The sequence below is a fragment of the Mirounga leonina genome, unplaced genomic scaffold, assembly GCF_011800145.1.
Source record: "Mirounga leonina isolate KUSES-001 unplaced genomic scaffold, KU_Mleo_1.0 Mir_82, whole genome shotgun sequence".
NCBI classification, from domain to species: Eukaryota; Metazoa; Chordata; class Mammalia; order Carnivora; family Phocidae; genus Mirounga; species Mirounga leonina.
The window spans coordinates 22157819-22229907 of record NW_023270825.1 but is presented as its reverse complement, the minus strand read 5'-3'; the positions used below and the strand labels follow the sequence as shown (position 1 = coordinate 22229907).

At 38.7% G+C, this 72089-nt stretch overlaps 1 protein-coding gene and 1 pseudogene across 1 annotated transcript in view; one reads left to right on the top strand and one right to left on the bottom strand.

Moving 5' to 3' along the window:
• The window catches only part of NRXN3 (neurexin 3), a 1463404-nt gene extending 1450358 nt beyond the window's left edge, over nucleotides 1-13046 (top strand). Inside the window, exon 17 of the mRNA XM_034993352.1 lies at nucleotides 11643-13046. Within this exon, the coding sequence (XP_034849243.1) occupies nucleotides 11643-12565 (923 nt within the window). The 3' untranslated portion in view covers nucleotides 12566-13046. The remainder of the gene's footprint in view (nucleotides 1-11642) is intronic.
• Nucleotides 13047-36921: 23875 nt separating this feature from the next.
• On the bottom strand, nucleotides 36922-70974 carry LOC118002502 (annotated as a pseudogene).
• Between the last annotated feature and the right edge of the window lie 1115 nt (nucleotides 70975-72089).

The window sequence follows — 72089 nt, the reverse complement described above, 5'->3', positions numbered from 1 at the left end:
GTGTCCTGGACTATTGTCCATCTTGGAAGCTTAATTTATCTGTCTCTCCCCCTATCTACTATAATGATGTGTAGAAACTGAGTTTGGGAATGGATAGTACATGAACTTCTTACTTGGGGCATTTTTTTCACCATTAAAAAGAAAATATTAAACTTTTTATTTAGAAACAAATACCATGTATGAAGCAGGTTTATTCACCCCTTCTCTGAGCATTCCTTATGTCTGAGGAAGAGCTTGTGAGAAGTCATAGTATATACAGGAATCATTTTGTAACACAGATGGCAGCCATTCCCACATTCCTGGACTCCATATCCATTCTTAGAGCCTCCATTTTTATTCTTGGCAAAACCATGATTCAGAACTGAACCAATGGTTCTCCGGTTCTCCCAGAAGAATCCCTCCCTTCTTCCCATGGACACATAGAAAAGCAACTAGCGAAACGTTTTTGTATCTGTCATAGGAGGGACAGATGAGGAGATTTACCTCATAGGTCTAACTCAAAAACCTTGAAAATCCTCAGTAGGTATTTGTTCTCCAGACTTCTCTCTTAGCCCACCCTACTTGGAATGGTTTAACTCTTTCCCTGGAATTGCAGTCAGAGTCCCACAAAGGTTTCCTCTTCCTTCCTCTTTCCACTATTTTCCCTCAGAAATTTAAAATATTTGCGGTTATACAAAGTAGTTCATTCAGGCCTTCCTCTTGGACCTCACCTGTACACATTGAAAACAATGTCCCTTAGCAAGTAGGATCCACTCTCCCAAAGAGGCGAGTCTGCAGCTTGAATTACTTCAGTATGCCTTTGGAGTGTGTCAAGCACAACTCCAAGCAGTTTAGAAACATACTTGTCGGGGCGCCTGGGTGGCTCAGTTGGTTAAGCGACTGCCTTCGGCTCAGGTCATGATCCTGGAGTCCCGGGATCGAGTCCCGCATCGGGCTCGCTGCTTGGCAGGGGCTCTGCTTCTCCCTCTGCCCTCTTCCCTCTTGTGCTCTCTGTCTCTCATTCTCTCTCTCTCAAATAAATAAATAAAATCTTTAAAAAAAAAAAAATACTTGTCTTTGAAACAAGCACACTCCTCAAGATGAATTCTGACCAGTGTAATTCCATCTTACTGCATTTGATGTTTTTAAAAGTTTGACTTTACATTGAGACAGGGTTATTTGGACATAGTGGGATAAAAAAAAAAAAAAAAATGGCTGCATCAAGATCTGCTGTTTCAGGTCAAATTATTGTATTATTTGTTCTCGACGGCAGGCATAATTCTAAATCATTCTGAACACCCACCAAGTAGAGGCATAGGTAGAGAACTGTGTAGTTACTGATAATAAAACCTAACACAGATAGCTGATGAAGATTAAAATAAAGCTGGGACATGATTATGAACTACTAGCAATATTACTTTGTATCTTACATTAGAAATCAAACAAGTTTGTGTAGGTAACTGATGGCTGACATAAAAATGTCTATGCACTATATTTAGTCTGTGTCGGCTTCATTGAAACTATGGCTTCCATGGGTTTAAAAAATACATATTTTATTTGCAAAGTGACAACCATAAATTTTGCTATGTTTGATTGTTTCAACCAGTGATTTCCAGAATGTAAATGATGTGTCATACTTGTATGAGTTTTAAAACAGGCTATTTTGAAATAGGTAAATTACTCAGTAAAAAACTAGGAGACCCAAATTGATGGGTCTCCTCAAAACACCTCTTAATACCTCTTATTATCCAGGAGTATGTGTATACTGGAAGTATCTTATTCTTTAAGTTTCATACTTAGGCCCGTTATGTTTCTTACTTTAAAAAATTGCCTATGAAACAAAAAACAGCCCATTTGAGTATTATCAAAACTAACTTCATTCTGTAGAAGTCATTTGATGCCTCGTGAGGCCATATGAGTATTTGTAGGGTCTTCTCGTGCCATACAATTCAGTGTTAAAAGTATAATTATTCAAAAAAATCAGTGGCAACAAGGGTTTTTCTTTTCCTATATGATTGGGACTTTTTACCTCCTTCTAAAACCTCCCAGCTGCCCTTTGTGAAGTTCCTACAATAATGATTAACATTATTAAACCAGAGACTAAAAATCTTGGTACGGACTGACCCATGGGGACACATTACTATAATTATTTTAAAATAAAATAATAAAAGGGGCGTCCCAAAGGGGGCCAAAGTCTGACTCATCCTCACAATTTATTCCTTTTTGTCAAAGTCACCCAGAAAAGTTCTTAGGAGTGACTAGGATTGTGTCAGAACCAGTGCTCTCAAGTGTCTTACCTTTGTGGTTTGCCTACCTGGGTTTCCAAGTCCTTGGCTGGACATTAATGTTCCCACAAGGATATAATATTGAATATAACTCTTGAGATCTCTTCCAGTAGAGGCTGAGGCCATTTCTAAAACAAAAACACACGCACACACACTCACACACTCCCCCTTCTCCCCTTGCCACTCACTCTCCTCCTCTTCCTCTCTCTTTTCCATTTTTTCTCAGTATAGATTGGATGGAACATTTGTTTCCCACATGATCTCTAGAAGACTGGTATAGTTTCCCCCAGTGTACTGGGAATAAACCATGCTCATTTCCTGACTATCCTGTACTTTACAGAAACTGACACTGTGCAACTGTGTTCTTTGGAGTCGAGAGGGGGTTTGCCCCTGTTACTAATATATATCTCTATCAATCTATATGCTATTCCATTTATCAGGCTTATTTTATGGACACCTTATTGTCACTTATGGTACCCTGTCAATTTGGCAAAACCCCAGAAAACTCATAAGGAACAATGCAATTATAACCTCTCTCTGACTTACAAAATATGCCTTCTAAGTCTGTGAATGAATATGGGATCAGTTTTCTAGAGCAGAACCCACGAACTCATATATATGTTTACCTCAGTTCCTGCCACTGTAGACTCTACTTCAGCCCTCAACATGCATATACATGTGCATATCCTTTCCTTGTTGTCATCGGCAGGAAGCCTTGGGATGCCCTTTGCCCCTACTGGAAAGGCATGAAACTAAGTCCAGTACCTTCCTCTCACCCCAAATCAGTTTTGTCTTGCTGACCTCTCCCCAACCCTAGCTTGCTGTTCTGGTTTTCTCTTTTCCCTAAATGCAACTTACTTTAAGCATGTATTAATTTGATTACCATTCCTACAGTTAAAGGATAATAGAAGATGACCCATTTGTCAGTCTTAGCCACTTTCTTCTCTTTCAAATGTCTACTTATGACGTACATCCAGACTGCACGCCCTTTTTATTTTTTTTAGAGAAGCAAAACCAAAAAGAAAAAAAATTAAGAAAATGCAAATTTTTAAAGAAAATGCAAAATTTGTTTTTAATTTTGGCTATCACCAAAAGGGGAATCAATAAGCCAGAAAACAAAAAGCAAAAAAAAAAAAAAGTGTCCCCTGATTGCTCTGTCTGTGCCTCCTCAGCGTGTGCATCTGGTTGTTCATCTCTGAAAGTGTGTGGAATACTTTTTTCTTTAAAACTTTTTTTTTGGTTCTTTCCTCCCTTTTCGTTTGGGAATTAAGTACTTTTTGTATTGTATCTATCTATATCTATCTATCTATATATATATATCAATATGTTTCATTTAATTGCTAGATCTTTAACTTGGCTTTATCCAAAATTATGAGAAAAAAGTTATGAATTGTTTTCTGCAATTTTTCCCCACTCCCTCTTTAAATGTGGAACAACTTCAGCTGCAGAATCTCCACATCCACATCTCTGGAATTAGCACCTTCTCTTTGGGAATCCCATGTACCATGGGTGACAGGGGGAAGATGGATGACATCATTCAGACAGAACCATTTCTTTCTAGGGAAGTGATTAGTAACCCAGCAAGTGGGCTCCCTATACAGGCTTGCCTTTTTCATCACCTCTGCAAGTCTCTAACCTCCTCCCCTAACTCTAGATGGGGCTGTGTGGCTGCCGGTGAAGTTGTTCAACTTGAATGCATAAATCTAGTCTCCTTGTTTTTGCTTTTAATCTTTTAATCATTATTATTAGTATTATTTTATGTATTTTGACTACGTTTAGTAGGAAAAAAGTTTAACTGTTTTTATTATTTGAAACTCTTTAATGAAACTGTAATGATTTTTGGAGTAATTGCATGTTGAAGAAGTTGCAGCTTAGGGTGTGTGAGATTGTGTTAGAGTTCTGTTCTTTATTTCTGTAGATGGGCATGTGTAGGCTCATTTGTTTTTGTATATTGCCCATCCCTTCCTTACAGCCAGAAGCTCTAATGCAGCTAGATCACTCCGTGCCGCCCTTACATGGACATGGCGACTCACTTACACATTCACCCCCATCATCTTCATTTCTTGTGTAGTACATTCATAAATATGACCCTCCCCTCTGCATCTTTCCTTCCCATACCCCCTTTCTTTAGCATTGTTCAAATTTATGTGCTGTCATCCATCCCCTTAAAGAAATCTAAAACTTGTCAAAAAGACAAAAATATTTAAAAATTAAATATATATCTGAGAACCTATATCAGTGCAGAAGTTCATTCAAAACCCTCCAGATTCATAGATTTTTTTAAAAGGCAAATTATAAAAGTAAACAGGTTTTTTTTTTAATTTTTTAAATCCTCGCAATCGGAATTATTTCAAATTCAAAATCGATGCCCTCCCAAGCCCCTCAAAGTAAAACTTTGTTAAAGTGCAGATTTTTTTTTTCTTTTCATGTTATGTGGTGTGGATGTATGTGTTGTTGCCTCCCTGTATCATCCTCTGTTGTAAATTATTATATTTGAAAAATTAGACATTTTGCTCAAAAGTTTTTTAAGAAATGACAACAAAAAAGCAAGTTACAAGAATGTGGCAATTCTATTTGTCCAAGAGCATTCTTACACAACTTTCTTTTGTAAATTTTTCTTTCATGCCAAAAAACATGCGGGCAATTTGTTGATGTAAGTTGACTATAAATTAATACGGTATGCTTTTTTCACTTGAGTTATTTTATGGAAATGATTTCTTTTTTTTGTTTTCCAAAAACAGCCTCTATTTTTTATTTGCTTTTACTTTTATTTTTCCTGTCATTATACTGTGAATGCCGTGTCGATGTTATTTGCTCTCCTTTCCTCTAGCTTACTTTGGCCCTGATGTTGGTTTTATTTTCTACTATATGATTTGAAGACAGTACTAAATATTTTATTTCATTTGTGTCTCTCTGCTTAATTTTCACTGTTATGTTCTGTGCTGAATTGCTTCTAATGATCAATGTGAACTCTACTGTTGGTAGAAGGGGGTGGGTGAGTTCTTAGCATCCAAAGAAAGCCTAGCCTCTTTGCCTGAACCAACCTTAAAGCCTTAAAAGTAATGGTAGGCTTTACAGTGGGATATTAAATTGGTTACAGCCTATGGGAGGCCTGGACCCCCAGAAGAAAATGAGTTAACTCCAAGTATTATCAGTGGTAATACATCCTCATTTAACTCCTTAGAAAGCATTTAGGGAAATCAGTCCTTTATTGTATTTTCCTTCAGCAGAGGGACATTAAGATACTCTCAAGTGACTATGGTAGAGTTTGGTTATCCAGGATTACACCACCACCATCACTGCAGAATGCAGAACCCATTTTCTTGAGAATAAAGGCATCGAGAATCCCAGGTGTTTATATAGAGTATTGTCCTGTAATATGCCTTTGAATGTATAGAACTTACTGGTGAAAGCACACATATATACACAGAAGGTACTCAATTATCTACCCCGCCCCCCGCTTCTCTCTCCCTCCCTGCCTCTCTCTTCCTCTCCCTCCTTTCCTGCCTCCCTTCCTACCTCTCACCTTCTCCCTCTTCCTCCTTCTCCCTCCCTCCCTGCCTCTCTCTCAATCTCTCTGCCTTTCTCCCTCCCTCCCTGCTTCTCTTTCTCTCAATCTCTCTCTGCTCCCCCCTCCCCTTTTCCCTTTTTATTAATAGTTGCTATTTCTCTCCTGGATTTAATCAGGTAAACTTTAAAAGGATTCTACCAAGAAGAAACATGATGATTTTCACATCTAAAGTTTTATTTAGGAAACCTTTCAGGTAGGTAGGTACTGCCATTTTGTGTGACCTTAGGGGTGAGAATATCCCTTGACCTTAAAGGTATTTGGGTTAATGTTGCCTTATGCACTTTGGGAACATAAGAGCAGTACGAAGTGCTATACAATTTTTAAAGAGGTTACTTGTTTCACTTTAATTTCAGGTATATCAGAAACTATTATAGAACTATCAGACCATATGGTGGTTAACAGATAGGTTTCCATTCCAGCAGCTTTAATTAATGGGCTTTCTCTTAGTTCATATGATTTTATATTGTTTCATGTGCTAGATATTTTGGGTTTAAAACCAAGAACTTCCTAAATGGGGTATTATTTTGTCTAATAGAATTTATTTTTGTTGAGGAAGCTATCAATAGGTCAACTTAATAAAAGGTTAATCATTTTTTTAAAAATATAAGCTCTTTGAATTCTTATAAATCATTCTTCCAAGTCTGCATTTAAAATAGCCTCAATAATCTAGATCCTATATTATTACACTTGTACCTTAGCATGAGGCTACTATGTTAAAAAAAAAAAAAATGGTCAGAAGAATTTAATCAATGGTTTCAGTGTTTACAGGCCCAAAATGTTAGTAGAAATAATACTAGTAACTAGCATTTTGGAGTAACAGTGGGTTCTGTGCTAAATACTTAATATGCATTATAATTAACATTAACATGCATTATTATTATTCACAGTGGCGGTTTGAGATAGACTGTGTTATTACTTCCATTTTTCAGAGAGTTTAAGAACTTTTACCACATTCATGGCTAGTAAGCCACAGAGCTGAGCTGCTAACCTGAGTATGAGTGACTCCAGAGGCAAAGCTCTTAATAGGCAAATGAAAAACTCCACTTGACATTCCTTATTTTACAACATAGAATGAAATCCAGGGGCTTTGTCTCATCTTACCTGGGCATATGTTGAAAAATAGCATCTGTAGCCTTTCAGAATCAAATCCATTTCAGACAGACTAGGGGGAAAATATCCTACTTAGAGATTCTCATCTTATTAAAATGTAAGTGAAGCCCCTTTGAGACACTTGAGTTTTTCTGGAGCCTTCTTGCCATGTTTGTCCATGGCTATTTTTTCTGAAGGTAGAGGGGAATTGCAAGCTTCGGGATATTTATGTGCTACGTGTACATGCTGCTTTGGTACCAAATAACTAAATGAATGTATTCAACAACTAATGTAGTGGGGAAAAGGATGATTTTTCTGTATTATATGACTTTCTCAGCAGAGAATTAGAAAAAATGCAAATAAGAGGTGAAGTAAAGAACCTAAATAGACATAAAAGAAATTCAAGGAACTGGAGCATAGTGTCCTCTCTCGGTCTGGCTCTTTGGTGTCATTGTTTCGGTATTTTTGTGACTTCTTAGGCTCAAATATCTCCCGAGAGGCAAAGGTTGCAGCCACATTGAAATTTCGTGCTGCTCTTGTTTTTTTCAGATGACCCACTACATTCACCATCACCTGCAACACTCTCACAGTTCAGGAGAGTTCTATTAAATTTTTAACACACTGTCTTTTTCGATGGCAGAGAGCCCCTTTTGCTGGATATCAGCCCTAGACACATGAATTATATATCTATAAATATACTCATAAAGCAAAAAAGCAGGGCAGCCTTCAGGGCTAAAATAGACCTTTTATATCCCTAGTGATCTCTCTAGTTTAAAGAAAAGCACAACCCTGTCAGAAACGGGTATATATTCCTGATTTAAAATGCTGACATTAAGGAATATAGTTCTTATTGCAAGCCAAAGAAAAATTCTGGGGATGGAATAAGAAATTAGGGTGTTGATGGCCTGCAAGTTTTCTGCCTGTAACCCCCTATGATTTTAGGCTTGTTACTTCTGTGAATACTTTTATAAGCACAGACATCTGGTAGACCCCTGACTCCATAGTCTTTGGGCATTGAAAAAAGTATCAGCTGCTCCAGCATTTCTGAGGTAATCACTTTGGATTAAAACAAATAAATATAAAATCTTAAGTAGCTTTCTACAATCTAAGGTATTTCTCTTAAGGATCTAATCATGGGAGAAATGTATCCTTCATCTCCTCATCTCAAAGGATGTACGCCTTGGACTTCCCAGGACACTATAATCATCCTAAATCTTAGAGATGGAATTGGATATTAAAATTGATTATACACACCAACTCCCACACCTGTCCTAGGCAGCTTGCACATTTACAGGTCTCTAGAATTTTCCATCTCATTTTCACTGTAATTCCCATTCATAACAATTCCCACAGCCCAGTTGACTTCCTTTTAAACTGAAGACATTCTTCAATTTCTTAAGATGCCAGGAAAGGGGTGGATTATGAAAGCTTTTCTCCCTTTCCATTGATGAACCTACCACCAGAATTGGGGCTCACTTTTCTCTGACAGGGGGCATGATTTATCATTTTTTTTAATCACTGCTGCCAGGATTAATAACAAAAATGGCAAAGAAAACTGAAGATTAGTAATTTGGACAGATTATTTAAACTCTGAAATAGCATACCCATCATTTTAGTTTTGAAATAAGCTCTTATGTCACTTAGGGGCTCACCAACCTTTTAGAAGCTCTTTATAAATTGGAAAGCTTTAGGACTCTCTTCATTATGAAAATGGTTTCTACTCTTTTTTTTTAATCCAAGAGAGATTAAAAGGGGTTGAATTGGGAAGTGAATAGCAAAGGAAAGTGGCGGGGGGAGGCAATTCAACTGCAGAGTGAACAGTTTGTGGATTTTGTAGACTTTTTACAACAAAGAAACTGCAGAAGCTTTAGCTAGGATTGCAAAAAGGGGGGGGAGGAAGAAGCAAATTTAAGACTCCAGTTGGGTGTCACAGATGGTACACTAAAATTGCAAATGAATGCCACTATGTAATCAGGAAGGCAGTGATCTTAATCTCACTTAAAGGGACATCAGCACCCTACTTAACAATTTGCCTTTAAGTGTTCTAAACCAGGCTTTTGCCTTTTAGCAGATTGGCTATTACTTGTCCTTTATCCCAGTTTCCTCTCTGCTTAATATACATGGAGCAGATTTTTATCATGGTCCTAAGGAACAGATGACTCTCAGTATTTGTGCCAGAAAAGAACACACGAGCTAAACCTTTATTCTAGGTGAGACAGGTAAAAAAAAAAAAAAAAAAAAATCCTGACTTGGTCTCTGAAGGAAAGTAAAATCATCCCTGAGTAATCTCTAGAGAACCTTCAAACACATTGCATGGGCCTTCTCTCTTCTCATCGCTGTTCTCTTCCTTAAACACTGCCTTTTTCCATGGGTCACCTTAAATATTTATTAACACTTGCCATCCCCTCCCCCCGAGGAGAAAAGTAAACTCGGGGTTAGTTTTAGGACTGGCTTATCTTTAGGGAATTGTGCTCCAAATCCCATTTCTAAAAACTAGCAACAGTTGTAAATTGTGCATTAAATATGTTGCAAGATATAGGAATTCTATATGTTCACAATGTTAAAAAAAAAAAAAAAAAGTCACGCTGGTCCAGTAAAGCAAGTCTGAAGCTGTGACAAATGTGCAAAGATTGTTTCACTCAACAGTTTGAAACTCTTGAGCACTAGAAGAGAAGCTTGGGATTAGCGCATAGCCCAAAATACCATCTTGAAATTCTCAGAAAGGTTCATGTTTTATTTCTCTACACATGGTAACATCAGGTAGGACAGAGATGACTGGTTGTCTTCCAAATGATATACATACATTATGTACATTATTGCCACCCTCCCCAACTGCATTTCTCTCTGCATAACACAATGTTACTGGCTAATTCTGGAGTGAAGCTCCTGACATGGCTACAAAGGGTGTTTTGAAGGTATGTAACAGGCTTCCTCCCCAGCTGCAGTCTGGGCAGGTTAGATGCAGCAGTTCCAAAGGAGGCATAGGAAACTAAAAGATATAAAGTATGGAAAGAGGAGCAGGAGAATTCTCATTTGTGAGTCAGTCTTTGTAGGAAGAACCGAAAGACCGTGTAAGCGCAAAGGCTTGTCCACCTAGAACTCTGCAGTAGTGAGTCACATGTCTGACTTTGTCACCAATAAGGGGCACCTCAGCGAGAGTCACATCTGATAATAGATGTTCCAACACTGACCATCCCGTCCGGGCAGTTACTGTGGAGGGCAGAACAGACAAAATCATACCTGGCTGAGTGCTTAATGACCCAGCTCAGAAATAATATATTCCCAACTCAACTGTCTGACTAACTGGGACTGGAAAACATCATGCCATCCCTGCTAGAGGATTTTTTTTAAAAAACAGCTGAAATACATTTTTGGAACAAATTCAGTGAGGAGATACGAACTGTGACTTCTGGAGATTCTTTCTGTTTGAAAAATAACACGATAAAGAGACACAGAAGAGACCTCGATTATCTCGCTTACGTACGTGAGTAATAAACGTGGCCCAACAATTAGGTGAGTAACATCCACCACAGAATATTTGTAGTACCCATGATTTGCAAGGCACTATGATTTACTGAATTACTCTGAACTTTCTTTCCTGACCTAGTCCACGTTTATAAGTGCAATAACTAGGGTCTGTGGGTAAACCAATTTATTTTTCCCACTCTAGATAAGAATCGCTGATTTTAATTTTTTTTAAGATTTTATTTATTTGAGAGAACAAGGAGGGGCAGAGGGGGAGGGAGAGGGACAAGCAGACTCCCTGCTGAGCTGAGCAGGGAGCCCAACGGGGGGCTCAATCTCAGGACCCTGAGATCATAACCTGAGCTGAAGCCAGACGCTTAACTGACTGAGCCCCCGCCAGGCGCCCCAAGAATCGCTGATTTTAAAAACTTTGTTATTTCTACATGTCTGAATCTAAGTTTTCCACAAGGTATGGATATCTAGTCTGAGTATTTTTAAAATCTAGTGTCCACCTCAGCATATATTACATATAGCATAAAAGCAATGCATAAACATGAGATCAGTGCAAGGCGAGTTGTCATTTAATAGGGGAATTTCTGGAAAAGCATAATCAAAAAGGGTTTGTTAGATGAACATGTTTAACCTCTCCTGTGTTCCCCTCACTTAGCATATAGTAAATGAAGACTGAACTTGATAAATGTTAAATAAAAGACTAGCTTAAAAGACGAAAGACAATCTTTTATGTTCACTGATCTTGATCTCTGTGACATGGAGAATATGCCATGCTCATCCTCATGGGAGCAAGTAAGTAGAAACCCAAGAAGGCAATAATGAAATGCTAGGGCTTACGGATTAATCACATGCATGAGTGCATACACACACACACTCTCTCTCTCTCTCTCTCTCTCTCTCTCTCTCTCTCTTCTGATAGCCAGTTTTTGCAACAGTAACATGGAAGGTCATTATTTTGTAAGCAGATTCTGGAAACAGCCTACTTGAATTCTCTCCAAATAATTACTTGAGAGTATCTTTAAAAGCTAGGGGGTTTCAGATTTTGGTGGCAAGAGGCATATAATGGGCTCTAAATCAGTTTAGAATGGTTAGGCTACAACAAAGGATCCATGTGCGGGCCCAGGTCATTTTATTATTATTTCTGATGCCTAACTGATGAAATACAGTCCCTGAGAATGCCTATGAATTGTGTCTATCTGCAAATATACTAATTGTGTTTTTCTTTTTCTTTTCAATCCCAGGAGGTGAATTAGTTGTCCCTCTTCTTGTAGAAGACCCTTTAGCTACCCCTCCTATTGCTACTCGTGCACCTTCCATTACACTCCCCCCTACCTTTCGCCCCCTCCTCACCATTATTGAGACCACCAAAGATTCCCTGTCCATGACCTCTGAGGCGGGGTTACCTTGCTTGTCGGACCAAGGCAGCGATGGTTGTGATGATGATGGCTTGGTGATATCTGGGTATGGCTCAGGGGAAACCTTTGACTCTAACCTGCCCCCTACTGATGATGAAGATTTTTACACCACCTTCTCCTTGGTAACAGATAAGAGTCTTTCCACTTCAATCTTCGAAGGTGGCTACAAAGCACATGCGCCCAAGTGGGAATCCAAGGACTTTAGACCTAACAAAGTCTCCGAAACTAGTAGGACTACTACCACATCTTTGTCCCCTGAGCTGATCCGCTTCACAGCTTCCTCGTCTGGGATGGTGCCCAAATTGCCAGCTGGCAAAATGAATAACCGTGATCTCAAACCCCAGCCTGATATAGTCTTGCTTCCGTTGCCCACTGCCTATGAGCTAGACAGCACCAAACTGAAGAGCCCACTAATTACTTCCCCCATGTTCCGTAATGTGCCCACAGCAAACCCCACGGAGCCGGGAGTCAGACGGGTTCCGGGGGCCTCAGAGGTGATCCGCGAGTCGAGCAGTACAACAGGGATGGTCGTCGGTATTGTGGCTGCCGCTGCCCTCTGCATCTTGATCCTCCTGTACGCCATGTACAAGTACAGGAACAGGGACGAGGGGTCCTACCAAGTGGACGAGACGCGGAACTACATCAGCAACTCGGCCCAGAGCAACGGCACGCTCATCAAGGAGAAGCAGCAGAGCGCCAAGAGCGGCCACAAGAAACAGAAAAACAAGGACAAGGAGTACTACGTGTAAAAACGCCGCCGCTAATAATCACGTGCACTTAGGACACAGAATTACTTCTCCGTAAAGCTGTAACTACTTGGCCAATGAGATTTCACAGGCGTCAGAACTGCTATCACTACGAGATGGGGCGCACCATGACTACGGTGGGGAAAACCACTTTTAAAAGGACACACACACAGATGTACCTACCTGTGCAGCTCAGCCATGGCTGCTTTGATTCAGTCATCGCTCGGAGACAGAACATTCTCTCTGCCCTGCTGTATCATAAAGCACACACGTTGCGCTCTGGAGCAAGCAGATGGCTCCCCCCACTTCCACGGACTTGGAAGCTTCCTTCTCTTGAGGACTTCGCCCAAGGTAGAGGACTTCACGGCTCACTTGTTCCGTAACTCCAAGTGAGTCTGTAATGATGCTTGTGAAGCTTGACTGTAACAATGTTTTCTTTTTTCTTTCCTTTTAATTATGTAAAAAACAAAAAAAAATGAAAAAAACGAAATGCAAAAACCAAAAAAAAAAAAAAAACCCACCCTTATCTGGTTTTGGCCAGTGTACGTGTAACTTTTCAAGATCTGAGGGGAAAAAAAATGGCTTTTGGGTTTTTGTTTATTTTTTGAGAATGGACATAAGAAGAAAAAACAAACAAACAAACAAAACTCAGAAAACGACAGTAAGAGAGACTATTGCCATATGAACTCAAAAGCTACCATGGTGTTCACTCTACATATCAGGTTGTGGTATTTCTAGAATCTGTTGTTTGTTTCCTATATGATGCTTTGCTGAACACATAGCAAAAATCACAGGATGGATAATAGCATTGATTTGAAAAGCTGGTCCCTCAGGATCTAATTTCAGAATCTGCCACCCAAACTCTGACCAGATGGGTTTAGGGCTGGTTTTATCAGAGCTATTGGCTTGACTTAACAATATTGTTCCAAATTGTGGTAAAGGAGAGAGTCCCGCAAACTAAAAACAGAGCCTTTCCGAGGGAAGGTAAAGAGGGGGTGGGCTGGATCTGTGACTGACTGAAATGCATGCACATAATAAAAGACAAGACAATACTAAAAGTCTGTGAAAGAATCAAAACAGACAGTAGGGGAGTTCAACGTGTGATGGATCCACAAAAGGTCACACAAGCCAAACATGGCATGACAGAGTGCAAAATACATAGTTCTTCCCCCGCCCCCAACATGATGTTTTTCATAGTGGTTTAATTTTGTAGCCTGACACTTACGGATAACTCTGCCCTTCCATTTGCTCACATCTCCCTTCACCCATCTTTTCTAAAAACAAATAAATAAATAATAAATTAATAAAGCTGCTGTGACACACACAAAAAAAGGAATTTAATAGTATAATATATATAAATAAATATATATACAGATATATTTATCATGGTATGTTTGATGGGATGACTGAAACAGGAAAACTGTTAAAGTCTTGAAGTGGAATGAGAATGTTGTTTTAAAAGAAAATAACAAAACAACAAAAAAGTAAACCTTAAAATGTGAAGAAAGTGTGAGTTTTAGTTTTGTCACAGTTAACTGTGTCAAAGAGAATAAACAATCTTCTCAGATTTTGTTTACATATTTTACTACATTTTTGCTGGTATAATCCCTTAGCCACCTATGTACATACTGCTTTAAGAACTGTTCTTTCCTTTCTATGGGTTTGTTTCGGTTTGTTTGGTTTATATTCCAGTTGTCTTTCTTTTTGAAAAGAGGAAACAAATGTACAGAAAAACAAACTGGTTGTGTGGCCATAGCTAATCCAAAAAGCAAGAGACAAAGCAAGACAAATATTCACACAAAAATGATGTCTTCTGGAGGGCCGGATATATACAATTTCTTTTGTATAGATGAAAACCAACCATCTGTTTAGATTTAGAAATCTACTCTTGCTGGTCTTTGTAAGTTGCATGAATATTTGACTTTGAGAAATATCTTAAAGACATGGGGCAAAAAGCGTGATCTAAATGATGGTAGCCTTGACAAATGTGTATGGAAAGAGGTGTTCCTCATTATCTGATACTTCAGTGTGTTACGAGTTTTGGATTTTTTTGTTGTCATTAAAAAAGACAGGATTATAAAGAGATATCAAAGCACGATTTTAGATAAATGGCCCAACCTATATGAAGTTGATTATATCTCGATGTCTGTAAAAGATTGCTGTTTTTGGAGTCTTGAGGTCTTGTGAACCGATTTCCTGCTTTCTTTACATTTTTTTTTTAATTTGAGTAAAAATACATTTGTTATATTCCTTTTAGTGTAAGTTTCTATTTGGACAATTTTATGGGAACATGTGCATTCTGTATGTGAGCTATCATATTCCTGTTGTTTTATGAGCAGACTCTTAAGGAATTTATTTTATGATGTTGTGAAGTTACTGCTTTTTCTTTTTCCTTTCTCTTTGATTTCATATTTGCATTTTCGTTCAAGGATATGCTTAGCAATAAAATGTTCTTCCCAAAACCTTGTATGATGATGCATTTTTATTTTCTAAACATTTGGTAAAATATCTTATACTGGAGCTCAACATGTCATATCTTATTAAAAGCCAAGTAAGCTAGGACCATGTGAAATAAAATATTTTAACCAGTTACTAATTACTTATATAAATTTATCAAAAGTGGCATATATATGGGCTAGACAACTGTTGTCTGTCACCTGAGGCATTATTATTTAGATTGCTATGATAGGGTAAGCAGGAGGGAAAACACTTCTGAACAGGTAAGATGACAGAAGCATTGTATTCTGGGAAGTATTGGATACTATACATTTTTTTTCTTTTTTTAATGTTTGGTAACTTTTAAGTATTCATTGCAAGTCAACAAACTTCAAACAGTTTTCCAGAACCTTACTTATATAATGTCTTAAACCCTGGAAAGCTTTAGATGCCTTCTCTCCGAGTTTCCTGGCATATTGAAAATTTTTTTAAAAAATCACTAAGTCCAAAGACAAAATATATATGAATGCTTACATTTTAACAGCTTTTTTCTAGATTTTTGGATTATAAAATTCTGCAAATATTCATTATAGCTGGCACCATTCTTGTATCTCAGGTGTCCTTGATTTGCTGGTTCCCTACACGCCTCCCCACTTTGCCAATTGGATAAACCATCATGATATGCCACATTTTTCACCATGATCCTGACATGTTGGTTAACTGAACTGGTGTACTCTATCCATACATAGGTTACCAGTTTTCAAAGAGAAAAGCAAATTTAGTTAACCCTGTTCCTTTGGATTTCAGATGATTATGCTCTTTACTATCATGGGAATGGAAAAAAAAAAAGGCTCAATGATGTCAAATTATGGAACGTTTCTTTTTTTTGCTGCCTGTCTCGGATAATTTATGTAAATTAAAGCAACATTTATCAATCCCCATAATGTGCCAGGTACTGTGTTAAATGTTTTGGATCTGTGTAGTGTGTTTAGTCCCTGAGTAGTACATAGTATTTTCCTTATCTTAAAGATGAAGAAACAAAGACACAAAGAGCTTAATGACAACTTGGCAAATACATTCCTAATCATGTTAGAAGTCAGGCCTTCCTGACATGGAGTTCAGAGGGATGTCGTGGAATGGGTAGAGGTACTGAGACCCAACAGGGTTGGGTTGGAACCCCAGCTAGACTCTCACCATGTATGGGCAGTCTTTCTGAAATTTGGCTTCCTCATCTGAAAAATAGGACACCTCAATGACCTTGCCTTGCAAGGTAGTTTGGGGAAAAAGTGAAATAAAGTGTTCTAATTGTGATTGATACAGAGTAGGGGCTCAACAAAGTTATGCTCCTTTACTTTGAGTCCTTTGCTATTCTGTATATAATAGCTGCCTTCTAGAATTAGAAATCCTGCACTAAATTCTACATTAATGAAAAGATTTAGTTGTTGTCAAACAATGTTGGCAAGTCAAGACTAGTTGTAATAGACAAAACTAGTCTTTTTCTGGTCATATACTTTGATTGCAAGCATGACTGCAACTAGTAAATATGTGGCGTTGAAATATGGTAGCATACATCTGTCTGACAGCACATTTTAAGCAAGTGGCCAGAAGTTGGGGTATGTAAAGGGAGTCTAGATTTGAGAACACTTGCCAGAGAAATTTCCAAATAATGGTTAATGTGGTAGATTCATCAAGATGTAAGTGGCATTTGCTCAGATACGCTGGTTAAAGTTCATCAACAGAAATACTTTTTCACTATTGTTCCATGAGGAAATGTTGAGACTACACCATCTCTTTTCAATGTGTTTAACTTGGGCCATAGGCTTTGGAATCTGAAAAGCTTAGTTCAGATCTTGGATCTGAATCTTTGGTCTATCCTTTACTAGCTGTGAAACTTAGAGTAAGGTGTGGGGTGACTCTAGCTTCATCTGTGAAATTGGAATGATACTGTCCTCCTCTTAGTGCTGTTCTGTAACTAAATGAACTGATGTGAATATTAAGTGCTTGGTTATAAGCACAGTGCCTGGCCCATAGCCCTCAAACAATGATGGCTAATACTGCCTTTTTAATTATTGAGTATTGTCCTAGAAAAAAAAAATAAGCCAAAATTCCTTCTAAAAGTTTAGAAAGGTTATATATTGGAGAGCCCCAGAGCAATCACTTTACTCTGTCACCCAAAATCATAATTGTTTTTATTCCCCTACAGTTGAAATCACATTGATTCTTTGAGCTCTTCTTGAGTGTTCCACCAGAAATGTGCATACCCCTGTAAAACCCATTGTTTCAATCAACTCCTTCAGTATAGGGTGCATAAGAAAGATTCGAATGGTAGCCTGTTCCATACCTCAAAGGACAGTCTTCCAACCCTTCCAAATTACAGAGTTATCATTGCCTTAGACACCCTTTCAAAACTCTATATTGGCTTTCCCGCCATAAACTTTCTAAATACCGCTATTTAGTATATAATCCAAGAACCACTTTAAGCATTTACTCTTTTGATAATTCAACACTTACTGAATACTTCTGCACCATCCAGTCTATTGGTTGTTGTTACTTTCAGGGAAGGCAGACAATGGATATAAGCCTTTTTTTCTGGTGTAGATCCCTATAAGCTAAAGTTCTCTTCACCCTATTCAAATTGAAGTTCGGTCTTTCTCCAAAGATATCCAAGACCTGTTCTTGTCCCAGTTCAATTAAAATCTTGATAATTCTGCTTGAAATTGGTTTATTAATGTACTTATTGGACACTGACCAAATGATTACTATATCTTAAATTGAGAGACTTAAGGAGTTTAACAACATACTAAAAGAATACAAATAATGATACTACAGTGAATAAAAGCTGTCAAAAGAGTACAAGCTACATTCTTTGGAGGTTCGGAAGAAATTACTTAAGGGAGGGCTTCAGAGAGGAAGTGATATGTTAGATAAAACTTGAAAAATTGATAAGCAGAGATCAGGGCTACATGCCATTCCAAGCAAAGCACTGAAATGGAAGCAAATAGGATCAAAACCATAATTTGGATGGATCACAGATTGTATATAAGGTGTATTATGAATGGTATGACTCAGAAGTTTTTTGGAATTTTGTTAATGAAAGAATAATGAGAGGATGTCAAGAGGTTCTCAAGGTCAAGAGCTAGTTGTTGAGTAGAGAGGACACAAGCATGTTTGAAGAGAAAGGTAATAACTGATACATTCTCAGAGAATGTAAAAGATGATTTGAGAGATCAAGTTTGCATATAGAGATATTACTCTGAACAAAGCAAGGGAAGAGTATTCTTCTGATACAACAACAAAGGAGAGAGTGGGATAAACAAAACTGACATATTGCAGTGGAGGTGGCAGAAGTAGAGGCAGGTATTGTCAGCCTCAATGTTCAAGATAAGGTCAAAGTCACCTAACAGTGAGACTGAGCACACGGCAGAAGTCGGTCGATAACCCCGTTAGGAAGACAGCTAATAAAAGTATCCGTCAGAGGTCAATTATCTTTATCTGATATTAAATGTAATAATTAATATTTTGCTACATTTCTTTTTTATGTCCTGCCTTGAAGTCTAATCTTGTGTTTCCAAATTTAGAGTTCTTTCAATTATGTAATGCTTTTTCTAGAGAAGCAAGCCATCTTATACTTTTTTTTCCAGAAGCATTTGCGGTGGAAGCTTAGGAAGAGGATGCTAGGCTGATGCATGTAACCCGCTGGGGCTGCCACAACAAAAGTATTATAAGCTGGGTGGCTTACCCAACAGAAATTTCTCTCTCACAGTTCTGGAGACTGGGAGTCCCAGATCAAGATCTGGTAGGGTTTGTTTTCTTATGAGCGTTTTCTTGGCTTGTAGACAGCAGCCTTCTAAATCTGTCCTTTTGTCTACACATGTGCTGCAAGGGGGTGTGGGAGAAAGAGATCTTCCTCTTCTTATAAGCCACAGTCCTGTTGGATCAGGATCCTACCCTATGAGCTCATTTAACTTTAAATCCTAAAGATCCTTTCTCCAAATACAGTCATATTGTGGGGTGGGGGGAGGGCTTCAACATATGAATTTGGGTGGACACAGTTCAGTCCATCACAGATGTATATGGTGTTAGGAATTAGTAAGTTGAAAATTTCAAGAGCTCAAAGGAGTAAAGGAAACCAGCAGCGACTCTAGCCTTGTTGAAGTGCCTGCATGGGCAAGGTAAAAGTGCAGCTCAATCCAGGAGAGCCTAAACCACAAAGCAGGAGAGAATCACAGGACTAGGAGCCAGGATTGGGAAGCAGTGTTAGGGTTGTCTAAGAGAGAGGCCACAGGAGACAGGAATAGCTAAAGGGAACCCAGGCTTAGATTTGGAGGTGTACTAAGTGAATAGTGTGAGCTTTAAGAGGCTGTGACCTTTTGCAGTGGTTCTTAGGTCCAGGGGTTCTCCAGTCAGAATCCCATGGCTTGTATTCTGGTGCTATAACTTGAGATAAATCATTTGGTCTACCTAAGACTCCGCTTTCATACCTATAAAAGCAAATTATAATTACCTATCTTGTAAGTTTGTCAGGAAAGATTGAATAAATTCATGTAAAATGCTTAACTTATACCTGGCACATAGTAAACCTTAATAAATGTCAGTCATTATTACAGTTTGGCCTTGTTACCTGACTCAAGCAGCATCAAAATTAGCGACTACCCCCATGGCTATCCAGCAACCAAAAAGGACATAACAATAGAGAAATTAGGCAATCACCCTGAGTATTATTTCCCTAGGTCTTTCATTTTCCACGAAATTACAAAATGCAGTTGCCTGCTCCTTAGCAAAGCTTTCCCTTCACTGCCAGGCATTCTCTGCTTCCGGGCTCCAGCTTGGATGATGCCCATGCCGGGTCATACCCTGATACTGCCCCTCCTCTCCTGTGTTTCTAGCTCCTAGCTTCCTGTGGCAGCTGGTCAAACACTGGGAAGCCAAGACGCCTTCAGGAAACCTTGTACCCCTTTATTGAAATGCATTATTTTGGTTTTGTTTTTAATTTGGCTTTTCATTGTGATCAGTAGTATAATAAACCCCCATTTTTCTATCATCTTACTTCAAGCAGTGTTAACATTTTGCTGTTCTTGTTTTACCTATGCCCATCTTTTCCCATGAAAGAATATCTTTTAATACTGCACAGTGTTAAACAAACAAAAAAGGGCATTGGAAGAGTAGTTCTTACTGGGTCTCTTGACTTGAGTCTTGTTCTTAATCAATGTGTTTCAGAGTACCTAAACCTAGCATTCTTTCTGATGGACAATTAATGGCATGATTCCAGTTCTTCATTCAAGGACAACTAAAAGAGCAGATTAACTGCTAAGTAAACTCTTCATCGTTTAATGAGATTGCCTGAAAACTGAAAGAATTTTTCAGCTTGTGTGTATTTCAATTCAACTGTGCTCACTTTTTGAAATGAATAAAAATGTCTATAGATTATATACGGCTGCTCTATCTTTTGTGAAATGTGACATCTTGGAACAGAATCTATGTTCTCCTTCAAGGGAGTGGGTGAGGGAGAATAGTACCCATAGGCACCTGTGGAAGCCAAGAAATACCCACGTTTACTTCTAGAACTGTCATCACAAATCTACTAGCATATTTCCCTAGGGTTATATTCCTGTATTTGCAGTAAGTATAACTACACTGAATTTGCATGAGTCTACATAGAAGGGATAGTTCATTAAGCACATTTCCAAGTTATGATTCTATTACTGCTCCACTGTCTGTGGATAATGGTGATTTTCTCTCCTTTGCTCTCACTCACCTGTAATTTTTGACCTATGATTTTCATCATAAAAGTATCATGAAAGAGAGAGAGTCTGAGAGAAAGTTATTTATAGACTATTTGAAAGTATATTCTTCCCTATCACAAAGCCATAGTAAGTGTTAGGGAAAATGCTCAGAACCACCACAGACTTTGCTTCTTGGTTTCATGGGGCAGAATGAAAAGTAGAACAGTAGGTTTCAATAAGTAAACAATTTTCCTGTACCTACTCTGTGATTAGAAGTTTGCCCCATTTCATTTACTTATTTGAAGGGGGGGAACCTAGCAGAGCACATAAATATTCTTCTTAAAACAACAGCAACATGAAGGTTGTCTAGGTTTACGTGAAAGGAAAATCAGGCAGGTGAGGAGTGGGGTGGAAGGTAACTTAAATTAGTTAATTAATTAAGGGTGCTATTAAAACCAAAAAACTGTAATTTCTTTAGTGTTATGGTGTTTTCAGTGTTCACACATCACCCAGGAACATGCGCTTAAGTGCATGCATGGGTATGAGTAACCAGATCTATTTTGATGTCAAATTTGAAATGGGAAAACTAGGATAGTTACTCTTCATAATCCAAACAAGAAGGAAGGAAAAGTGGGCAAGGAGAGGAGAGGAGAAGCAGAAGAGTTGCACTTAAGCTCCTGTTCGTAATTGTTCAGAAGTTAGGTCCAGAATTAGAGCATCTAAAATAATGAGGTCTCTCTTCTCTCCCCTTCTGGTCCCCCCCTTCTCCCTCTTCATTCCAGAAACAGTGTCTGATGTTAACAAGCTCTGCCCTTACACACACTCACACTCCCCCCTCCACACCCACACCCTCCCCACACCCCCCACACCCTGCATTTCTTTTGTAAAAAAGAAAAAAAATACTTTCATACTTATAAATTGTAAAATGTTTTAGCTACTATGTTAGTTTTGTGTGCTTGTCTTTATGTACCTTCTCCTTTTTCTCTTTTAAATTAAAATTAAATTGAAATTGAAAACTTCCTTAAACACTGATATTATGAACATCATTTCCCTAAAATATATTGTAAAACTACATGTCTATGTAGTTGGACAGAACTTTCGTGACTTCCTCACTTGGCAGGTGACAAGCTACAATTTGATAACATATATATGTGCTAGAGCAATAACTGTTTTGTTTTGATGATTTCTAATTTTTCCAGCTTTGAGATACAACTGACATATAGCATTATAGAAGTTTAAGGTGTGCAAGGTGCGAATTGATGCATGTATATATTACAAAATGATTACTAGAATACAGTTAGTTAACACATCCATCACCCACATGATGTCCAGCTTTTCTCCTAGGTTTTATTCTAGGAGTTTTATGGCTTCAGGTCTTCCATTTAAATCTTTAATCCATTTCAAGTTAATATTTGTAAGTGGTATAAGATAGGGGTCCAATTTCATCCTTCAGCATGTGAATATCCAGTTATCCTGGGACCATTTACTGAAGAGACTATCCTTTCCCCAACGAATATTTTTGGCTCTTTTGTCAAATACTAGCTGAACATATATATGTGTGGGTATATTTATAGGTTCTCTCTTTTGTTCTGTTGGTCTATGTGTCTGTTTTTATGTCAGTGCCATACTGTTTCGATAACGATAACTTGGTAAATTAGTTCGAAATCAGGAAGTGTGAAACGTCCAGCTTTGTTCTTTTTCAAGATCACTTGGCTTCAGAGTCTTTTGTCATTCCATTTGAAGTTTAGGATTGTTTTCTCTCTTTCTGTGAAAAATGACTTAATTTTGATAGAGACTGTGTTGAATCTATAAATGGCTTTGACTAGTATAGACATTTTGACAATATTAAACTCTATTAAACTCTTCTGATACATGAACATGGAATATCTTTCCATTTATCTGTGTCTTCAGTTTCTTTCATCAGTATCTTATGGTTTTTGGTGTACATATCTTTCACCTCCTTGGTTACATTTATTCCTAAGTATTTTATTCTTTTTGATGCTATTGTAAATGGGATTGTTTATTTCTTTTAGAGATCGTTTATTATTAATGTATAGAAACAGAACTGATTTTTATATGTTGATTTTGTAGACTGAAGCATTCATTTATTCTAACATTTTTGATGGAAACTTTAGAATTTTCTATATATAAGGTCATGTCATTTGCAAACAGGAACAATTTTACTTCTTCCTTTCTGATTTGGAAGACTTCTTTTTCTTGCCTAATTGCTCTGGCTAGGATTTCCATTACTATGCTAAAAAGGAATGCTCAGAGTAGGTACTTTTGTCTTTTTTCTGATCTTATAGGAAAAAATTTCAACCTTTTATTATTGAATATGATGTTAACTATGGGCTTGTCATGTATGACCATTCATATGTTGAGGTATATTCCTTCCATGCCTACTTTATTAATACATGATGATATAAAGTATGATGATATCATGAAAGGATGTTGAATTTTATCAAATGTTTTTTCTGCATCTATGGGGATGATCATATGATTTTTGTCCCCCATTTTATTAATGCAGTGTATCACATTTATTGATTTGTGTATGTTAAAACATCCTTGAAAACCAGGGTTAAATCTCAGTTGATCTCTGGCTGTTTTCTTGTTCTTTTGTTCTTTTATTCCTCTCTTTCTGTCTTCCTTTGTGAATTGATGTTTTTCCATAGTAGTATGCTTTGATTCATTTCTGTTTATCTTTTGTGTAACTACTATAGTTTTTGTTTGTTTTATAGTTACCACGAGACTTATATAGAACATCTTATAGCTAAAACAGTATTTTAAGCTGATAACAATTTAGCTTTTTTTTTTAATTTTTTTTATTCTTATGTTACTCCCCATACATTACATCATTAGTTTTAGATGAAGTGTTCCATGATTCATTGTTTGTGCATAACATCCAGTGCTCCATGCAGAATGTGCCCTCCTCAATACCCACCACCAGGCTAACCCATCCTCCCACCCCCCTCCCCTCTAGAACCCTCAGTTTGTTTTTCAGAGTCCATCGTCTCTCATGGTTCATCTACCCCTCCGATTTCCCCCGCTTCATTCTTCCCCTCCCGCTACCTTCTTCTTCTTCTTTTTTTTTCCTTAACATATATTGCATTATTTGTTTCAGAGGTACAGATCTGAGATTCAACAGTCTTGCACAATTCACAGCGCTTACCAGAGCACATACCCTCCCCAGTGTCTATCACCCAGTCACCCCATCCCTCCCACCCCACCCCCCACTCCAGCAACCCTCAGTTTGTTTCCTGCGATTAAGAATTCCTCATATCAGTGAGATCATATGATACATGTCTTTCTTTCTTTGACTTATTTCACTCAACATGATACCCTCCAGTTCCATCCACGTCGTTGCAAATGGCAAGATCTCATTCCTTTTGATGGCTGCATAATATTCCATTGTATATATATACCACCTCTTCTTTATCCATTCATCTGTCGATGGACATCTTGGCTCTTTCCACAGTTTGGCTATTGTGGACATTGCTGCTATAAACATCGGGGTGCACGTACCCCTTCGGATCCCTACTTTTGTATCTTTGGGGTAAATACCCAGTAGTGCAATTGCTGGATCATATGGTAGCTCTATTTTCAACTTTTTGAGGAACCTCCATACTGTTTTCCAGAGTGGCTGCACCAGCTTGCATTTTCATCAACAGTGTAGGAGGGTTCCCCTTTCTCCGCATCCCCGCCAACATCTGTCGTTTCCTGACTTGTTAATTTTAGCCATTCTGACTGGTGTGAGGTGGTATCTCATTGAGGTTTTGATTTGGATTTCCCTGATGCCGAGCGATATTGAGCACTTTTTCATGTGTCTGTTGGCCATTTGGATGTCTTCTTTGGAAAAACGTCTGTTCATGTCTTCTGCCCATTTCTTGATTGGATTCTTTGTTCTTTGGGTGTTGAGTTTGATGAGTTCTTTATAGATTTTGGATACTAGCCCTTTATCTGATATGTCATTTGCAAATATCTTCTCCCATTCTGTCAGTTGTCTTTTGGTTTTGTTGACTGTTTCCTTTGCTTTGCAAAAGCTTTTTATCTTGATGAAGTCCCAATAGTTCATTTTTGCCCTTGCTTCCCTTGCCTTTGGCGATGTTTCTAGGAAGAAGTTGCTGCGGCTGAGGTTGAAGACGTTGCTGCCTGTGTTCTCCTTTAGGATGTTGATGGCCTCCTGTCTCACATTGAGGTCTTTCAACCATTTGCAGTCTATTTTTGTGTGTGGTGTAAGGAAATGGTCCAGTTTCATTCTTCTGCATGTGGCTATCCAATTTTCCCAACACCATTTGTTGAAGAGACTGTCTTTTTTCCATTGGACATTCTTTCCTGCTTTGTCAAAGATGAGTTGACCATAGAGTTGAGGGTCCATTTCTGGGTTCTCTATTCTATTCCATTGATCTATGTGTCTGTTTTTGTGCCAGTACCATGCTGTCTTGATGATGACAGCTTTGTAATAGAGCTGGAAGTCCGGATTTGTGATGCCGCCGGCTTTGCTTTTCTTTTTCAACATTTCTCCGCAAAAGTGCGGGGTCTTTTCTGGTTCCATACAAATTTTAGGATTATTTGTTCCATTTCTTTGAAAAAAGTGGATGGTATTTTGATGGGGATTGCATTGAATGTGTAGATTGCTCTAGGTAGCATTGACATCTTCACAATATTTGTTCTTCCATTCCATGAGCATGGAACGTTTTTCCATTTCTTTGTGTCTTCCTCAATTTCTTTCATGAGTATTTTATAGTTTTCTGAGTACAGATCCTTTGTCTCTTTGGTTAGATTTATTCCTAGGTGTCTTATGGTTTTGGGTGCAATTGTAAATGGGATCGACTCCTTAATTTCTCTTTCTTCTGTCTTGTTGTTGGTATATAGGAATGCCACTGACTTCTGTGCACTGATTTTATATCCTGCCACTTTACTGAATTCCTGTATGAGTTCTAGCAGTTTTGGGGTGGAGTCTTTTGGGTTTTCCACATAAAGTATCATATCATCTGCAAAGAGTGAGAGTTTGACTTCTTCTTTGCCAATGTGGATGCCTTTGATTTCTTTTTGTTGTCTGATTGCTGTGGCTAGGACTTCCAATACTATGTTGAATAGCAGTGGTGATAGTGGACATCCCTGCCGCGTTCCTGACCTCAGGGGGAAAGCTCTCAGTTTTTCCCCATTGAGAATGATATTCGCTGTAGGTTTTTCATAGATGGCTTTTATGATATTGAGGTATTTACCCTCGATCCCTATACTCTGAAGAGTTTTGATCAAGAAAGGATGCTGTACTTTGTCAAAAGCTTTTTCTGCATCTATTGAGAGGATCATATGATTCTTGTTCTTTCTTTTGTTAATGTATTGTATCACATTGATTGATTTGCGGATGTTGAACCAACCTTGCAGCCCAGGGATAAATCCCACTTGGTCGTGGTGAATAATCCTTTTAATGTACTGTTGGATCCTATTGGCTAGTATTTTGGTGAGAATTTTTGCATCCATGTTCATCAGGGATATTGGTCTGTAATTCTCCTTTTTGATGGGGTCTTTGTCTGGTTTTGCGATCAAGGTAATGCTGGCCTCATAAAATGAGTTTGGAAGTTTTCCTTCCATATCTATTTTTTGGAACAGTTTCAGAGGAATAGGTATTAATTCTTCTTGAAATGTTTGGTAGAATTCCCCTGGGAAGCCATCTGGCCCTGGGCTTTTGTTTTTTGGGAGATTTTTGATGACTGCTTCAATTTCCTTAGTGGTTATAGGTCTGTTCAGGTTTTCTATTTCATCCTGGTTCAGTTTTGGTAGTTGATACATCTCTAGGAATGCCTCCATTTCTTCCAGGTTATCTAATTTGCTGGCAAAGAGTTGCTCATAATATGTTCTTAGAATTGTTTGTATTTCTTTGGTGTTGGTTGTGATCTCTCCTCTTTCATTCATGATTTTGTTGATTTGGGTCATTTCTCTTCTCTTTTTGATAAGTCTGGCCAGGGGTTTATCAATCTTGTTAATTCTTTCAAAGAACCAGCTCCTAGTTTTGTTGATCTGTTCTACTGTTCTTTTAGTTTCTATTTCATTGATTTCTGCTCTGATCTTTATGATTTCTCTTCTCCTGCTGGCTTTAGGCTTTCTTTGCTCTTCTTTATCCAGCTCCTTTAGGTGGAGGGTTAGGTTGTGTACTTGAGACCTTTCTTGTTTCTTGAGAAAGGCTTGTATTGCTATATACTTTCCTCTTAGGACTGCCTTTGCTGTATCCCAAAGATTTTGAATAGTTGTGTTTTCATTTTCATTGGTTTCCATGTATTTTTTTAATTCTTCTTTAATTTCCTGGTTGACCCATTCATTCTTCAGTAGGATGCTCTTTAACCTCCATGTATTTGAGTTCTTTCCGACTTTCCTCTTGTGATTGAGTTCTAGTTTCAAAGCATTGTGGTCTGAAAATAGGCAGGGAATGATCCCAATCTTTTGGTACCGGTAGAGACCCGATTTATGACCTAGGATGGGATCTATTCTGGAGAATGTTCCATGGGCACTAGAGAAGAATGTGTATTCCGTTGCTTTGGGGTGGAATGTTCTGAATAGGTCTGTGAAGTCCATTTGGTCCAGTGTGTCATTTAAAGCCTTTATTTCCTTGTTGATCTTTTGCTTAGACGATCTGTCCATTTCAGTGAGGGGGGTGTTAAAGTCCCCCACTATTATTGTATTGTTGTCGATGTGTTTCTTTGCTTTTGTTATTAATTGCCTTATATAATTGGCTGCTCCCATGTTAGGGGCATAGATATTTACAATTGTTAGATCTTCTTGTTGGATAGATCCTTTAAGTAGGATATAATGTCCTTCCTCATCTCTTATTACAGTCTTTGGTTGAAAATCTAATTTGTCTGATATAAGGATTGCCACCCCAGCTTTCTTTTGGTGTCCATTAGCATGGTAAATGGTTTTCCAACCCCTCACTTTCAATCTGGGGGTGTCTTTGGGTCTAAAATGAGTCTCTTGCAGACAGCATATCGATGGGTCTTGTTTTTTAATCCAGTCTGATAGCCTGTGTCTTTTGATTGGGGCATTGAGCCCATTTACATCCAGGGTAACTATTGAAAGATAGGAATTTAGTGCCATTGTATTGCCTGTAAGGTGACTGTTACCGTATATTGTCTGTGTTCCTTTCTGGTCTATGTTGCTTTTAGGCTCTCTCTTTGCTTAGAGGACCCCTTTCAAGATTTCCTGTAGGGCTGGTTTTGTGTTTGCAAATTCCTTTAGCTTTTGTTTGTCCTGGAAGCTTTTTATCTCTCCTTCAATTTTCAATGACAGCCTAGCTGGATAGAGTATTCTTGGCTGCATATTTTTCTCATTTAGTGCTCTGAATCTATCCTGCCAGTCCTTTCTGGCCTGCCAGGTCTCTGTGGATAGGTCTGTTGCCAATCTAATGTTTCTACCCTTGTAGGTTACATATCTCTTCTCCCGAGCTGCTTTCAGGATTTTCTCTTTGTCTATGAGACTCGTAAGTTTTACTATTAGATGTCGGGGTGTTGACCTATTTTTATTGATTTTGAGAGGGGTTCTCTGTGCTTCCTGGATTTTCATTCCTGTTTCCTTCCCCAAATCAGGGAAGTTCTCTCCTATAATTTGCTCCATTATACCTTCTGCCCTTCTCTCTCTTTCTTCTTCTTCTGGGATCCCAATTATTCTAATGTTATTTCGTCTTATGGTATCGCTTATCTCTCGAATTCTGCCCTCGTGATCCAGTAGTTGTTTATCTCTCTTTTTCTCAGCTTCTTTATTTTCCATCATTTCATCTTCTATATTACTGATTCTCTCTTCTGCCTCATTTATTCTAGCAGTTAGCGCCCCCATTTTTGATTGCACCTCATTAATAGCCTTTTTGATTTCTACTTGGTTGGATTTTAGTTCTTTTACTTCTCCAGAAAGGGTTTCTCTAATAACTTCCATATTTTTTTCAAGCCCGGCTAGTATCTTTAAAGTGATGATTCTGAACTCTAGATCTGACATCGTACTAATGTCCGTATTGAGTAGGTCCCTGGCAGTCGGTACTACCTCTTGTTCTTTTTGTTGAGGTGATTTTTTCCGTCTTGTCATTTTGTGCAGAGGAGAATAGATTAATGAGAGAACAAAATGCTAGCAGAGTAACAACGTCCCCAGAAAATATACTCTAAACAAATCAGAAAAGACCTGAAGCAGTGGGAAAAGAAAGGGAAAGAGAGAAAAAAGAGAAAGAAAAAAAAGAAAAAGATAAAAACAAAAACAAACAAAACAAAACAACAACAAGAACAACAAAAACAGAATGTGATCAAATATGATCAGGCTGGTATATAGATCAGTGCCACACACTAGATTTGGGGTGTATTTTGGTCTTTTAGAAGAAAGTGCCTCCCAAAATTTTAAAGAAAGAAAAACTTATATATGTACAAAAATAAGGGTTGATATGATGAAGGGATGGAATATGACTGTAAAGATGGAAATTATAAAAAATTTTATAGAAGGAATTGATAAGTTGTTTGAAAAAAGAAAGAAGAGGATTTAAAAAAAGAAAAAAAAAGGGAGAGGATGTGATCAGGCAGGGGAATAGAAAACACCATATACTAGAGATTTAGGGTATATTTTAATCTGTTAGAAGAAACTGTCTCAAAATTTTAAAGAGAGAACAATTTATATATATAAGCCAAAAATACGCGTAAGTACTATGAAGGGATAGAATATGACTCTATAAATGAAAAATAAAAATGTTTTTTTTTTAAAAAAGGGATTGATAAGATGTTGGTTGAAAAAGGGAAAAAGAAAAATTCAAAAAAAAAAAAAAGAAAAAAAGACAGTTAAAAAAAATTAACTTTGAAGACGAAAGAATCATGGTAAAAAAGGCGTGAATTCTATGTGCAGTAGTCCCCTAGCGCTGGAGTTCTGCCGTTCTCATTGATCGGTAAACTTGGTCTTGGCTGGCTGTTCTGGCTGATCTTCTGGGGAGGGGCTTGTTGCCGTGGTTTCCAAATGTCTTTGCAGGAGGCGGAATTGCCCTGCCCTTGCCCCCTCCCGGCTAAGTAATCTGCTCGGGTTTGCTCTCCGGGGCTTTTGTTCCCTGCGAGCTTTCCGTACAGCTTTGGAGGCGGAGAGTGAAAATGGCGGCCTCCCAATCTCTGCCCCGGAGGAGCCGAGAACTCGGGGCCCCGCTCCTCAGTGAGCCCCCAGAGAAAAGCCGTCAGTCACTCCCGTCTCCCCGGTCTCCGGCCGCACTCCGTCCTCACCCGGCCTGTGACCACGCGTTTCTATCTCTGGCACCCGACCCCGGGTGGAGTCTCCAAACCCAGCAGATCCCTGCGGTGCGCTCCCGCGCGGCTCCTCCCGGGGGAAGAAGGTGAGTCTCCCCGGATCTGCTGCTTGTTGGGTCCCTGCTGGAGGAGCAGTGGCCCGACTATGCTGTGGATCACGGTTTATGGCCACCCCGAGCTGAGAGCCTGCGCCTGGGCTCCGCCTCTGCAGCCAGCTTCCCTGCTCCGATACCTGGGACCTCTGCCACACTCAGGCACCCCCGGTCTTTCTGTGACCCCGAGGGTCCTGAGACCACACTGTCTCGGAGGGTTCCACCCCCCGCTTAGCCACCAGAGTGACGTCCCTCGGCGGAGCAGACTTTTTTTTTTTTAAGATTTTATTTATTTATTTGACAGAGAGAGACACGGTGAGAGAGGGAACACAAGCAGGGGGAGTGGGAGAGGGAGAGGGAGAAGCAGGCTCCCCGCAGAGCAGGGAGCCCGATGCGGGACTCGATCCCAGGACCCTGGGATCATGACCCGAGCCGAAGGCAGTCGCTTAACCAACTGAGCCACCCAGGCGCCCCAGAGCAGACTTTTAAAAGTTCCGATTTTGTGCTCCGTGGCTCTATCACTTGCCAGAAGTGGCCGACGGAGGCCCCTCCCCCGCCGTCTATCCTCCCGAATATCGCCTCGGATTCACTTCTCCACACGTCCTACCTTCCAGAAAGTGGTCGCTTTTCCGATGAGAGAGTTGTTGCTCTTCTTTTCTTCGATCTCCTGTTGAGTTTGTAGGTGTTCAGAATGGTTTGATCCCTATCCAGCTGAATTCCTGAGAGGAGACGAAATCCAGGTCTCCTACTCCTCTGCCATCTTGCTCCGCCCCTGGGCCTATTCTTCTAACAATTTAGCTTTAATCACATACAAAACTACTCTTTCAATCCCATTTCATATTTTTGATGTCACAATTTACATCTTTTTATAGTATATATCCATTAAATTATTTCAGCTATGATTACTTTTAATACCTTTATCATTTAACCTTTATATTAGAATAAAGAGATGTTATAGTATTGGAGTATTTTAAATTTGACTGTACCCTTACCTTTATCAGTGTTTTATGTTTTGGAATGTTTTCATGTCTCTAATTAGCATTTTATAGCTCAGCTTGAAGAACTTTCAGCATTTGTTTTTTTTTTTTTTAAAGATTTTATTTATTTATTTGACAGAGACAGAGATAGCGAGAGCAGGAACACAAGCAGTGGGAGTGGGAGAGGGAGAGCAGGCTTCCCGCCGAGGAGGGAACCCGATGTGGGACTCGATCCCAGGACCCTGGGATCATGACCTGAGCCGAAGGCAGACGCTTAATGACTGAGCCACCCAGGCGCCCGAACTTTCAGCATTTCTTGAAAGGCAGGTCTAGTGGTGATGAAATCTCTCAACTTTTTTTGTTTGTTTTCTGGGAAGGTCTTTTTCTCTCCTTCATTTATAAAGGACAACTTTGCCAAGTAAAAAATTTTTGGTTGGCAGTTTTGTTTTCATTCAGCTCTCTGAATCTATCACCACAATTTCTCCTGGCCTGCAACATTTCTGTTGAGAAACCGTCACTGATTGTGAGGATTCCCTTGTATATAAAGAATTTTTTTTTTCCTCTTGCTTTTAAATTTGTTTTTCTTCAGTTTTAGACTGTTTTATTAGGTCTTAAAAAAGATTTTTCTTGAGTTGAAACTTTCCAGGGACCTATGAGCTTCATGAACTTGGATGCCCAAATCTCACTCTAGATTTGGGAAGTTCTTAGCCATTATTTCCTTAAATAATCTTTCTGCCCCTTTTTCACTCTCTTCTCAGATTCCAGTATGTGTATTGTTTCTTTTAATGGTATCCTATAATTCACAGAGGCTTTGTCTATTCTTTTTTTCCTTTTTACTCTTCTGACTGGATAATTTCACATCATCACTCTTCAAGTTCACATTCTTCCTCTTCCTTGGTCAAGTCTGCTATTGCAGCTTTCTATTGAATTCTTTAGTCATTGTATCTTCAGCTCTAGGATTACTTTTTTTAATTGTCAAACTTCTCATTTTGTTCATGCATTGTTTTCTTAATTTTATTTAGCGTGTATCTGTGTCTTATCATCACTGAATTTCTCTAAGAGTCTTAGTCTGAATTCTTTATCAGACAGTGCATAGATCATTTCTTTAGGGTCAGTTATTGGAGCTTTATTAGTTTTCTTTGGTGGTGGTAAGTTTACCTGATTCTTCATGATCCTCATGTTCTTGCATAGGTAGCCACACAATTGAGGAAGCAGTTTCCTCTTCCAGGATTTCTCAGCATTTGAGTGGGGCTGCGGACTTGTTTTCCTGCTGTGTCTTCAGTTATAGATGTGCTGCCCAGCTGCCTAGCATCTCTGGCCTTACTTCATGGTTTGGTGGGGCTGAAAACCATGCTTGGCAGTTGGGAAGGGCCAAGGACTTGCTTCCCTGCACGTGTGGGTCTCTAGACTGCACTCTATGGGTGGGACAAACTATCAGCTGGGGACCCAAAGTGAGCAGATGTGGTGACTGAGCTCTCTGGCCAGATGGAGCCACCAGTGGAGAACCATTGGATAGGCTCTCCAGTCACGCACCACAGCCAAGAGGAACATGGTTGGCCAAGATCCACAATCTTATTGCTGTGAGACTCCCTTCCCCTTCTCTAGCTGATTCCTGCAGTGATCCATGTGAGGCAATACCTAAGTTAGCCTCCCTGAAAGTTCCCAGAATTGTGGAGAAGCTGTGGGTCCCTTGGGTTTTCCTTTTCCCCACTGGAGACACTGTAGACCCAAAATGACCTCTTCAGCATGGTGCTGCACTGGCCTGGGGTAGGGGTGATGCAGTCAAAGTGAAACCACTCTTCTTAGCCTTCTAATGTGGATTTTTTCCAGTTTTTATGGCCCAAAGGGGATACTTCACCCTCACCCATGGGTTATGAGATCTTCACAAATGTGTCTTTTCTATGGATGGCTGCTAGTTGCTCCTTCTTTGAGGGGGACTGAAAAGTCAAGAACCACCTGTTTCACCATGTTCCTGACATCACTTCAGGCAATAGCTTTTATAACTAGACAGGATAATGTTATGTGGGAATAGCTGGCAAGCATGTGTTATTAAGAACACCAGGTATAGATAAGTTAATGGTCTGTGAAAAAGAAAAATGAAGTTGGACCACTCCTTGATCATGGTTAACACTGAAAGCAGTAATTCCTGTATTTTTCAATTTAAGGATTTTACAGGCCAGCCCTACATTGACATGTGACTTTGATACTTCCATCACATACATCTGTTGAGATGGGACTGTTGTGTTATTTAAGTCAACTTTGTGAAGCTCTGAAAAAGAGATTCTAGAAAACTATGCCCTCACCAAAAAGCCATCTGCATGTACACCACCTAGGGAAAATTTCTACAGCCCAAGCCAGTCAAACAATGCTCAGATGAAAGAGGGTTTTTAAGGGCCTCAGTTAACTAGGCCTCCAGTTACCCCGGCCAGTGGGCATTCACATGTTGGCTTTGGCAGGCAGGTGCTGGATGACACACAGAAGGAGCCCTGAGAGGCTGTTTCTCCTTACACCACCTCAAAGTTTGGATTTTCAATTTATTTTTTTAAAAGCAGACACACAGTAAACATCAGAATGTGAGTTTTATGCTAAATACATTTTGGTTTCAGAGCACTTATCTCTTGCTGCCAGAATAGCCCTAAGGATTAAGATGGTTTATTGGGATCAAATGCTTCGGAGATTTATTATAGTGCAGACTGTTTACTCATTCCCATTAAAATGCCGATTATGCTTATTTCTTTGCCTCTCTCTCCTCCACCTCCTTTATTCCCTTCTCCAAAACCCATACTCTATTATTTCATTTTCCAACTTTAAGATGAATCTACTTAGATTTTTTTTTTTAAAGATTTTATTATTTATTTGACACAGAGGCAGCAAGAGAGGGAACACAAGCAGGGGGAGTGGGAGAGGGAGAAGCAGGCTTCCTGCCGAGCAGGGAGCCTGATGTGGGGCTCGATCCCAGGACCCTGGGATCATGACCTGAGCTAAAGGCAGACGCTTAACGACTGAGCCACCCAGGTGCCCCGAATCTACTTAGATTTTTATTCTTTATTAAAATTGAGTCCTTGGAAGCTCGCTGACTTTACAGGGCCCTGGGAGTGGCAGTGGCATATATTTAGCTCAATAAGGTCTTGGGAACACTGAGTCCCTGGTTAGCAACACAGAGGAAGGGAGGGAAAGTATATTCAGGGACTGTCTCTGATGATTGTAAAAAAGGGTGCACATTTGGAATTATTTGTTGTGAAGGATCACAAATACCCTGGCTATAATTATCTATACTTTAGAGCTATGTAGGAGCAAAGATAATTTGCCACCAGGTATATATTTTACTTGGACAAAAAGGAAGATTATCTATTTTATAGCCAAATTCTATGTAAAACATTCAACAGAGGTGAGTTTGCACACAGTATATAAGCTCTCAAGAAAATAGACATGAGACCCCAGAAAATATGATCATTTAAATAGGAAAGCTACAGCCCAGGAAAATAATCCTGGAGGGACTGATAATGCATCCATATATATAAGAAAGCCAATCAATAAGTCCATTAGGTGTGTAGAATGGTTTTATGAAAATGATGGTTGGCCAGGTAAATGTTTGGTATACGATAATAAATTCATCTCGAATACCTAGTGACTATTACAATGGCTCGCATGTACGAGATGCCCAATAAACTTCTGTGGAAGAAACAGTGGAATATAGCTCACCTGATACCCATCAGCTGTGCCAATACATTGCTACAATTTTTTTCTTTTTTTCCTGGTACACTTTCCCCTTTTTCTGCTTAGAAAGATCTAGACCAGCCATTATTCAACTTTAGCATGTATGAGAATCACCTGGAGGGCTCTTTACAACACAGATTGCTGGGCCCTGCTCCTCGAGTTTCTGATTCAAGAGGTCTGGGGAGAGGTCTGAGAAGCTGCATTTCTAACATGCAAAAATGATGCTGGAATGCTGGTGCATGAACATGTTTTGAGAACTACTATAGCCTGTAAAGTGATGGAGTAATTATACACTTGAGGACAAAGAAGTGCTCAACTCTGCTAATTTAAAAAGCATGATTTCCATCTATCCAACAGATCCAGAGCAGCTACGGTCTGCTGCTAAGATTTCTACTAGAGTTGCAAGACGAAAGTGTCCTCGTGCTTTCTGAGTGTGGAGCCAAGATTCAATAGGGAAACATGGGAGAAAAACATGGTGACCCAGGAAAAAAAACGTGCAGAATTTTTGCAACTCAGAGATAACTCTGTAAATAGTAAAGACCCATTTTATTTTGAAAAATGTAAAATTTAAATTTACATGAGAAGCATTGGAAAATCATACCCTGGCACACTTGCCTTCTGATTGATTCCACTTTCTAAAGCTTAAAGGTTAAAACTAATTAAATTAAAAGAAAAAAAGAAAAAACCATATGATTAGAAGGCTTTAGTTGCCTGATAGCTCAGGTGCCTTCCTACTTAAAAAATTCTTTGAGTCTGTTTATTTCAATCCCTATTGATAGGGTAGAGCCAAGGAAGCAGATTATAAGCAAATGATAGAACAGAACAACACAGAAATACTGTGCACTGAGCACTCACTGTTTGTCAAGCTCTCTGCTAACCTCTTTATATGCATTATTTCATTCACTCTTCATAAGAGTGCTGATTTCAAAGGATTGAGATCAGCACAGTTTCTCTTCCCATGTTACTGAGAAAAGTCAGGTGTAGAGAGTTTAAGTGACTTGCCCATGGTCACACTTCTTACTTGGACCAGAACTTGATCCTTTCCTGATAACCCAAGAATTTGAAATATATAAGTCAAGTTCCAAATAAGGCCATGGTAGAGGAACCAGTATTAACAGCAATATTAACAGTGCCAACCGTTATTATAGCAATTGGAGGAGTAGTCCTAAAAAGTCCTAGGATAAAGGTATTTCTATCCTCTAACCTAGGGAAGTTAAGCAGTCTGCCTGAGGCTATATAGTTAGCAAGAGATCAATTAAGGTTTATAGATTCTAAAGCCCATGTTGTTTATACATCACCATCAGACCCTAATATCAAGCAGCCCCCTTCCTAGACTCTTTAGTAACAATCCACAAAACAAAAATTCATTGGTTCCCCCATTGACAGAATAATGTTGTGATAACCACCTTATATAGAATGTCAAACTTTGATGTGCATGTCCACAGGTTCACTGAGTGAGGGCATGTTTTTTTTTTTATGCTTCATTTGTATCAAAGCATATACACACATAGCTTAATAGGACGAATAATCGCTTTATAACCAGGAACAACAGCCCCTACTCCCACTTTTCCTCCCCTCCACTCTCATCCTGGTTGCCAGAGGCACCCACTTCTACTCTTAGCTCTTTCATTAGGTATTTGCCTCTGCATCTCTAAATACAGCATGCAGCTATCTTTTGATTCATGGATTTAAAACCTTATTCACGGACTTCCTAATGTGGAACTATAATTTTTTTTTCTCTTACACATTTCTTTCTCTTCTTCACTCTTTCAGTGTAGTTATACATTTTGATTAAATATTATTTGGCATTTTCATGATTATGACTACATAAATATTCTCTGTTTAGTGTATGATTACTTTTCACTTTCTGTATTTTTTTGTGTAATGTTTAGTTTTAGAATAATAACACTTAATCCTTTTCATTTACTTGGGTTCATTTGGACCTATAGCTAAATCTTCCCAGTTCTATTAATGGCCTTTAAAGATGATTTTCCAGATAAGGTTTTACATCACCAACTCTGTCCAATAATCTACTAGTTTGGAGAAGGGGGGGGTGTTGTTTTGTGGTTTTAGGTTTTTTTGTTGTTTTGTTTGTACACCTTGGGGACATTCCTGCCAGAGTTCTCTATTTTCTTGCTCCAACCTGAACTGGCTGCTCTTTCAGCTACTTTCACAGCTATCATCTTTTGTTATCAACTTGCTAGTTTTCTCATTCTCTTTTGTGGTGGATTTTCTGTTTGCTGGGTTCCCTTTCTCCAACTTTATTCTCTTGTCCAGTAAAGCACATCCTGTAGTAGCTGCCTGCAAAAGGATGCATGGTATGTAATCTTTGAGATTCTGCATCCCTGAAAAAGTTTATATTCAAATTATTGATGATTTTATTAAACTATGGAAATCTAGGTAGAAAATCTTTTTTCCTAAGAATTATATTCTACCATGGTCTTCTAGCTTCCTCTGTTGCTCTTGGGTAGACCAATGCCATTTTGGTTCTCTGTCCTCTGTGTGTGATCTGGTTTTTTAGAATCTTCTCTTTATCTCTGGTATTTGAAATGCCATGATGACATGCTTTGGTGGCTACTGCTGGGTCAGCTACAATATGAACCTGACAATTCTGTCAGAGAGAAAAATAGAGGTTATATTCTCCAGAGTTTATCGAAAGAATTCTTCCCCCCCCCTTTTTTTTTTTAAGATTTTATTTATTTATTTGACAGAGAGAGACACAACGAGAGAGGGAACACAAGCAGGGGGAGTGGGAGAGGGAGAAGCAGGCTTCCCACAGAGCAGGGAGGCCAACGCGGGGCCTGATCCCAGGACCCTGGGATCGTGATCTGAGCTGAAGGCAGATGCTTAACAACTGAGCCACCAGGCGCCCCATTCTCCCCCCTTTTTTGACCTGCATTCCTACAATGCACATGCCTGCAAGTGAGTGAAAGAGAGAGACACCGAGAGAGAGACAGAGTTGTTACTTGTCCAAATGGTCAAGTAATTTAACAAGAAGCTAATGCACAAATTCAACTTGAATAAATATTATGTGCTTCCTTTTTGCAAGGCCTTTTGCAAGACGCAGGTCCTCCCTTCAGGGTGCTTGGAATCTACTGTGGCAGATGTGATAAGTACTTAAAACTGTAAGAGAAAATTTATAATGACATTATAAAAGTGTGACAGCTTCATGGGAAAATGAAGTAATTTCAGATAAGGAGCTGGGAAATATGCTAAGAATGAGGGGGTGTTTGGTGAGTTAGAAATGTGAGGAGAGTGGTAAAGATAGGGAAGGGAGTTAACATTTCAGGGGGTCTGAAGTGAGTGGTTAATAGTAGTAGAGGAGGCATTTGTTTATAGGCAAGAGTAGATGAAAGGCATAACGATGAGAAAGTGAAAGACAAATCTAAGAACAACAAGTTGGCTAGATCTTAGCTGCCACATGGAGAAATTTGGGGCTAAAGTCTGGCAAACTTTGGTTACAAACTCATTTTTTAAGGGTAATGTATTTCAATCATTTTTTTTCTCATTTACCAATTCATATTCACTGATCAAATACTGTGAACCAGCCCCTGTGCTGGGTGCTAGGGAGAATCTGAAAGATACATGTTTCCTGACCTCAAGTAATTAACTACTGCATTTGAAGACATGATGTGTTGTACTTGTTTGTACCTACGTTCTACAAATGAAGTACGAATGAGATATATAGGGATCTTCAGGAGAACAGAGAAAGTAGAATCTAGGTTGCCTGGGGTCTTCAGATAAGGCCAAAGAGAGGATGGGTGGAGCATTCTAGGCAGAGGAAACCACACCCTCAAAGGCACGGAGATTAGAGAGAATACGGCGTGTTCATTCATTTATTCATTCATGCTACAAATTTTATTGAGTACTTATTATGTACTAGTCACAGTACTAGCCATGCTAGGGAAACTACTGATCTTTAACAGAGTATGATGGTGTCCTTCCTAGGTTGTTACCTTTATGAGAGTAAGAATTACATCGGTCTTATTTGTTGTTGGGCCCCGTACTTAATATTTGTACAATAAATGTATGTAGAAGCATGATAATGGATGTCCACAGAGAAGAGGAGAACTACAAGATGATAAAGAGATTCATGAGAGAGAGGTTTTGAGTATTATGAATAAATTATGTTAATTAAAACTAGGAGTATGGGGCGTCTGGGTGGCTCAGTCGGTTAATCATCTGACTTCAGCTCAAGTCATCATCTCAGGGTCCTGGGATCGAGCCCCGTGTTGGGCTCTCTGCTCAGCAGGGAGCCTGCTTCTCCCTCTCCCTCTGCCACTCTCCCTGCTTGTGCTTGTTTGCTCTCTCTTGATCAAATAAATAAAATCTTAAAAAAAAATTAAAACTAGGAGTTTGGACAAAATTGCTCAAAATTTATGTTAAACGTATATAAAAATAGCAGGTAAAGAATAGAAAAATGGGAATTCCAACATTTCTGCATAAAAGAAAGCACGATCACTAAAAAGAGTAGGTTTCTACCATGCCAGAGGCAAGTTTTATTCATTCGTACTCGATCTATATTCTGACTGGTAACATCAAACCACTTGTGTTTGGAGAATTCCGTTAAGTGCCTCCTTCTAAAAACCTCAATGCTTCCTCTTCCAAAAACCTCAATGCTTCCTCTCCCATAGCCCTGGACCATTTGGTTCTACAAGTCAACATCAACCAAAAAAACCCAAAACCAAAACCTGCCCCTGGAATTTGGCATTTCTACTTTGCCCTTCTTTAGTCATTAAATCTTAGTTTAATCCAGATTTGGATAAAACTCAGCTCAGTCCTTGGACTTCTAGGCCTGTGTACCTCATGAAATAGAAAGTGATCTCTATGCTCCTTCTCTAAGGAATGTAACCATAGTCTCGGCCACTGGACCAGTACCACAAACAAGACAACCTTATTCCCTCTCAGTGGAGTCTTTTGACACTGGGAAGGACTGGCCACGTAAGTAGCAAGTAAACCACATTAAAACATTATCACCAAAGCCTTAGGAGGGAGAAGTTTCTTCTATCAAATGTACCAGAGCAGATCAGATAAGACCTGAAAAATATATAAAATTCTAGGGATAAAGGAAAGACAAAGATCTTATACTCAAGAGACTTGCGGTCTTTTAAGGGACACCATTCTCTATAAATACATAAGAGTTCCCTTACCATGCCTAGCACTGTGATGGTGGGTACCCAAAGTGTATATGTAGAATGAATAAACACATGTGCCATACATTCCCTCACTTCTGTTTCTTTGAACTGGGTTTGACAGCTAGGAGGTCATTGATAACCCAAATAAGAAAAGTGTCCTATAGTAACAGAAAGAGGAGTCCAACAGCAGGAACTGAGGACTGAATAAGAGGTGAGGAAGTAGAGAAAATGAGCAAAGACAACTTACACTACTGGGGAAAGATCGTGTTTTTAAGAAATACAAAACTGGCTTTCTTGATGGTATTTATTTGAAAATTAAACTCAGAGTGCTCCATGGTTTTATGAGGAAAGATTATCCATATTTTATACCCCCAAAGGGCATAAAAGACAAGTAGTCTGCTGGTGCTCAGTAACCTGAAAGCTAGTCAAGGACAAGGACCAGATTTTATTTATCATTAGATTTCCTGTTCTTAGCTCAGAATTTGGTACATACTAGGTGCTCAGTTAATATTCGTTAAATAAATTAATGTATAAAGAACACATAAATGATGTGCTGGCTAATTCTGCTTATCCTAGAGTATAACCAAGATGGAAGTTGGATAAAATATATCCCTTTGCCACATTTCATACATGACAATACCTATGAAACTATATGCACTGTTGGTGATAAATGAATCAATCAACAAACAAATGGATGAATCATTAGACAGAAAATTTAATATATGTATAATCTTCTGAATTGGGCCATTTTAATGGTCAAAGGACCTTGCTGTTGTTGGTGTGCTTGCTTCGTCTATTTGTGGGTGTTTATTGGCATATTACCTACAACCATTTGCCAAGCATTTCTGGGTGAATTTAGCAGAACTGATTGTAAGCCATCTTCGAAAACACATAAATGCGCCCAGAAGGAGAAGAAACAGGTTATTTTTCCTACTTCACATTCCTTTAAAGAAGGTAATTGAGTGGTGCCTGGATGTCTCCATTGGTGAAGCATAGGACTCTTAATTTCGGCTTAGGTTGTTGTAGGATTTCTTTCCCTTTGGTGCCCAAGGTTCTTGGTCAGGCCGCTTGGAAGAATGAAAAGGTGGACTAGACAAAGAGTGGCGGCAGCAAAGCAAAGTTTATAGATGGATAGTACCAAGCTCCCATGAGAGGGAAGGGACCGAGAGGGTTGCCACTGGAGTTTCTAAGGCTAGGGGTTTTTATGGGCTTGTTGGCGGCTTGTTTTAATCTGATTAACCCTCCATGCGCCTGTCATCCAATCAGGTTTTTGTCCACGTGCCCATCTACCAGGTAGTTGTTTAGTGGGAAAGGGGGGCGGGCTCCTTCCAGGTGGTGTAAAATTCCCTTAAGGGTTCTTTCGTTTTAGGGCAGGGGGGGGGCCTTGTCCCTGCCTGCCTTTCTTCCCGCTATCCTTCATTAAGATCGTGATCTCAGGGGCGCCTGGGTGGCCCAGTTGTTAAGCATCTGCCTTCGGCTCAGGTCATGGTCCCAGAGTCCTAGGATGGAGCCCCACTTCAGGCTCCCTGCTCCACGGGAAGCCTGCTTCTCCCTCTCCCACTCCCCCTGCTTGTGTTCCCTCTCAGCTGTGTCTCTCTCTGTCAAATAAATAAATAAAATCTTAAAAAAAAACAATCGTGATCTCAGGGTCGTCGACTCCACGCTGGGCTTGCAGCCTGCTTAAGATTCTCTCTCCCTGTTCCTCTGCCCTGCCCTTAACCATCCCCCTCCCCCCCAACCCCGCGCCCATTTTCAGGAGGCAAGCTGCTCTCTCTCTCTCTCAAGGAAAAAAAAGAAAAGAAAAGAAGGTAATTGATTGCCAAAGAGCACCACCTCTCTACTTTTTGTTTTTATTATTCAGAAGAAAGTGGGGAACATGGTGCCATCCCCTTGTCAGCATTTGGCAGACACAATAAGTGCCAAAATTGCTGTGTAGAGGCGGGAACACATTGCCATGATCCCTTAACTTGAGTGGAAAGCAGTGCGTGAGTTGTGTAATTTGCTTTGTAGGTTCTTAAAGTGATTGGCACTGTGAGCTACATCATATCATTTTCCCTCTGTTGTGTGTAAGAGCGCAAATGCTGGGTCTTATGTTTCCCAACTGACTGCATGCGGCATTATCACTCAGGTTAAGTTCTCTTTTCTAAGCTCCACCTCCTAAAAAGAAAAATGGCAGTAACCATCCTCATGGCCATGTCACCATTTTGCTTTCTTTGCAGAAGAAAATGCACTGAAATAAGCATCAAAAAAAGGGATTTATTCCATTTTTTTAAAAATGACGAAACCTGTCATATGGACTATAGCAAGTGATAGAAACTTGTTCTACACTCTCCCTTATAATTTATTTACCAGAGCAGCCAACACTCCACCCTGGGACCCAAACACAGGCAACAGCTAGCCCTGTAAAGAATCAGAATCATTTGCGGAATAGAAAGGCATTTCTCTCCCATGCAAATATCCGTTTTGTATTCTAAATATCATTATAGTTTTAGGTAAAGGTATTCACATGATCAGGAAATATATTCTTAATTGAGGTTAGTTGATGTCAGTTGGTAACTGGCTCAATTTTGCTCAGCTGCAGCACGAATTTCTAGTCACTGGTAACACATCAAAACCTGTGGGCTTCCTCTCACTGATGATCACTGCACAGCTTGTGCCAACTTAAGCATTTATGATTACAATGGGCTTACTTTCCCAGAAGATTCAGGATAGCTATTCCCTTTACCTGAAATGTTACCTGCCTGATTGAAATATCCAGTTATGGATACACCAATAGAGACAGAAATTCTAGGAAATAACTATTATCAGAACAGGGTTAGTTATTCCATCAGCATTTTGACAAGGGCAGAATGACTGATTATTAAGAAAGGGTCTTCCAGAAAGATGGCCGAAGAATTCCAAGTTGGGACATTGAGTCACTTTTTAAATTTAAGAGGGCTGGGTAAAAAGAAGAAATGGAACAAAAATGAGTATACATATGGATACTTTTAAAGTAAGTGTAAAACAGAAAGGACACCTGTCTGTATTCAGAGTAGGTGCTATTTAACTATTAGGAATTTCCAGGGCATTAAAAAAAAAAAAAGCCTACTTAAAGAAAATTATGACTTGTAATTTTATTTTCTCTTTATTTGTATAAAAATCTTTTTATTACTCAGCATAGTTTTATGAAAATGGGCTATTATTTTCCCATGAATTTTTACCTGTTCCCATTTTTAAACCTAATTTAAATTTTCTCTTCCAGTATCTAGAGCTGGACATCATGTGGATTATGGCAGGGGAGCAGGAAATAAGACAGAAGATGTATTAATAGGGAACTTTGATTTACTGAGAGTGGAGAGTCATGAGATCTGCCTGTCTTTCAAGGTGAGCAAAATGTGCCTTACCTGACATGAGGCAGGATGCCAAGCACAGGATTACATCCACTATCCCATGTTACGGGAATATTTTTATAGGTAGTTTATTTTTATTTACATTATTTACATGCCTTTTTTAAAAAAAGATTTTATTTATTTATTTGACAGAGAGAGACACAGCAAGAGAGGGAACACAAGCAGGGGGCGTGGGAGAGAGAGAAGCAGGCTTCCCGTGGAGCAGGGAGCCTGATGTGGGACTTGATCACAGGACCCCGGGATCATGACCTGAGCTGAAGGCAGACACTTAACCAATGGAGCCACCCAGGAGCCCTACATGCTTATTTTTAAGGTAATATGTGTAGAATGCTCTAAAAGGAATTCCAGTGCTTCTCATTATTTTAGGTCAGTCTATTTTTTGATTGAAAGCTGATGTCTCCAGACCCCTAAACTCCTGAGGACTAAGGATCCATCTGTGTTTCTTTGATTCTTACTGCTTTCAGCCTTCCTCCTCTCAAATAGCCATGATGAGTTCCCATGTTTTGTCTTGGTGAACTTTTCCTGTATTTTCCTTCCATTTGCCCTCTCCAATCCAACTTCCTTAAAAAAAAAAAAAAATGTGCTGTCAGAGACGAAAGCTTTACATCACTGGGGCCTCACTGAATTCAAAAAGCAATGACTGATTCTTATACTTGTTCACTACATTCTAATCCCAATTTAGGGCAACTCATTCTACAATTTTATGACTGGCTGATAGTATCTCATGAATAACAATGAAAGAATAACCTATCACTTCAGACTCTCTGACAAAGTGGTGATATGTAAATGCAAAGATAATTGCCATTTGGAAATGAAGGCTCTCTCTCTCTCTCTCTCTTTGTAAACACCATCAGTGGAAAATAAAAACTAGTCAACATACATGCATTCTACTGCTGGCATTTTAAAAGGTTGGCTTCAATTTGACTAATGCAAAAAGGATTTGACCCAAGAAGTCTTAGAGAGTTTCATTGACACATAGAAAAAAAGTAAAAGTAACAAGATTCCTACTTAAAAATTAGAAATATACATTAGATGTAAGAAGATATCTAATAAAGGAGATGGGCACATAGGCAGTTAGAGATTCAAGGATCAATTGTACTTTTAATTACTCAGCACATCAGGAACCTGATCTCAATCAGCCAAACCATGTCGGCAAGTCCTAATTCTTATGGCAAAAAATGATCTGGGTAGCTGGAATAATTAAAAATCACAGATAATCCCAAACCCTTATGACAATGATTCATTAAAGTCTCCTCCCTTAGAGAAATGGTTTTATAAAAGCTACAAATCATTACAAAACTGTCTGGCTTATGTCTCCTCTCCTTTGATTATCCCACTGCAATCTCTTGGGAAGGCCATCCAAAGCAGTGGAAAATGCCTAAAGTCAGGAAAGAAGAGGAAAGAGGAAATATAAAGCACAAGACTCTCACTGGTAAACCTCTCCTGGAGAATAACTGAAAGTAGGATTCACACCATTCTGTTGAAAACAGCAGTGAGCAGTCAACCTATGGGAGAGGGTGTGTGCAGAGCCAGGTGGCAATTCCCCAACTAGAACGTGAATTTTTTTTTAAAGATTTTATTTATTTGAGAGAGAGAGAAAGAGAGCATGAGCAGGTGGAGGGTCAGAGGGAGAGGGAGAAGCAGAATCCCCACTGAGCAGGGAGCCCGATGCAATGTGGGGCTCGATCCCGGGACGTTGGGATCATAACCCGAGTCAAAGGCAGACACCCAACTGACTGAGCCACCCAAGTGCCCCTAGAACATGAATAACTTCTAGTTTGGTAACCATGTAGAGAGACTATGTTCTAGATACTATTCTTTCCTTATTTTCTACCCTCTTCTATTAGCTTCAGTAATACCAGCATGTAGGACTCTGTTACACTCAAGTAAGGGAGAATGCAACACTCTTTTACTTTACCTTTTTCTTCATAGGTACTTTTTACTGGCACGACTGCTACCTTATCAGTCCCAGCTGAGCCATAATCCATTACAGACTAACTTCAGACTAACTTCAGATTCACTTCTAACTTCAGAGGCCATGAGTTTCTTGATTAACCATTACTTTTATCTTCAAAACTTCATTTTACAAAATCTAGATAAATGTCTGCCAGTTCCTGTCTTCATGCTCTCCATTCAACAAGAATCTAGAAGACTCTAAACAGGCTTCATCATTCTCTTTCTTTCAGCCGTCAAAATCAATGTATGCACCTGGCAGTAATTTTCATCAGGATGTTACAAATACATTTCCCGTAATGGTAAATGAAATCATGCTTAGGGATGTCAAAACAGCGCAGTGACTCATAGACAATTGACTCAGGAGGGGTTTTCTTTTCTCAGAGGCATTCTCTTCGACCAAGCATGCAGTTTGTAGAAGTAGTTGTAGATAGCACACATGGAGTAGTGAAGAAAGGACTGTAGACCTAACTACTGAGATAATCAGCTGAGTCAATCTGGCAATCAATAAGTAACAAATACAACAATTTCCTTGTTGATGAATTCTTGCAAATACCTTTCCTTCCTTCCTTGCTTCCTTGCTTCCTTCCTTCCTTTCCTTCCTTCCTCCCATCTTTCCTTCTTTCCAAAAGTACTTCTTAAACACTATCCCAAATATCATGAGAAGTGCTCATAATATAGTAGGTAAGATAAGCTTAGACCTTGACCTGGCACTTACACTCCAATGGGAAAATCACACAATTATAAAAGTCAAAACAAGAAAATCAAGGTAAAACTGGTATATCCAGAAGTCAGTTGTAACTAATTTAGTCTAGGGTCTGGGTGGTAGTCAAGGAAGACTTTCTAAGGAAGTGACTTCCAAAGTGTGACCTGCAGGATGAATAAGCATTAACCAGACAAATGGCACAGTAGGGAGGAGGGGGGAAGGTAAGCAATAGGAGTCTCTCAGGTAGAGAAAAAAATGGATATAGAGAGGAATCCTCAAAGAGCATGACTCCTTTAAGGAACAGAAATGAGGGGCGCCTGGGTGGCTCAGTAGTTAAGTATCTGCCTTCAGCTCAAGTCATGATCCCAGGGCCCTGGGACTGAGCCCCGCATCAGGCTCCCTGCTCCGCAGGAAGCCTGCTTCTCCCTCTCCCACTCCCCCCTGCTTGTGTTCCCTCTCTCGCTGTGTCTCTCTCTGTCAAATAAATAAATAAAATCTTAAAAAAAAAAAAAGGAACAGAAATGAGTTTGGTCAAACTGGAGGACAAAATGCAAAGAAAGAAAATGAGGAGTGATAAGAATATAGATGTAGACAGGAATCAGGCCTTGAATATTCTTGTAAGCTATGTGTTGATAGTATAAAACCTCAGGCCATACAATTCAGACATGAAAGGTATCTAGCTCAGTTTTACTTTAACCCAACCTAACTTTTGATTTTAAGCACTGTGATAAAGATTGACTAGCTATTTACCAAATCTGTTTCCCATTTCTCTGAGACATGTGGTTAGACGATGTTTTTCTGCCTCCCTTGCAATTAGCTGTGGCCATGTGTCTGAGTTCTGACCAATAGAATGAGAGAAGATTCTTTTAGACTTGGTCGATAAACACCTCCTGTGCAGCACTGCTCTCAGTCTTTTCCACAGTCAGACCACTGGATATCAATGCCCAAGGTGCTCTTATAAGCCATGTACAAAGAACATCACTCCTCCCTCCCCCATACACACATACACACATACATATCACCACGTTGAGTGTCGGTTCAACTCACATACATTATCAAGGCGAGGGATAGGGTCCATCTGACCCTTAGTTATTAGCCTTTATTCACCTGCAGTATCCTTTACAATTTCTCTCTCTCTCTCTCTCTGTGTTTATTTTTGACTGCTCTCATTGTTTTTCCATAATGATTGCTACTTTGTCTCCTTTATGTCAGCCTCTTCAGGTTGGGCCACCAGCTACTTTTGCATCATCCTTCACATGCAAGCAGACCTTCATACTCCGTTTAAGGAAATGCAGATTTCCACATAGCTGTCTCTACTCTACCCTTCCCATGCTATGCCAGGATAGTAGAACTCTAAGATTTCAACTTCCTCAAGCTTTCCTTGGGGGTCTTAAAGACACGTGTTCTGTACTCTACATTTTATTCTCCTTCTCTAGCCAGACTCATCTAGTGGAAGAGCAGGGGCGGGGCTTTGTTTTAGGGACAAAAAGCATAATTTAAGTGTATGGCTTCCTTTTTAACTATCTCTGCAAATCTCCCTTCTCTGGACTGTTATGGGACTAAGAAAACTGGCTCTTAAATATTGTGATTGTTCTGTGCATTTTGCTAAATCTATTTTTTATGCTATAAAATTTGTGTCTTAGGGTTTTGTTTTTTTTTCAAGTTTCTTATGTTTGTTCTTGTTTTTATATGACACATCCATGATTCTCTCAACTTCCTAATAAAGAAGTTATTCTCGTGAATTTTTCAAATTTTGCAGTTCAAAAAGCTTAGATACACTTCTGAATGTGCCTTATTCCACTAATCTTTTCAATTTCTCCATGATTTCTACTGAGTTTTCCACAAGTAAAATAAATTATTTTCCTGCATGAATATAGTATGTATTAATGGACGTTTATCTTGGGACTTTACTTTTTTTGTTGTTATTTTATTGTGGTAAGAACATTTAACATGCTACACTCAACAAATTTTTAAGTGTACAATATATTATTGGTGACTGTAAGTACAACATTGTACAGCAGAGTTCCAGAACTTATTCATCTTGCTTAACTCAAACTTTACGCCTGTTGATTAGTAACTCCCTATTTCCCCCTCCCTCTAGCCCCTGACAACCATCATCCTACTCTTTGATTCCATGGACTGAAGTATTTTCAGTACTTCATATAATTGGAATCGTATAGTATTTGCCTTTCTATGGCTGGCTTATTTCACTTAACATAATGTCTTCAAGGTTCACCCATGTTGTCTCATATTGCAAACTTTCCTTCTTTTTAAGGCTGAATGATGTTCCATTATATGTACATACTGGCTTTTCATTACCCTTTCATCCATTGATGGGCGTTAGGTTGTTTCTACATCTTGGCTATTCTGAGTAGTGCTGCAGTGAACATGGGGGGGGTACAAATATCTCTTTGAAATATTGATTTCATTGCCTTGGATACATACCCAGAAGTGGAATTGCAGGGTCATATGTACTTCTCTTTTTATTTTTTTAAGAGTTTATTTTATTATTTGTCAGAGAAAGCACAAGCAGGGGGAACGGCAGGCAGAGGGAAAAGCAGGCTTCCCGCTGAGCAGGGAGCCCAGTGAGGAACTCGATCCCAGGATCCTGGGATCATGACCTGACCCAAAGGCAGATGCTTAACTGACTGAACCACCCAGACATCCCTGTACTTCTCTTTTTAATTTTTAAAGGAACCTCCATAATGGTTGTACCAATTTATATTCCCATCAACAGTGTGGAAGGGTTTCAATTTCTATACATCCTCACCAACACACATATTTGTATGTAATATATTACATATATCTTGCTAAACAATAGAAAAAGTCCTCCTAATGAGCATCCAGAGGAAGGGAATTTTCATCTTTCAAAGAAAGCTGGTGTGTTGTTGAAAAGTGCCACTGAAAGAGAAACCTGATACCTAAATAACCCTCCCCCTGTGGCATTTTTACAGAAATAGAAAAAACAATTCTGCAATTCATATGGAAACAAAAAAGACTACATATAGCTAAATCAATCCCGTGTCTTAGTTTTAATGATGTCAAAAGATACCTAAAAGAAGAAGATGAGAGATAAGCAATAAACTGGGAGAACATATCTGTAATATCTAGAGCCACAAATCTTAAATATAGATTTGTTTGTACATAATATATTACTTATATCTTGATAATCAATAGAAAAAATCTTAAGTATGTATTTGTATGTGTATATTTGTATGTATTTATTTGTATGTGTATACTAATAGAACAAACAGACATATCAATAGAAAAATGGAGGGAAAAGCAGAAACAGCTATGAACAGAGGGGAAAAAAGACATATGGCTAATCAATGTACTAAACCACATTAGTGCTTTGGAAAAGAAAATCAAGGCCATAAAGATAAGCAAATCAAGACCACACAAGATAAAATTTGATTCCATTTAATGAGTAAAGATAAAAAAGCCAGGCAATTCCAGAACAGATCAACAGGATTCCTTATACAGAGCTCATTGAAGCCATGCTTTGAACATTTTAGCATTATCTATTAGGGCTGCATATCGAATAAAGTTGTCCTAGCAATTCCACTCCTTACCCAAGAGTAAGTAGATGCAAGTTATTGGTAAGGTTTTGGTTCTTCGACAGTATACTAGGTTATAAGGTGCTCTTTACATTATTAAAAATAAAACAAAATAAATGAGGGCCTTGTATGAAACATTGATAGTGTTTCATAAACCAAGGATCATGACTCATTCAATTCCAAGCATACAAGGTCCATAAAAAGAAAGAAAAATAATCTTTAAGCTTTTGCAAATCAAAAACTCTGGTTTCTGAAACAGATGAGATTTGTTTTTAATTATGGTATTGTTGTTGTTGTTGTTGTTATTTACTACTCTTACCAGCTTCACTTGCCTGAGGCATTAATGGATTCCATGGAGTAAAAGAAAATCATTACTGGGAGCAAAACAAGCATTTGGCTAATATATGAAAATATTATATCATTATTAATGATGAGATGGTCAGATTCATACCATCAAGACCTTTTCATTTAAGCAGCATTATAGGGTTTTTGTGAACCAACTGGAATATTATTAATACATTAACATATTCCATATTTTTCAAAAAGTCTGATATAGAAAGATCAACTTGACTGGCTACTTTCTAGTCATTTCCCTTGAGACAAAGCCATTACTCCCATCCATGTGTAAAACGCAAATATACACCATCTACTCCACTTCCTAATGAGCATCCAAAGAGGAAGGGAATTTTCATCTTTCAAAGAAAGCTGGTGCCTTGTTGAAAAGTGCCAGTGAAAGAGAAACCTGATACCTAAACAACTTTTTTTTTAAGATTTTATTTATTCATTTGAGAGAGAGAGAGGCAAAGGAAGCACAAATAGGGGGAGAGGGAGAGGGAGAAGCAGACGCCCATGTGGCACTCGATCCCAGGACCTGGAGATCACGATCAGATGCCTATCCTTCTGAGCCACCCAGGCGCCCCCTAAACAACTTTCTGAGAATGAAGGCCCTTCATAACACAATGACTGGGTTAAAAAATAGTTTCCTATTCCGAAGCATCATTGGTGGGTCCCATTGCAGTTCTCATCAACAACATGAAACACATCCTTAAAATATAAGTTAGTGCTTATAACAAAGGATATTTTCTTTTTGCATTTTTTTTGAAGCATGAAAGCAATTTAAAATTAGTTCTTCAAAGTGGAAAATAGAGGCATTATAGAAATAGAGGAGATAGAACTAGAGGAAACGTTCTGACGTCATAACCTCTTGACAACCATTATGTAATGAACACGGTTTTGAGATATACAATTAAAAAATCATCTTCATCGATAAAGTCCTGACTATATTAATTTAAATTATTAAAGCTGATTACAGGTAACCTACCCATAAGTAATGTCACAGACCAAAAAAAGCAATATGAAGTTCTAAATAAGTGGGGTTTTTTTTAAGATTTTATTTTTAACTAATCTCTACACCCAATGGTGGGGTGCAAGCTCACAACCCAGAGATCAAGAGTTGCATGCTTCACTGACTGAGCCAGCCAGATGCCCCTTAAATAAGTTTTTAAAAATGAATGGTTGGGGTGCCTGGGTGGCTCAGTCAGTAGAGCCTCCGACTCTTGATTTCAACTTAGGCCATGATCTCAGGATCGTGGGATCCAGCCCTGCATAGTTGGGCTCCATACTCAGTGGGGAGTGTGCTGGAGATTTTCTCTCCCTCTCCCCCTCCCCCAACTGTGCTCTCTCTCCCTCCCTCTTTCTCTCTCTCTAAAATAAATAAATAGGTCTTTAAAACAAACAAACAAAAATAAATGGTTATTTGTGTAATAAATACATATTATACTTAATATGCTTTAAATAAAAACCCAATTTGTGCTTTGTAGGATTTTATTTTTTTGTTTTAAAACACCTATGTTTACAATTTTTGAAATAAGTTCTTTACATGAAAAGAAATCGCCTCTAATTATGAATACCTATAGTTAACAAATTAAGCATCCAGTTGTTTGTATCATTATTTATAATATTAAATAAAATGGAAAACATATTGAACAGCAGGGAATTATTTAACTTATGTTACATCATTAAAATAATGCAATTAAAATAATGATTTGTCTTTGCAGTACTTGTTTAAATTGTTTTAAAGACATTAAAATTCATGTGTATAACAATTTATCTATATGAGCAAAAGCTTATGACGGGATATTAAGTTTAAAAAGATATAAAACAACAGACAATTGGTGACAATTAGGTATAGCCATGATTAGTGAAACAAAGACTGGAAGGCAAGTGCATCATGTGTCATTATTGCCATGTTTCCAAGTTGGAATAGCAGGTGGTACTTTTCTCTATTACCAACATTTTTAATAAAAATTATAATGATTATCGTAATAGGTATCCTTGTGGGAAAATTTTTGTTCATATCATTCGTCATTGCCTTACAACAAATCCTATAAATAAATGCATTAGATCAAAGAACATTTCCAAAATTTCTTACCTAGTGCCAATTGCCATCCAGAAATGTACAAATATACAGTCCAGCAAGCACTAAATAAAGATGCCCCATTGTAATTTTTAAAAAGAAAGAATAATGAAACAAACCATCAATATTTGAGCCTCTGTTTTTCCAGATGTGGTCCTAAAATCCATTGCATTTTATGATTACTATAGTAAATATGCAAAGAAGTTGAGAAGAAATCATTGTCACGTGCTTCTGCTTTTCAGCGCAGTAACAAGTGTGTTTGGAAATTGGCTGTTTTCTCTGATTAGGAAGCATTGTAGAGATCCCCAGGAAATATAGTCCCATTAGTTTATGTAGTCAAGGTAAAAAAAAAGCCGTGACTGCTCTGAGTGAGACCATTCTTCAATTACCCCCTTGAAGACCTCTTCCAATCTCTGTGGGCTAGGTAAATAAAGTAATTTATGTCTGGATTTTTCTCATGTTTGAGAACAGTTCTTATATTCAGTTCTGTTTGTCTGGTTTTTCCATGCTAATGTTTAAATACTTTATAGACTTTAGCCAAGTCCTTAGTTAAATCTTTTTTTTAAAGATTTTATTTATTTATTTGAGAGAGAGAGCATGAGCAAGGGGGAAGGGCAGAGGGAGAGGGAGAAGCAGACTCCCTTCTGAGCAGAGAGTCAGACTGACCGGTGGACTTGATCCCAGGAGACTGGGGTCATGACCTGAGCCAAAGGCAGACATTTAACCGACTGAGTCACCCAGGCACCCCTTAGTTAAGTCTTTTAATAAAGTGTAGGATTTTAAAACATTTAATCACACTATAATTACTTTTCATCTAGTCACTCGGTAAATCCTAGGAAAATGGCAGAATACTTAATCAAAATGAGGTATATGGCATTATTTTGTTTAATTTTTTTGTTTCATTGTAAATTGCAACACTTTGGTTTGGACACCCTTGCCTGAAATTTTCTGTAACTGAAACACTGATAGAATGTAGAGTTTAAGGAGGCATAATAAAGTCTAGAACTAGGATACCTAGAATTGACTCTATGAAGCTCCAGTTCCTTCATCTAATGTGAGGATAATAATAGCAACTGCCTCTAGGGTTTTAGGAGTTTAAACAAGATAACTTAATGTACAACATGTATACATTTATATACATCACTAAGTAGGTGCCAGGTATTAGCTCATTTACCATCATCACCACCATCATCAAACCTGTATAGTTTAATGAGTAGGTCTCAAATGAATGAGTAGGTCTCAAATACTGGAGGGTGGTTTTATAAGAAGATTCTTGGACCTCACGCCCAAAGATTCTTAATCAGTATGTGGGGCTGGGGCCCAGATGATTCTGATGTAAGTGGCCAACTGACTACATTTTGAACTTCTGACTTATAGCTAGTCTAGGGACGCCTGGGTGACTCAGTCGGTTAAGCATCTGCCTTCAGCTCAGGTCATGATCCCAGGGTTCTGGGATTTAGTCCCACGTCGTGCTCCTTGCTCAGCATGGAGTCTCCTTCTCCCTTTGCCTGCTGTTCTCTCTCTCTCTGTCAAATAAATAAATAAAATCTAAAAAAAAAAAAACAACACAAAACTTTAGCTGGTCTAAGAATTAAATTGATATGAGACAGATTAATAGGAGAAAATAAAATTTAATTCTGTAGGTACAGGGAATCCCCACAGACATGAGTTTCCAGAGATAGGCAAAATGAAGTACATATGTCATCCTCATCCAAGAAGGGGATAGGGATGTGGGACTTCAAAGAGAAGGAAAGCAATTCATGGGAAGATTAAAAAGAGTATGTTTGGTAAACAAATGTTTGCTGAGCCATACGGAAACAATGGGACAAAAAAAGGAATTTTAACAAACAGAGTTTGCTAACTTCATTTTATACTGTAGTTATAGTGATAGCGCCCTTCCTGGAGCAGGTCCTTTATCTAAATTCTTTAGGCAGTTACGGGAAGGTCAAAATGTCTTCCTGAATCTTTTGGACCTTGATTGTCTTCAGCTTGAAATATAATCTGCATGTCAAAGTGGCACATTATGGGCAACTTGCCCTTGGCCCCTACAGGGGTCAAGGTAAGGAACTTAGCTCTCCTATTTTTCTTTTTTTTTTTTTTTAAGTTCAATCACATGGAAGTGGAAACAACCAGAAAAGCTGTTTCAACAGGACAACTTGTTTCCAAATGGATTATCCCATGTTCAATGTGAATAATTATTGATAATGTACCAAATAGTACATATCTTTGGGGACAGATAGCCCTCTTGCTTTCCTCCTGATGCTTTCCTTCTGGGGAATTTCATTGCTCTGTGAAATCACAAGGAGGGGTGGATTGGAACAGAAAAGAGGAGTGGACCCAGAGCAGAACACCTTCAGGAAGCACCAGAATCATGGTCAAGATTGGAATACTGATGCTGCGAGGCCTCAGCACATTCTCTGGCTTAATCCCTTAAATCCACCGTGCCTACTTTCTCATCTGTAAAATAGGGAACTAATAGTATCTGTCTTAGAGCATTGTTGGAAAAATTAAATGATGGGACTTTGAAATAAGATGACTAAAGTTAAAGTGCATTTTAATTAATCATCTTTGTTCAGCTGTCTTCCTCCCTAAAGGTTGGCCGTCATTGATCAAATAATGTATCCTATCTCTTCTTCTCCCCAGCCAAAGATGCTGCATATGATACAGAATACAGATTATAAAAGGAAACATGGAACACTGGTCAAGCAAAATGTATTGCTCTGCCTGCAATTTCCCCTTCTCTACTCCAGATATTAAAAACTAATTCTCTCAGTTATTCATTGCTGGCAGAGATGATTAATTTAATCTTTATAGATAAAGTAAAATGTTTGGAGAAAGGAACAAATACTCTGCTGAGGCTAATTGTAAGGCACATTCGGGTGAATAATTCATTGTGTGCAGTATAATAATATCATAGATGGTTAGCCAAGAACAAACATCAATTCTATAAAGAGAATTAAACTAAAACCAAGTTCATTTGGCAGCAGAAAATGAATATAGTCCTTACAGCCAATATGGATCTCATTTTGGTAGATCCTACCAGGGTCCAGGAAGATTCCACTTTTACCAATTTATGATAGCCTTTCATGTGTGCCTTTATTTCTCAGTACTGATTCTTCGCTTCAGTAAAATATTTAGAGTATCACCTGGTATTTAGAAATGTGTTAGAGTAAGACAAAAATTGGAAAAATCCCACACTGCTACTAAATGTGGTGGCTATGTGTGTGACTTAACCTCCATGAGCTTTCAGTTTCCTGCCAGAAAACTGGGGAAAACAAACATTGGATTGTTACGAGGATAATATGAGATTTATTGAAAGCATCACTTAAGGGCAGCCTGGGTGGCTCAGTCGGTTAAGCGTCTGCCTTCAGCTCAGGTCCTGATCTCAGGGTCCTGGGATGGAGCCCCGTGTCAAGCTCCATGTTGGGCTTCCTGCTCAGTGGAGTCTGCTTGTCCCTCTGCCCCTCCCCCCTGCACATGCTCTCTCTCTCTCTCTCTCTCAAATAAATAAAATCTTTTCTTAAAAAAAGCATCACTTAATATAGTGTTGGGCTTATAGCAAATACTTGATCAGGGAGAAATATGAAGACATCTAATATGTGTACATGTGCATAGCTATGAAAAATACATATGCATATTATAAATAATATTTCTACTTATCCTCCTACCATCCAGCAATCTTCCCTTTTACCCCCCAGCTGTGTTAATTTCTGTCTTTTCTCAAGGTATTTTCCTTTCCTCTGCACATTTTATAATCCTCATCAACAAATACAAGAAGAAAACAGATGGAAAGATTCTTTTCCTCATTAGTAGTTAAAATTGCAAATTATAGCACCTTGGAAATGAGGATTTAAAAAAAAAAGATAACATGAGCTGATGTGGCTAAGATAAACTAGTTCCTTACTAACAATACTTTACAATCTTTTCATAAAGCAGTATTTTAAAAGTAAGAGCCATAAATGTGCTCTTAGCTAGCACCCTTTGTCTTCTCTAAAAGTATTTCAAAAAGAAACAATATGCTGGAAGCAAAAATTTAGTGACACAATTAATATCTTCATGGGTTAATCTAAGATAGCAAAATTTTAAAACAAATACCCCAAATGGAAGGCTGAATAATTTATGGCACAACCAGATGATGGAATGTTACATGATGATTACAAACACAAAACATGTAAAGACATGAAAAATATTTATGACAATGTAAATACAAAGGCTTACTAAATTGTATATCAAGACTGTGAATATTTAAACTGTGCATATGTGAAAGTTAAAGCAAAACATGAGCTTTTAATGAAGTAGAATTAACAATTTTTGTGATGACAATTTTTTGAAAAATTTTTTTAAAGATGGAATTTTTTTTATTTTGGCTTTTTCTTTCTTGAAAAATGAAGATCAGAGTCTGATCTACTGTGCAACAGCTTTCCAATGAACTAAAATCATATACATTTTCTTCCCTTTTTCAAAAAGGGTACAATGAGGCTGGTCCTGGAAGTGCCAGAATATAGAGACTGAAGCTGACTTCTGCTACTTGAATGAAGTTCTTTGTTGGGAGGATGATTATACAAACAGCAAATGGCTCCAATGACAGGAGTAACAAGCAAAGAGGAAGGAGCAAGTCCCCGGACTCATTGTGGCAAAACCTAACAAAGGCAGCTGACAAAGGAAAATGTACTTTGCAGCATCCAAGCATCAGCATAGCAAAGCAGCGTATAGAAGGGCAACAAAGGAGAAAGACAACCATTTAATAATTAACACACTCAGTCCTGAAAATAATTTTAGCCACCCACATTACCCAAAACCATTATTTTGCTTTTTCTTCCTTTGTTTTCTTCTCATTCCTTCCTGAATCATCTTTATTTTCTCCAATGTCACAAGAAATGTGACTCTCTTTCTTACATTGTATCCTTCTAAACCGTGTCCTGAGATGCTCAATGTTTGCACTCTAAATCAGCCAGTGGAGGCATTTTGCTTTACAAAAAGCTGTTGGCTCTAGAGGGAAATTGTACCACTCCCTTGGGGGACAGAAGCAGCTGCCACCAATTGGGACTTCTAAAAGCCTTTTTGTCCTTCTTTACTTTGTTATGCATGTTTCCATACTCTCTGTGCATTATGTGCAGGCAGATGCTAGGGTGACTGCAAAGGTGAAGTTTCTAGGAGGTAGGCATTTTGCAGTGTCTCATTGTAGGAGAATGCATGTTAACATAGGTGAGGGCATGAAGACTCAGTGGCTGTGGAAGGTAAATGTATGCAGATATGGGGAGTGAAGTCAAAGTGTGGAAACTCAGTCCATACCCGTGAAAGAATGTTTTCTTCTGTTAACTTTTCAGTTATATAATTTGCAAAAATAATACATGCTCATCGTAAACAACAAAACAAAACATCATGCTGGTATGTAAGGAAGTAAACATCCTCCTTCTTCATCCTCCATTATCTCCACCTCCCGGGTATATCCACTTTATTGCTTGGTGTGTATTCTTTTGTGCTTTTTTCTTCAATGGGTAGTCCCCTCCCACACTGCCTGGGTGTGGCCAGATGACTTGCTTTAGCCAATGAGATGATAGCAAATCTGATACAAATAGGAGCTTGAAAAATGCTTGTGCTAAGGTGTGCCTTCTCCTACTGTTGGCAACCTTTCCACCACCATGTGAACAAGCCTAGGTGGCTTCCTGAAGGATGAGAGACCACGTGCAGCGAGCCTCAGCCACACTAACTGTCCCTGCCATTCCAGCAGAGGCCAGGACAGGTGAGTGAGGTCATTCTAGACAGTTCATCCTCAGCTAAGTCAGAACAACTTCCAAACCCAACCACTGAATCATGAGAACTAAGAATGTTTTAAGTAACCGAGTTTTGAAATGGGTTGTTGCACATTATAAGTTAGTTCATAAAGATGGAAAGATATAACTATATAGATATAAATAAGTTTGTATTTCTGTATATAAAGAATCCAGGGTTAAAAATATTTTTATTTATCTTTACTTGAGTCATATATGATTACATTCCTTAAAAATCACAAGACTACTCATAAGGTGAGAGAATCCATATAATCAGTAGCCACCATCTAAGTCTTCAGTGGATATGTGCTCACCTGGATCTATTCCTGCTTTGTGAATTAAAAAAGAGAAAATCATTACTTTCTTCACTTTTTACTTTTTTCACTCAACAGTACAGCTTGGAAATATCTCCATCCCAGTGAGCGTACATCTATTCCTATACATGCACACGTGTATCATACTGCTTTACTATCTAGATCTTTAGAATTTGAAATCTGTTAGATCAAGTTACTCTCAATTTATTCTTTTACAAAACTGCCTTTACCTTTTTTCACATTTATTCTTTCACTTGAATTTGATTTTTTTTAAAGTAATCTCTACACCCAAACTGGGGCTCGAACTCACAACCTGGAGATCAAGAGTCGCATGCTCTACCGACTAAGCCAGCCAGGTGCCCCTCTTTTGCTTGAGTTTTAGACTCTTCTGGTCAAGAAGGATGAAACATCTTGTGGGGAATTCTGGTGGATTACATTGAATTTAATAAGTTTGAAAGAATTAACAACTTTATTTATTGCATCTTCCCATGAACAAACATGTTATATTTCTCCTTTACTCAGGTCTTTCCTGAGTAAAATTTTATATGTCATTGGCAGAAGAAAACACACATATAAACAGGTACATACAAACACAACAGTTTATACCTACGTATATCATTTGCAACTCTTACACCACCAAGCTGGTATTACAGCTAACCCTTGAACAACATGCAGGTTAAAGGTGCTGACGCCACATGCAGCTGAAAATCCAAATTTTGCACCTTCAGCAAAATTTTATAATTTTCTCTATGTTACTATACATTTACTTCTGATTCCTTCCTTGTTGTTTTATATATTGTGTTTCCATCAGAAGAAGGATCTTTAAATCTATTATATTCCACTGGTACGTAGGAGAGCTCTAGATTTTTTTTTTTAGCATTTATTTTTTATCAGGCCACAATACTGAACTTCCTTATTTATTCTACTAGGAAAACAAAGACAATCAACTGACAAACTATATAGGTCATCTTATCACTTGTAAATCACGATTTTTACCTTTCCCTTTCAGTATGTGTACTTCATATTCTTTTTCTTATTTTATTAATTTGGAACTCCAATGTAGAATATTAAAGACATTAGCAGGCATTTTTATCTACTTCCTGACTTTGATGGGAATGCTTCTAGGAACTCACTATTGATCATGATATTTGCTATAGGTTACTGGTAGAAATTTCATATCAAATTAGAGTTGATTTTAGTTCTCATTTTCTCGGAGTTTTTTTTTTTTAAATAAAGAATGGGTGTTCAATATCATCAAATGCTTTTTCATTATCTATTGAGATCATCATACAGTTTTCCTTCTTATTTATGAGCTGAACTATCATAATAAATTCTTTTTTTTTTAAAGATTTTATTATTTATTTATTTATTTGAGAGAGAGAGAATGAGAGAGAGCACATGAGAGGGGGGAGGGTCAGAGGGAGAAGCAGACTCCCTGCCGAGCAGGGAGCCCGATGTGGGACTCGATCCCGGGACTCCAGGATCATGACCTGAGCCGAAGGCAGTTGCTTAACCAACTGAGCCACCCAGGCGCCCTGAACTATCATAATAAATTCTGATATTAAACTACACTTGCATTTCTGAAATAAACGCTAATTACGTCATATTATTTTCTAAAACACTGCTAGCTTTATTACTAGTATTTTATTTTAGATATCATGCTTCTGTTCACAAATGAAACTTTTCAACAGTTTTACTTTCTTATTCTCTCCTTATCTACATTTGATAACAGATAACAGCTGCCCCTTGGACAACATGGGTTTGGACTGCAAGAGTCCATTTATATGTGGATTTTTTTTTTTTGATACAGTACTGTAAATGTATTTTCTCCTCCTTATTATGTTCTTAGTTACATTTTCTTTTCCCTACCTTACTTTATTGTAAGAATACAGTATATAATACATATAACCTACAAAATATGTTAATTAACTATTTATGTTATTGGTAAGGCTTTCGGTCAACAGTAGGCTATTCATGGTTAAAGTTTTGGAGAGTCAAAAGTTATATTTGGATTTTCAGCTGCATGTGGCGTCAGCACCTTTAACCTGCATGTTGTTCAAGGGTTAGCTGTAATACCAGCTTGGTGGTGTAAGAGTTGCAAATGATATACGTAGGTATAAACTGTTGTGTTTGTATGTACCTGTTTATATGTGTGTTTTCTTCTGCCAATGACATATCTAAATATTAAATTCATGCAAATTCTTCTCTCCTCATCTATCTCTCTATCCATCATCTTTCTATCATATATTCATCTATATATCTATTGTCTTTGAGTAATTTTGATTCTCATCTTCTAAAATAGCTGCTGAAATGTTTAGTTCTATCTTCAGTGACTCTCATTTTTTCTTATGTTTTCCTTAGCTTTTTGAGATAGCATTTGAAAATGATAGTGAATACTTATATAGCTTTTTATATATAGACACTGTTCTTAGTGCTTTACATGTATTAACTCAATTCAATTTTCATAACCACCTAGTTCTGGTAGAACATGATAAACTATATTAGTTGGGATTGATTTGGGAAAACAAAAACACCCTAGATATTTCAGCAGAGAGAACTTACATAGGGGATTGGTTAAGCAAGTATTGGAACACTGAAAAGGCAAAATGAGAACACTGAGTTGACCTAGAGGTATATGGAAGTAAAAGTGGCTGCCACCTGTAAGTGTGGGGAAATTCATGAAAGATTTTCAGAACCTAGAAACTCCATGGAACTGGAGTACAGAACTCTGAGCAGCAGGTGTTACTGTCGGTCATGTAGGCAGAGGAGGGGTCTCTTGGAGATGAGGCAGTGCCCACTGTATGGATACTGGTGAGGGAGGGTGAAGAAGCCTGTTTTGGGATCACAAAGGAAGGCAGAGACTGGAACCAACTGCTATTGCTAGGATTACATCCTATTGTTAGAACCATAGTGACATTAACTTCAAGCAAACAGGAAGTTCCTACCCCTGCCTCCAGCATCTTCATTGTGCTTTTGTGCTCTCTGTGGGCAAATACAGTTAATAAAGTGACAAAGGAGAAATATATTTACAAATTCCTAGCCGCAGTTTCATGAAAAAAAAAAAAAAGTATTGTAGGATATGTTTGGAGTTTAAAGAAAAAAGCTTAATAACAAGCTTGTGCACAAAAAATTTGAATGATTTTTCCAATGTCACACAGCCAGTAAGTACAGACCTAATATTCAAACCTAGGCAGTCTGTTTCCAGAGTCTGTGCTCTTAACAACCACACAATGTTGCCTCTCCAACTATTTAAATTCCAGAAAATTCCTTGGTTCTAGCTTACTAGTTTCTCTTGAACTATGGCCTTTCTTTTGTTCAACCCAACTACCGAGTGTTATTTCAATGATGAGAATTTTATTTTTAAATTTTTAAAAAATTGTATTGTGGTAAGAACACTTAACATAAGATTTATGTTAAATTTTTAAGTGTTGTTAACTACAGGCAAAATGTTGTACAGTAGATCTCTAGGAGTTGTTCATCTTCTATAATTGAAACTTTATACTCATCCATAGGAACTCCCCATTTCCGCTTCCCTCCAGGCCCAGAAACCACCATGCTACTCTCTGCTTCTCTGAGTTTGACCACTTTAGATAGCTTATATAAATGGAGTCATGAAGTGTTTGTCCTTCTGTGGCTGGTTTATTCTACTTAACATAATGTCCTCAAGGTTCCTCCATGTTATCACATATGATTTTTTTTTTATTCTTATGTTAATCCCCATACATTACATCATTAGTTTTAGATGAAGTGTTCCATGATTCATTGTTTGTGCATAACACCCAGTGCTCCATGCAGAATGTGCCCTCCTCAATACCCACCACCAGGCTAACCCATCCTCCCACCCCCCTCCCCTATAGAACCCTGTTTGTTTTTCAGAGTCCATCTTCTCTCATGGTTCGTCTACCCCTCCGATTTCCCCTGCTTCATTCTTCCCCTCCCGCTACCTTCTTCTTCTTTTTTTTTTCTTAACATATATTGCATTATTTGTTTCAGAGGTACAGATCTGAGATTCAACAGTCTTGCACAATTCACAGCGCTTACCAGAGCACATACCCTCCCCAGTGTCTATCACCCAGTCACCCCATCCCTCCCACCCCACCCCCCACTCCAGCAACCCTCAGTTTGTTTCCTACAATTAAGAATTCCTCATATCAGTGAGATCATATGATACATGTCTTTCTCTGTTTGACTTATTTCACTCAACATAATACCCTCCAGTTCCATCCACGTCGTTGCAAATGGCAAGATCTCATTCCTTTTGATGGCTGCATAATATTCTATTGTATATATATACCACATCTTCTTTATCCAGTCATCTGTCGATGGACATCTTGGCTCTTTCCACAGTTTGGCTATTGTGGACATTGCTGCTATAAACATCAGGGTGCACGTACCCTTTCGAATCCCTACTTTTGTATCTTTGGGGTAAATACCCAGTAGTGCAATTGCTGGATCATATGGTAGCTCTATTTTCAACTTTTTGAGGAACCTCCATACTGTTTTCCAGAGTGGCTGCACCAGCTTGCATTCTCATCAACAGTGTAGGAGGGTTCCCCTTTCTCCGCATCCCCACCAACATCTGTCGTTTCCTGACTTGTTAATTTTAGCCATTCTGACTGGTGTGAGGTGGTATCTCATTGAGGTTTTGATTTGGATTTCCCTGATGCCGAGCGATATTGAGCACTTTTTCATGTGTCTGTTGGCCATTTGGATGTCTTCTTTGGAAAAACGTCTGTTCATGTCTTCTGCCCATTTCTTGATTGGATTCTTTGTTCTTTGGGTGTTGAGTTTGATGAGTTCTTTATAGATTTTGGATACTAGCCCTTTATCTGATATGTCATTTGCAAATATCTTCTCCCATTCTGTCGGTTGTCTTTTGGTTTTGTTGACTGTTTCCTTTGCTTTGCAAAAGCTTTTTTATCTTGATGAAGTCCCAATAGTTCATTTTTGCCCTGGCTTCCCTTGCCTTTGGTGATGTTTCTAGGAAGAAGTTGCTTTGGCTGAGGTCAAAGAGGTTGCTGCCTGTGTTCTCCTTTAGGATTTTGATGGACTCCTGTCTCACATTGAGGTCTTTCAACTATTTTGAGTCTATTTTTGTGTGTGGTGTAAGGAAATGGTCCAGTTTCATTCTTCTGCATGTGGCTATCCAATTTTCCCAACACCATTTGTTGAAGAGACTGTCTTTTTTCCACTGGACATTCTTTCCTGCTTTGTCAAAGATTAGTTGACCATAGAGTTGAGGGTCCATTTCTGGGCTCTCTATTCTGTTCCATTGATCTATGTGTCTGTTTTTGTGCCAGTACCATGCTGTCTTGATGATGACAGCTTTGTAATAGAGCTGGAAGTCCGGAATTGTGATGCCGCCGGCTTTGCTTTTCTTTTTCAACATTCCTCTGGCTATGCGGGGTCTTTTCTGGTTCCATACAAATTTTAGGATTATTTGTTCCATTTCTTTGAAAAAAGTGGATGGTATTTTGATGGGGATTGCATTGAATGTGTAGATTGCTCTAGGTAGCATTGACATCTTCACAATATTTGTTCTTCCAATCCATGAGCATGGAACGTTTTTCCATTTCTTTGTGTCTTCCTCAATTTCTTTCATGAGTATTTTATAGTTTTCTGAGTACAGATCCTTTGTCTCTTTGGTTAGATTTATTCCTAGGTATCTTATGGTTTTGGGTGCAATTGTAAATGGGATCGACTCCTTAATTTCTCTTTCTTCTGTCTTGTTGTTGGTGTATAGGAATGCCACTGACTTCTGTGCATTGATTTTATATCCTGCCACTTTACTGAATTCCTGTATGAGTTCTAGCAGTTTTGGGGTGGAGTCTTTTGGGTTTTCCACATAAAGTATCATATCATCTGCAAAGAGTGAGAGTTTGACTTCTTCTTTGCCAATTTGGATGCCTTTGATTTCTTTTTGTTGTCTGATTGCTGTGGCTAGGACTTCCAATACTATGTTGAATAGCAGTGGTGATAGTGGACATCCCTGCCACGTTCCTGACCTTAGGGGGAAAGCTCTCAGTTTTTCCCCATTGAGAATGATATTTGCTGTAGGTTTTTCATAGATGGCTTTTATGATATTGAGGTATGTACCCTCGATCCCTATACTCTGAAGAGTTTTGATCAAGAAAGGATGCTGTACTTTGTCAAAAGCTTTTTCTGCATCTGTTGAGAGGATCATATGATTCTTGTTCTTTCTTTTGTTAATGTATTGTATCACATTGATTGATTTGCAGATGTTGAACCAACCTTGCAGCCCAGGGATAAATCCCACTTGGTCGTGGTGAATAATCCTTTTAATGTACTGTTGGATCCTATTGGCTAGTATTTTGGTGAGAATTTTTGCATCCATGTTCATCAGGGATATTGGTCTGTAATTCTCCTTTTTGATGGGGTCTTTGTCTGGTTTTGGGATCAAGGTAATGCTGGCCTCATAAGATGAGTTTGGAAGTTTTCCTTCCATTTCTATTTTTTGGAACAGTTTCAGAAGAATAGGTATTAATTCTTCTTGAAATGTTTGGTAGAATTCCCCTGGGAAGCCATCTGCCCCTGGGCTTTTGTTTTTTGGAGATTTTTGATGACTGCTTCAATTTCCTTAGTGGTTATAGGTCTGTTCAAGTTTTCTATTTCATCCTAGTTCAGTTTTGGTAGTTGATACATCTCTAGGAATGCCTCCACTTCTTCCAGGTTATCTAATTTGCTGGCATAGAGTTGCTCATAATAGGTTCTTATAATTGTTTGTATTTCTTTGGTGTTGGTTGTGATCTCTCCTCTTTCATTCATGATTTTGTTGATTTGGGTCATTTCTCTTCTCTTTTTGATAAGTCTGGCCAGGGGTTTATCAATCTTATTAATTCTTTCAAAGAACCAGCTCCTAGTTTCGTTGATCTGTTCTACTGTTCTTTTAGTTTCTATTTCATTGATTTCTGCTCTGATCTTTATGATTTCTCTTCTCCTGCTGGGTTTAGGCTTTCTTTGCTGTTGTTTCTCCAGCTCCTTTAGGTGGAGGGTTAGGTTGTGTACTTGAGACCTTTCTTGTTTCTTGAGAAAGGCTTGTATTGCTATATACTTTCCTCTTAGGACTGCCTTTGCTGTATCCCAAAGATTTGAATAGTTGTGTTTTCATTTTCATTGGTTTCCATGTATTTTTTTAATTCTTCTTTAATTTCCTGATTGACCCATTCATTCTTCAGTAGGATGCTCTTTAGTCTCCATGTATTTGAGTTCTTTCCGACTTTCCTCTTGTGATTGAGTTCTAGTTTCAAAGCATTGTGGTCTGAAAATAGGCAGGGAATGATCCCAATCTTTTGGTACCGGTTGAGACCCGATTTATGACCTAGGATGGGATCTATTCTGGAGAATGTTCCATGGGCACTAGAGAAGAATGTGTATTCCGTTGCTTTGGGGTGGAATGTTCTGAATAGGTCTGTGAAGTCCATTTGGTCCAGTGTGTCATTTAAAGTCTTTATTTCCTTGTTGATCTTTTGCTTAGACGATCTGTCCATTTCAGTGAGGGGGGTGTTAAAGTCCCCCACTATTATTGTATTGTTGTTGATGTGTTTCTTTGCTTTTGTTATTAATTGCCTTATATAATTGGCTGCTCCCATGTTAGGGGCATAGATATTTACAATTGTTAGATCTTCTTGTTGGATAGATCCTTTAAGTAGGATATAATGTCCTTCCTCATCTCTTATTACAGTCTTTGGTTGAAAATCTAATTTGTCTGATATAAGGATTGCCACCCCAGCTTTCTTTTGGTGTCCATTAGCATGGTAAATGGTTTTCCACCCCCTCACTTTCAATCTGGGGGTGTCTTTGGTTCTAAAATGAGTCTCTTGCAGACAGCATATCGATGGGTCTTGTTTTTTAATTCAGTCTGATAGCCTGTGTCTTTTGATTGGGGCATTGAGCCCATTTACATTCAGGGTAACTATTGAAAGATAGGAATTTAGTGCCATTGTATTGCCTGTAAGGTGACTGTTACCGTATATTGTCTGTGTTCCTTTCTGGTCTATGTTGCTTTTAGGCTCTCTCTTTGCTTAGAGGACCCCTTTCAAGATTTCCTGTAGGGCTGGTTTTGTGTTTGCAAATTCCTTTAGTTTTTGTTTGTCCTGGAAGCTTTTTATCTCTCCTTCAATTTTCAATGACAGCCTAGCTGGATAGAGTATTCTTGGCTGCATATTTTTCTCATTTAGTGCTCTGAATCTATCCTGCCAGTCCTTTCTGGCCTGCCAGGTCTCTGTGGATAGGTCTGTTGCCAATCTAATGTTTCTACCCTTGTAGGTTACATATCTCTTCTCCCGAGCTGCTTTCAGGATTTTCTCTTTGTCTATGAGACTCGTAAGTTTTACTATTAGATGTCGGGGTGTTGACCTATTTTTATTGATTCTGAGAGGGGTTCTCTGTGCTTCCTGGATTTTGATGCCTGTTTCCTTCCCCAAATCAGGGAAGTTCTCTCCTATAATTTGCTCCATTATACCTTCTGCCCCTCTCTCTCTTTCTTCTTCTTCTGGGATCCCAATTATTCTAATGTTGTTTCGTCTTATGGTATCGCTTATCTCTCGAATTCTGCCCTCGTGATCCAGTAGTTGTTTATCTCTCTTTTTCTCAGCTTCTTTATTTTCCATCATTTCATCTTCTATATTACTGATTCTCTCTTCTGCCTCATTTATTCTAGCAGTTATCACCCCCATTTTTGATTGCACCTCATTAATAGCCTTTTTGATTTCTACTTGGTTGGATTTTAGTTCTTTTACTTCTCCAGAAAGGGTTTCTCTAATAACTTCCATATTTTTTTCAAGCCCAGCTAGTATCTTTAAAGTGATGATTCTGAACTCTAGATCTGACATCGAACTAATGTCCGTATTGAGTAGGTCCCTGGCAGTCGGTTCTACCTCTTGTTCTTTTTGTTGAGGTGATTTTTTCCATCTTGTCATTTTGTGCAGAGGAGAATAGATTAATGAGAAAACAAAATGCTAGCAGAGTAACAACGTCCCCAGAAAATATACTCTAAACAAATCAGAAAAGACCTGAAGCAGTGGGAAAAGAAAGGGAAAGAGAGAAAAGAGAGAAAGAAAAAAAAAGAAAAAGATAAAGATAAAAAGAAAAACAAACAAAACAAAACAACAACAACAACAACAACAAAAACAGAATGTGATCAAATATGATCAGGCTGGTATATAGATCAGTGCCACACACTAGATTTGGGGTGTATTTTGGTCTTTTAGAAGAAAGTGCCTCCCAAAATTTTAAAGAAAGAAAAACTTATATATGTAAAAAAATAAGGGTTGATATGATGAAGGGATGGAATATGACTGTAAAGATGGAAATTATAAAAAATTTTATAAAAGGAATTGATAAGTTTTTGAAAAAAGAAAGAAGAGGATTTAAAAAAAGAAAAAAGAAAAAAAAAGGGAGAGGATGTGATCAGGCAGGGGAATAGAAAACACCATATACTAGAGATTTAGGGTATATTTTAATCTGTTAGAAGAAACTATCTCAAAATTTTAAAGAGAGAACAACTTGTATATATATAAGCCAAAAATATGGGTAACTACTATGAAGGGATAGAATATGACTCTAAAAATGAAAAATAAAAATGTTTTTTTTAAAAAAAGGGATTGATAAGATGTTGGTTGAAAAAGGGAAAAAGAAAAATTGAAGAAGAAAAAAAAAGACAAAAAGACAGTTAAAAAAAAATTAACTTTAAAAGACTAAAGAATCATGGTAAAAAAGCCGTGAATTCTATGTGCAGTAGTCCCCTAGCGCTGGAGTTCTGCCGTTCTCATTGATCGGTAAACTTGGTCTTGGCTGGCTGTTCTCGCTGATCTTCTGGGGAGGGGCCTGTTGCCGTGGTTTCCAAATGTCTCTGCCGGAGGCGGAATTGCCCTGCCCTTGCCCCCTCCCGGCTAAGTCATCTGCTCGGGTTTGCTCTCTGGGGCCTTTTTTCCCTGCAAGCTTTCCGTCCAGCTTTGGAGGCGGAGAGTGAAAATGGCGGCGTCCCAATCTCCCCCCCGGGGGAGCCGAGAACTCGGGGCCCTGCTCCTCAGTGAGCCCCCAGAGAAAAGCCGTCAGTCACTCCCATCTCCCCGGTCTCCGGCCGCACTCCGTGCTCACCCGGCCTGTGACCGCGCGTTTCTATCCCTGGCACCCGACCCCGGGTGGAGTCTCCAAACCCAGCAGATCTCTGCAGTGAGCTCCCGCGCGGCTCCTCCCGGGGGAGGAAGGTGAGTCTCCCCGGATCTGCCGCTTGTTGGGTCCCTGCTGGAGGAGCAGGGGCCCGACTGGGCCGCGGATCACGGTTTATGGCCACCCCGAGCTGAGAGCCCGCGCCTGGGCTCCGCCTCTGCAGCCGGCTTCCCTGCTCCGTAACCTGGGAGCTCTGCCGCACTCAGGCACCCCTGGTCTTTCTGTGACCCCAAGGGTCCTGAGACCACACTGTCCCGGAGGGTTCCACCCCCCGCTTAGCCACCGGAGTGACGTCCCTCGGCGGAGCAGACTTTTAAAAGTTCCGATTTTGTGCTCCATGGTTCTATCACTTGCCAGAAGCGGCCGACGGAGGCCCCTCCCCCGCCGTCTATCCTCCCGAATATCACCTCGGATTCACTTCTCCGCACGTCCTACCTTCCAGAAAGTGGTCGCTTTTCTCTTCAGAGAGTTGTTGCTATTCCTTTCTTCGATCTCCTGTTGGGTTTGTAGGTGTTCAGAATGGTTTGATTCCTATCCAGCTGAATTCCTGAGAGGAGACGAAATCCAGGTCTCCTACTCCTCCGCCATCTTTCACACATATGATTTTTTAAAGTAAATAATTTTCCATTTTATCTGTATACCACCTTTTCCTTACCCATTCATCCATCATCGATGGGCATTTAAGTTGTCTCCATATCTTGGCTATTTGTGAATAGTGCTGCAATGAACATGGGAGTGCTAATATCTGTTTGAGATCCTGATTTCAATTCTTTTGGATAAATACCCAGACTTAGGATTGCTGGATCATCTGGTAATTTTAATTTTTAAAACAATTTTATTTATTTATTTGAGAGAGAGAGAACAAATGGCGGGAGGGGCAGAGGGAGAAGTAGTCTCCCCACTGAGCAGGGAGCCTGACGCAGGACTCAATCCCAGAACTCTGGGATCATGATCAGAGCCAAAGGCAGATGCTTTACCGACTGAGCCACCCAGGCACCCCTATTTTTAATTTTTTTTTAAGAACTTCCATACTATTTTCTATAACAGCTGCACCATTTTATATTCTTATCAACAGTGTGCAGGGGTTCCATTTTTTCCATATTCTTGCCAACAATGATGACAGTTTTAATTTCCATTATATATTAGGTTAATTTTATTATGGGTTAAATATCTTCTTACATTTTTTAGGATATAAATTATATTTACTCTAAACTTCCTGTTATGCTTATTCTTCTAAGTCTCTGTCCTCATGATTAAGCTAATCTTTTACTGAGGAACAACAAAGTATTGGCTTTTCTCGAATGATTGATGACTTTTTTTTCTAAAACTAGGCCATTTTAATGTTTTTTTTAACGATAGAATAAATAGTATTCTTGATGATTGCGGACATTTAAGGCTGTTGGGTAGTATTCAGAAACATCACAGTAATGCTGGTTTTCTTGATTGGTGTGTAGTCTTCAATAATTATAAGGAGTTACTTGTATGAAATTGATGTCAAAACATAGGACCACATTTATGCATCTATCATTTTCAGAATTGCTGGTAACCTGTGGGCATATCTTCCCCAAATACTTTGCCTCCTGTGTTATTATGTCACAAGGCCCAACTTGCTGATGTTCACCTCAATGACAGTTCCTTTGGTAATGACATTCAAAGTTGGGTATAGTGGGGATAGGAGACTCTTCTTTATACCAAATATTGGTAGGCAAAAGGTGCCATTCAGTTCAGGATGAGTTACATGGCCTTTTTGTAACATAAGCCCAGCCACAGACGTCTACAGCCATACCACTCTGAATGCACCTGATCTTGAAACTTAAGTCCATTGACTTAATGAATCTTTAATATTTAGGTGGTTTTTGAGTAAAGCCATCTCCAACACAGCAGACTTTAAGAACCATCTTCTTCCATATTTTCTTCTCTTTCTTTCCTGTTCGAATAACTTAATACTTCTATTTCTTCCCAGGCAGGAACTTTGGGCAGAAATTTTCTGCTTTCATTTTTTGTTTTTGTTTAATCATTTTTTAAAGATTTTATTTATTTATTTTGAGAGACAGTGAGAGAGAGAGCGCACACACATGAGTTGGGGGGAGGGGTGCAGAGGGAAAAGCAGACTCCCTCCTGAGCAAGGAGCCTGATGTGGGACTGGGACCGTAACCTGAGCCGAAGGCAGACACTTAACCAACTGAGCCACCAAGGCACCCCTGTTTAATCATTTTGGAAAGTATCTTAGCTCATGACTGTCCCTCTTTGTCCAGTAGATATACAGGTACTGCTCCTTGTGGAGTCTTTTTATCATTCTTTTGTTTGGTGTTTCTCTTTTCATGCATCTTAATAGTCTTTTTCATTTGTATTTTCTCAACATGGCACTGTTTGTGGTAAAGCTTACCATTCAGACCAATCATCTTCTTGCCTTTGAACATTTGTGAGCCTCTTAACCTTCCTTCTTTCTCTTTTTCTCTTGGTAATGCAAATGAGTATCCATAGCGCTTATGGTGTAGGTGTAGCTCTCAATACATTTTTTTATGGCATGGTGATGACCACCAAGCCACTGGGTACAGCAGCCAGGCACAAAGAATCTCTCGATTTTTGGGTCTCAGAGACATATGAGCTGACTCCATACCACTCACAACAAGAAAGGGACACTTCTAAAAGGACCAGTTCCAGAAAAAAAGCACGATGTGATTGGTGACTATTGGTGTCCTCTCATCTCTACAGCTGAAACACCTTGCTGGGTTGACTGAATGATTGTCCACTTATGAGGAGAGGTGAGATGAACTGCTGTGGCCTGTGACTGAGCAGGTTTCACTCAGAGTAGAGAGGCTTGGGATATTCTACTGGTGCAATATGTAGCCTTTAGTGTTACCCTATTTCCTTGACCTCAAGTTGTCACAGCCTGACACCCTCCCATCCCCATCCCACCTGAGCCTGAAAACCCTGTGGTTGCTCTCTGGCCTGAGAAGGTGGGTTATTCAGAATCTGTCCTGCTTGATTCCCTCTTCTGATTACCAGTTGGTTACTCTTAGGACCACTCTTGAACTCAGGATCCACTACACTTGGGTATGAAGCTCCCTTGGTACAACTCCCAACTTTTCTAGAAGAAAAATGTGTTCTATGTCTTGGGAACTTTCATTCTTCTCATTTCCCACCTTTCAAGAATTTTTTATATGTTATAATCCATTGAGAATTCTCCTTCTTGATTTACATACCAGATGTGAATTTTAAAAAGAAAATATATGATCATTTCTAGAGATTTTTTTATGATATAGAGTAGCTAAAGTGGTGCTAAGTCTGTCCTCTAGAATGAAATTCTATATCTTTTTTTATAAAAATGAGATTCTGCTATTTATATTTTGGAAATTTTTTAATGTACCAATTAAACACATTTCCACAAAAGTAGATATATGTTATTTTAAGGTTGCAATACTGTTCTAGATATGAATATGCTACGTAGACATTCCCCTGTAGATGACCATTTTAGTTCTTTTTCAGTTTTTACTGTTACAAACAATATTGCAATAAGTATGCCATGTACTTTTGAAATTATTTCTATAGAATAGAATTTTCAATGTAGATTTATAAAGTCAATAAGTAATATTCATGGAATGTGGTTTTCAAAGAAAGAGATCATTCTTTCTTCTCCATGTTTTTGTTAACCCCCATTTGCATTAGCTCAAGGTTCTGGCTTTTTCAGTCCAGGGAGTTGAGCGATAGGCTCATCATCCATAAGTATTCTCACTTACAGCAATAGCACTAGGACAGAAGAGGGTATTCAAAAACATGGAGAAGCATGATGCAAAAAGAAAGCATCACTCTTGCATTCCCAGAACATTAAAAGGAGCCTACAATATCTATTGATAAATAAATGAAAACATTTTTAATTAAAATGTTGACTTAAC